Raw genomic sequence first — 72,089 nt, forward strand, 5'->3', positions numbered from 1 at the left:
AGACTTATCTATTCACCCACGATCTAACACGATCTCCACTTTCAGTACGTGGGTGACACATGTCAAGCGAATGAGAAGGGCCAGGGGCACGTTCGTCCTAAATCTTCGGGCGAACAGTTTTTCACTGCGACTATAAATACCCCCTCACCCTTCCTCACTTCCTTTACTCCGCTCGACCGCTCTCTCTCTCGCTCGAGCTTCTCAAACCCTAGCGCCGCCGCTACTCCATCGTCGCCGGTGAGGAAGAGCTTCACTGCCTCGACCTCGTCGCCGTCGTACTCGCGCCGGCCGCGGAAATCTTCACTCCGCCGCCGCCGTAGCTGTCTTCCTCCGCCAAGTTAGGGCGTGGAAGATCTGAACTGACGAGCTTCAAATCTACTCTTCTCAGTTCGTCGTGTTCTTCAACCAGGGTAATTAAAAGTTACTTTTACTGCCCTCTTTGATTCAAATTTTCTCTACAAAATCTTCAAAGGTGTTTTATTCTTCAAATCCTCACACACAAAACACCTCACAAGTCATCTGTTCTTGATTCGTTTCCCTAAGCATCATTTTCTTCAAGATTCCTCAATTGTGTGGATCGTCGATCTATACAACTCTGGAACCTAAGACAAAGTACGCTTAGTGAAATTCTTCAAGACTCATCTGGTCAAATTCCTCAAACTTGTTCATTTTGAAAACCTTCTGAGAACGCATATGACCTCTTCAAATTCCTCGCAACCATACTCTGTTCACAGGTACTCATGTCCGCTGCTGAATCACTAGGTTCTCATCAACTTAACTCATTTGCAGCGTTCCTGAAGAAAAATTGCATACTTCTTCAGAGTGTTCAATTGTTCAAATTCCTCATCTGAAGAATATGGCTGAAGGTAAGAAACCACAGAAAGGAGGAAAGAAGCCTGAGGTCATGACTGCTTTTGAGATCCCTTATGACATTTATAAGGACTATTGCACACCTGATGAGGCCAAGTTCGGCAAACAAAACAAAAATCAGCGCAAGGTGCGCATACAGAGGATTGAAAGGAGATGGGCAAGAGAATGGAGGGAGTACAGATATGTAACTCCAAAGTATATGAAGAAATTTGCTTTAAATCCTCCATGCCCAAGAGCTCCATTGGCACCTGGCCAAGAAGCTGATCCCACCAGCCTCAAGCGTGGTGAGGATTTTCCTGAAGAATGGGCAAGGCGCCAAGCCAAGTTGGCTAGACAAGCCAAAGAAGCAGTGAGGAAATTTAATGAAGACTCTGCTGCTACTGCTGCCACAAAGGCCTCTGACAAGCCTAGGAAATCGATGGCAAAGAAGCCTGCTCACAAGCCAAGTGCTTCCACAACTGTGCCCTCACGACCAAGCTTCTCAGCAATGCCCTCACGGCCAGAATCTTCAAAGCCCTCACGGCCAATCTCTTCAAAGCCCTCACGGCCAATTCCTCAAGCTGCACCAGCTCCTCCAAAGTCCTCAGTTGCTCCGGCAAAGTCCTCAGCACCGGTACATTTGGCCAGATGCCAAAGGACTACAGGCATCTCCATTGCCTCTAGTGTCTCAACAAGTCCTCAGTTGCACCAAATTCTTCATCTGGCCCCACTCTGTTGAAGACAAAGGCCACTGCTGGACGAGGTCCTCGGCCTAGTCCGAAGAAGAAACAAGCTGCCTTCCATGTGCCCTCTGACGATGAAGCTGATGATGAAGAACTTGCAGATATCATCAGAGACAGGCAGGAAAGGGCCGCTAGAGCCAAAGACACAAATGTGCCACTGCTTTTGGATCCTAATGTGATCCTCGACTACATTGATCTCTGGAACAAGGACCCAAACACTCCTATGCCTGATTTTCATCTGACACCTGGCCAAAGTCACATGCTGACCCACTTCATAAATGAAGAAAAGTGGAAATTTGAGAAGGCCAGACAAATCAAGAAGGCTCAGTTCAGGAAAGAGAAGTTCCTGAAGAACAATGTCGTCAAAATGACACCTGATGAACTCCTCAAGATCCAGTCTGAGATCAAAACCCTCAGCGACAATTTCAATTCCTATTATGCTGATTGGCAAGGAGCCAAAGTCAGGTTTGTTAAACTGACTGAAAAGTTCACCAATGTTGTAGCCCCATCGCAACAAGAAATTCCTCAAGCTGAAGCCTCTGCTCAGCAAACTGAAGAACATGCCAGCACTGCTGATGATTTTCAGCCTGCTGAAGAAAATGCTAGTTCCAGAGCTGATGACTCCATTCCAGCTGCTGAAGAAACTGCCAGGGCATCCTCTAGTGGTGCGCCTGAAGAAAATGAAGAAGTCAGGCCAACTGCATCAGTTACGCCTGAGGAAATACCAACAGATTCCTCAGCTCCTCCTGCACCTACACCAACTCCTACCCTTCCATCTGCATCAGATGTGAGGAAGACCAAGGCTGCAGAGAAAGCTGCAGTGAAGAAAAGGAAAACATCGTCTGCTTCAGATTCTTCAGCTCCGAAGAAAATGAAGACTATGACCAGCTCTTATGAAAACCCTATTGATGTTGTTCTGATTTTCACCATGTCATCAAAGGAGCTTGTTCCTTATGGTGAAGAATATGTGATCCCTAGCGGATCTGATGAAGAACATCATTATGCTGCTTCGTCAGAGCAGATTGATGAAGAAATTGAAGTGGATGCGATCCCTTCAACTCCTGCTGCTTCCTCGCCCATGCCTCAGTTCACAGCTGAAGAGGCTGGCGTTGAAGAACTTGAAGATGAAGACGTGGACATTAGATGCACCACGCCTATGATGACTGATGACTTTTGGGAAAGTCAGCATCCCAATTCTCCACACTTCACTCCACTACAGCAAATACCTCAGTCCCCTGCACCAACTGTTCAAATGGGCTCTGAAGAAACTCATCCCACCTCATCTGTGCATGAAGAAATTCCAGCCACTAGTGCTGAAGAAACTGCTGCTGCTGATAACTTGAACATGCAGACTGCCACTGAAGAGGAACCAGAAATTCCTCAGCCTGAAGAACCTGAGATTGTGATTCCTGAGGTTGTGATGCAACTCACTGACACTCCAGTGCCCAAGCCAAAGGATCCATTCTCAAAGAAGCAAAAGTTCAAGGCTGCTAATTTCTTCAACGAGCATGTGTTCTTCACTGACTATAATCCAGATGATTCTGCTTGCATAAGGAAGAGGCGTTTCTGGACTGCTAGTCAAGCAAATTTCTATTCCTCTATGCTATTAAACAAAGACAAAGTCTTTGAGCATGCGCACATTCCTCACGTGGACATGGAATCTCTGCCGTGCTTTGAGCCAGTCCTCAGTGTTCTTCACGATGCTGGATTACTGAATTTCACCATTGACATATGTGATTGGAATGAAGAACTCATTCTTCAATTCTATGCAACGCTGCACATCACAGGAAATTCTGAAGATGTGAACACTTGGGTGCTGGACTGGATGTCTGAAAATACTCACTACAAGGCACCAGCAACTGAACTGCTTCGTGTCCTCCCACTTAGTCCTCCCCTTGATGGTGCTCGTTGCATCTACAATGAACCTGAACTTATAAATCATTGTATGCAAGTGCTGATGAAGCCTTTGAAGCTAGGGTAGGCCCCACGGACCAAATTCCACGTCAAGGAATTACTGTATGTGCCTCGGACTGTCTATCGCATTCTGACGAAGACAATGAGTCCTATCAAAGGCCACGACTCAAATGATGAAGAAGTCATTGGCATCATGAAAAATATGCTTTTCAACATCATTCATGGTGTTCCCATCAACTTCCATGATTTCTTCATGAGGACTCTGGCAAATATTGCTATGTCACCATTTGAGCTGAAGCCTTATGCACCATGGATTATGAAATTCATCAGGACAAGGTCTTCACTCAATTATAAGGCTGATACTCTAAACCATGGCAGCTTCTTGCCTCCAATTGAAGTCCTCAAACGGACATATTCCTCAGCTGATGACAAAGGCAAGGCAACTGCTGTGATAGATGAAGGCACTCGTCCATTGGATGGTCAATTTCGCAAGGCTGCATCTTACTCCACCAATGATGACTCTGCCACACATGATTCTGTCGCCAACACCTCTGCCAAGCAAATTCCTCAAGCCACAGCTCCCAGGGTGATGACTGATCGTGAGTTACTCCTCAGTCTTCATCAGAAGGTTGACCACAATCATAAATGGGTCAAGCGTCAGTTTGGTTCAATTCTTCACAACATGACCTCAACCCACTATGTAGTGAGGAAAAACCAATACTACCTCCATGAAACCTTCAACCGTACCTGGGTTGTTCTATCTCATATCTACAGCGCTGATGATCTGAAGAGCATGGGTCTCAAGAAAGAATTTGACTGGTCTGCACCTCCACCGAAGAAATTCAAGAAGGTCAAGGTTCCTTCCTTGGAAGCCAGCTCCTATTCTTCCTCACGCGCCACTGATGAAAATGAAGACTTGGACGACACTGCGGCAGGCCCTACTTCGACAACCAACCCCGACAACGCTGGCGCTCCTCCATCAACTTGATAATCTTCAGGGGCGTTAGTCCTCATTTTCGATCCTTTTGGTCATTCGATGACAAAGGGGGAGAAATCTGAGTTAGTCTTCAAGCTGGTCTATTATATGGGCGTTTTTTTGTTAAGTTACAACTCTCGCTCTTCTGAAACTTTTAAATTGGATCGAGTTGTAATCTTAAACCCGATGGTGCTTTGATACTTTTTGATGCACTGTGCTCTGATTTTGCATGCTTATTCCTGGTTAATATTATTGCTCGCATGTTGAATCGCTTCAGGCACCATATTTCATCATGCATTTCAAATTCTTCATATTATATGTCAAATGCATGTATGAATTACAAGATATAGGGGGAGATCTCCATGATTCAACTCTTCAAGTGTGCATTGCTTCAAAAGCAAATTCCTCACTATGCACATCTTTAGGGGGAGTTCTTCTATATCTTGCAATCAAATTCCTCAATATCAGTACTTACATTTCATATGTTTATCCCCATTGAAAACTTAACCTATATTGTCATCAATCACCAAAAAGGGGGAGATTGTAAGTGCATCTAGTGCCCCTTAGTGATTTTGGTGTATTGAAGACTTATAGGTTAAGGGACTAATGTGTTTATGAGTGTACACAGGTCTATAAGTCTATGAGGAGTTTGATATTTACAGAGAAAGTCGACCCCTAAAAATGAATATCTTTGACTGAAGATTTTGGTATTCCTGAAGACTTTCATGAAGACTTTGAAAGTGAAGAAATTGGTGTGTCCGTGAAGACTTGATATTCATGCGAGGAATATGAAGCTTGAAGACTTTCGTTTTCATAGTTTTGTTTTTCTCTTTCTTGAGTCATAGGAAACACCGTACTGTTAAAGGGGGTCAAGGAAATACTAAGGAAAAATTTCCATGTGATGCTCAACTCAAAATCCTACACCTACCAATCCCTTCGAGTGAAGCCATTGGAAATCTCATATAGTTCAGTCAATTTCTTCAGTGACAGAGACGAAGTTCTTCTGGTCGCTGAGGAATTTGTTCTGACTGAGGAGTTAGGAATTCGCCAGTGCGGATTGCCTACACAGTGAGGAACATGATAGCCCTGAGGAATTTGAGAGTCAAATTTCTGACCATTGTTGTGCTTCGCGCCAGCTGTCCCAAAATATCTTATCCACATAATGGTCATATCATTGAAGGGCATTTATGTCTTATCATGTCGGGCTGCTCCCTAGGCTATAAATAGCCGCCCCCTACAACCACTAGCTGGTTGGCTGCTCCGAGAGAAACTGACACTTGTCATTTGAGAGCAACCCATCCTCCGAGGACTTTGAGTGAAAATCATCGAGTGAGGAAAATCCAAACCCAAACACCCACAAACCCAAAGTGATTGAGCATCACTGAAGAGATTGATCCTGCGTGGATCCGACGCTTGTTACCTTTGAAGACTGTGCTTCTTCCAGACGGTTAGGCGTCATGGTCTAGAGCATCCAAGAGGAATTGTGGATCGCCGAGTGACCAAAGTCTGTGAAGGTTTGGAAGTCGCCTGAAGACTTACCACGAGTGATTGGACGGGGTCTGTGTGACCTTAGTTCAAGGAGAATATGGTGAGGACTTGGTGTCCTGAGCTGCGTGCTCAGTGACTGGGTGTCCGGGACTGTGTGTCCTCGAGTTTAAATACTCAGCCGCTCCAACCAGACGTACAACTGAGACAGCAGTTGGAACTGGTCTACTAAATCATTGTCTTCACCAACCTTACTGGTTCTATTTCCTCAACTCTTTCATTTCCTCATTACTGTGTTGAGTAGTTGTTCATATCTGTGTTTGAAGACTTTGACTGAAGACTTTCTCAATTTCCTCAGTTCAATTTCTCTGTTTGTCTTCGTCTTGTGTTATCCTGTGTTTACGCTTCCTGTACTCTATGATTGTCTTCATTTCATCATGATGACTGTGCATGTCTTCTGTTATGCTTACTTCTGAGTACTTATTCCGCTGCAAGTAGTTCTTCGCTAAGTAATTTCCTCACCATCAAATTCCTCAATGAAGAATTCATAAAAATCACCTATTCACCCCCCCTCTAGTCGATATAACGCACTTTCAACTGTTGGGCAGCGCGGTACTACCACTTGTGCGGCAGGTACCAGATGAGGCCCTGTTGCGTAAAGCAACGAGCGGTAGAACCACCGGAGCGGTACTACCGCACGCCCTTGCGGTACTACTGCAAGGCAGGGCTCATTCTGGCCTGGGAAGACACGGACTAATAAAATTACATCTGTGGCTACTTCCGCTGAGTTTCGGTCTGTGCGAAAACCCGACACGGTACTATAGCTCACAGGGAGCGGTACTACCGCGTAGAGAGCGGAAGTAAAAAAATTACTTCCGCGCATGCCACCGTTCTGGGCCAGAGGCCACAGTACTACCGCGTGCTAGGAGAGCTACTACCGCACTCGCGGTACTGCCGCTGCCATGGTCGGTACTACCGTGGGCAGCTGCGGTACTACTGCTCCCTTGAGCAGTACTACCGCACGCCACAGAACAGCACTTGGAAGCCTTCATCTTCGCAATGACAAGGTAAACGACTGGTGCTCCAATGAAGCGAAGGAAAGGTGGTGCAAAGGAACAGATGTGTACGTGTTGATTCCACCCTAACTTTTCCGAAGCGGACCCCCTCTTAATAGTACGGCTTTCCTACGACTCAAATTCACCGAAAAGAAACATAGAGAAACGCCGTCTTCGATAGGCTCCGAGGGGCACCGAATCGTCTTGTGCCTAGGCATGAGATATCTGAAATGCTCAATGGACACGATTAGTCCGCAAATGCATTGTCATCAATCACCAAAACCACTTAGGGAGAAATATGCCCTTACAGGTTGAAACACAAGAAGTTCGACTACATCAATCGTGTGGTGAAACGCTTCCGCTTATGGTCTATGAGGGTACATAGACACACTCCCCCCCCCCCTCGTTGCTATGCATCTCCATGGATAGATCATTGCGTGTATGTAGAATTTTTTTTTGTTTTCCATGCAACGATTCCCAACATAGACCCATTAGAGGAAGGAAAATGTCCCATAATCAAAACCCCATACATCAAATAGTTCAATAACAAGTGAATAATTCATAGGTATTTCCTGACGTTTAACAATATTACCAATTGTTTGACATTCATCACAAGATAAAACAAACTTAGGTGCATCCTTAAAGAGAGTAGGTCAATAAAGACTAGATTATAATACCTTATGTGCAGTTCTGTCTCTAGCATGGTACCTCCATATGCCTCGGAGTGAGACTTCCGTAGGATTTGTTTCTGTTCGTGCTCAGGTACACAACGTCTAATAGAACCATCTACTCCATCTTTATATAAATGTGGATTATCCTAAAAATAATGTCTTAAATCAAAGAAGAATTTTTTTGTTGGTATGTAAAACTAGGTAGTATATATTTAGCAACAGTGTAATTAGTATAGTCTGCATACCAAGGGTTGATTACGATGATGAGTCCATTAGACTATGAAATCGAATGTAGGGGAGTGTGTTCGGTTTGAGAGAGCTAGATGGTAGTGTTGTCATTTCTGTGACCATAATGTTAATTTGTATAAATGTTATACACCATTTTTTGTTACACGCACAATTTGAGGTATTTTTGGGCTTGTTTTCGTATTGTTAGGGAATTTAATTGGAATGTCATGTTAGTTGTGTGCAGGTTCTCGCAGCCGCTGAGAGCATCTAAAGCCGAACCCCTTATACCCGTCTCAAACGCCCGGGCAGGCCGTCTGGTCACCAACCGGTCAAAAAAACCAACCCAACTGGACCTCTCAAACCGCGAGTAAACGCCCGGGCTGACCGGCACCCCTCATATCCAGCCCAAATATAGGGTGAATATGGGGCGGCCCGGGCACGTCCACCTAACAGGCCCGACCCACCACCGACCCACTGTTGTCCCACAAAGACCCCAATCCAGGCACCTCGCTCCGGACCCTAGCTCACTTTCTCTCTCTCGCTCTGTCCCCTCCTCTCCCTCTCTGATTCTAATCCCATCCACTATGATGACCAGCTCCGGCAGCGACTCCGGCTACGAGCTCGACTACGAGGAGGAGATGGCTCTCTGCATTGGACTGGAGCCGTCCAAGGTGGAGACCGGCAGCAACTCCGGATCTGGAGCGTCGCAGCAGCTCCCGCAACTGCGTAGCGCGGACGACGGAGCTAGACCCTCCCGGTCCGCACACAACAACTCCAGGACAGCGCAGTCCGCACCGCTCCGGCGCCATCTCCTTCCCCCACCGGCCGCTCCTCCACGCGGGCAATGGTGGGTGCTAGTTCCCGCGCCGCCGACCCGCACACGCACTCCGGAATCGGAGGCATGCGCCGCGAGAGGCAGTGTGCACGGGAGAGGGACGCGATGAAGCAATCCGCGTGCCGCTACCGTGCGATGGAGGCGGACCCCGATGATGACGTGAGGCTCCTCTTATGGGTCTATAGCCGGTCCCTCGCGATGGCGAAGATGGATGGTCGCCGCCTTCGATGGAAGAATGCCAAGGCGATCCGGCTTGCTATTGAGCAGTCGGAGCGCGAGACAAAGGAGGCAGCGGCGGAGGCGGCTTGGGTCGCCAAGTTGAAGCGGGAGCAGGACAGGGCGGTCCGTCGGATGAAGGGGCTCATCGTCCTCTCCGACTCTGACGACGACGACGGCGACAGCTGCACCTCCTCCTCGGACGACCAAGACCCTCCATAAGCCACGAATCTACAGCTGCACCGGCGACCAAAAGGGCAAAGGCCCGCTGAGGAAGTGGTGATTCCGCCCCCTCAATGTTTATATCGTTTTTAGTTGTAGAAGCTTAAGAACTTGTCCGGTGATGACTAAGATAATCTTTTGGATGTTGCGAAGTTTGTTAATGTCCGAAAACTTATATGTATAAGTTGATCTTATTACTCTTTTATTATATTTTAATTAGTGCTATCTGCAGATCTATAACGTATGATTTATACCGTAATGGCTACCTTTTTTTAACATCAGTACAAGCACAAGCGCTCATATACACGCACATACACTCATCCATATGAACGCACACACGCACACCCTACCCCTACCTAGCAGCATTCATTCTTTCATACGCCGCTACCGTGTACATATCTGCAGCGCCCGTGATTTTTTCGAAATGGTTAGGGCATGTACAATGGTTCTATCTTAGCAATGTCACGTAGGATAAATGATGAGGTGGATGAGAGAGAAATTATAAGAAAAGGTCTGTCTTCTCTTATTTAAGAGAAAACAAGATATGATCTCTTAACACAATATGTCTCACCACGTTTTTAGGAATAACTAGTTATTTAAAAAAAGGCTAAGATATGACCCATTGTAGACATGCTTTTTTGTCATCTCTAAATTACATGTAACACTTAAGATAAGACTATCTTATCAACCATTGTACATGCCCTTAGTCAGGTTAGCGGCAGGGTTTGGTTGTGCAGGAAAAACATCGATCGAGGTGGTATTCTTTAGGGCATGTACAACGGGGTTGAGTCAGCTGTCTGTAAGAAGACCCACGTTGGAATTTTGGTTACGTGGATGAAAGAGAAAGATGAGAGAGAAACCGTCCGTCTGTATAATTACCAATCGGCTAAACGCACGAAAATCGCTCTCCAACGACAGCCTTTCTCCTGTTCTACGATGGGTGTCTGCAACCAATCATTTTTCCTTTGAGGATTCGTTGAAGTTTTTCCGTAATTTCAGGGCTTATACAGACTACTAACTAGACAATGCATTGTAGAAGATGTTTGTACTACAGACTAAATCTAACATGGGCAGAGGCTATAAACAGCAGCCGTCTAAACTGTGTGCCCTTAGTGGTGAAAACCATGATACAGCGTTTTGGCTAGATCAGACATCGTCAACGCCTCCACACCTGTTTCCTTTTCTTTCTTTCTTTTTTTGAAGGAGTTGTCTTGAGTCCTGCGCATTTTGTTAGTTCGCCCGTGGCGCATTTTGTCCACGGTCAGAGTTTTTTTTTTTTGAGCGGGATACGGTGAAAGGTTTATGGTTAGGAGCCGATAGCAGAAGTGGGAAAAGCTCAGAAACGAACGGTTGGCGTTTTCTTGGCGATCACTGAACTGAAAGCAACTCTCAGGTGGAGGTTGAGAAATCAGCCAGAGTTTGTGTTGGTAACCGTAAAGGTGCATGCACGATAGACCATTGTAGCATCCGGCAACCGTAAATAATTTTGTGGGGGCCACTATACGAAAAAGGGTTTCCCCCACTTTGTATTACAAAGCAAACATCCAATACAACCAACGATAGGTGCTGGGGCGGAAGCAGCACAACCACGCCCAAAATAAAAGAAAGAGAAAAAAGAAAAGAAACAAATGCCGATAATGGCGGATCGACAAAGACGACGGAGCCTCGCGACCGCTGCTTCCACCGGAGATCGTCCCCCAAGCTCCGAGACTCCGAAGTGCCGGTATCAATCAACACCTCCAAGAAGGAACGCGATGATGACGACGCTACTGCCAAGGGTTTCCCCCGGTACACGGCGAGGAAAGAGGAAGGGTAGCCCCGACACCCTCCAGGAAGGTCCGATGGCACCCTCAGGCGCCATCGCGTTGGTGTAGGCAAGCCAACAGGGATTTCTCCCGATCCCATCCTTCACCTCAGGCACTCCGGTGCTCGCCACCAAACTGACCACCACCCTGTGCACACGGACACGAAGCATCCCACGCTGTCTCACCACGGTACCGCGAAGATGGCCTGCGCAACGAAGAAGGGGAGCCGGGACTAGGGCAGCAGCACCGTCAGCATACTGGAGGGCCCCACCTCCACCGTCCACGACGGTAGCCGACCGGACGCCAAAGCAGGAGCTTGCTGGGCCCGTGGCCCCACAGACCCGGCCGGGCCCTCAGAGGCCCGGACAACTCTCGCCTCCGCGCTGAAGCATGCATGCCGTCGGCGTCGCTGCCCCCGTCCGAGCTGCTCCACCACCTCACCACACAGACGACGACGAAGCCACGCCGGGGGCCGGCCCGCTAGGACCCAGATGGGGCCCGCGGGCCCCGATCTGGGCCGGGGGCGCGCCACCGGCCAACCAGCGCCACCACGCCGTGTCACCGCCAAGGGGCCGCGCCACCATCGAGCGAGCCACCGGCCACCGCGCCGGGAGGCCGGGCCGTCATCAGGCCGAGGGGCACCGCCACCGCCTCCATGCCCCGGGCAGGGAGCCGCACGCGCGGGGACAGGCAGGCCCCGTCGCCGCCAACACCACCCGACCCACGCCGGGGGCGCCCGTCGGCGGCGGCAGGGAGGGAAGGCGCGCGAGGGTGGCCGAAGGGGAAGGAGGGCTCGCGCCGCCCTGGCCACCTCCCGGGGAGGTGGTGCGGAGCGGATCCGGGGGAAGGGGGAGGAAGGAGGGGAAGGGGGCGCGGCGGCCGGCGACCGGCGGGGGCGGCGTGGGCTAGGACGGTCGGCGGTGGCGGGGGGAGGGGGGAGGAACCCTAGGTCCAGATGGGAATGTTAACTGAAGCCTTGGGCAGGTTGTGTTTCATTCATTGCAATTTCCCCAGCCCCGTGGGGGCCACTATGTGAAGTTAGACTAAAAAATCTGCTGCAGCAGTCGTATCTGGTCCTCGACCACACTTTTCTTAAACATGACTTAATTTTTCGTAAGCAATAACTCCAGTATACACACACACACACACACACACACACATATATATATATATATATATATATATATATATATATGACAAATTTTGTCTACAAGCAATGGTAGTTATCACCTATTTATCTGTCAGCCACGTGTCCTCCCACCAAATGGGTCAGTGGATCGAAGTGACCCATTAACATTTCACCGTGTAAAAAAACTTGGGGTCCACCACACGCTGAAACGCTAAGGGGCGACTGGTGAGGCGATCGCGAGGCGACCGTCTACCAGCGCTAGGGTTAGGGTTTCTGCGACAGGGGCGGCGAGACTACAGTCGTGTTACGGGGCGGCGACGACATCTTCCTTGGCACGGACTGGTGCAGCGATCTCCACCGCGGAGCGGAGCTATGGTGGAGAAAGCGAAGGAGCAGAAGGGTGGGACGACGGCGGCAATGGCTACCCCGGCAGCGGCAACGACTCCGGGCAGACCGATAAGCAGGGGATCCTCCAAATCCCCGGCGGCAAGCAAGACGCCTGATCCCACTTCTAGCCTCTCAGCTAAGCTGGGAGGGATGGTACTACTGGACAAAGAGGCTGAAGGCTTCGTCTTTGATGACCCAGAACAGATCTTGCCCAAGGATGCAAAGTGGTCAGCGATGGGGAAAGCTTTCTCGCCGAGGCCGCTTAATTAAACGGTGCTGGAGAAAGCGATGCAGAGAGCATGGGGGCTACATCATGAGGCAAGGTTCAGGGACATGGGCGACAATGTCTTTGTGGTTCACTTTGGCAGTGAGGGTGACTGGAGGCATGCGATGAACAACAGGCCATGGCAGTATGATTTCAATGTGCTCGTGCTCAAGGAGTATGAGAGTAATATACGGCCCTCGGAGATGGTGTTTGATAAAGTGGATGTTTGGGTCAGAGTAGATGATTTGCCTCCGGGGAAAAGGACCGAGGCCTTTGGGCGTGCACTAGGTAACTGGCTCGGCGAGGTTGTCAAGGTAGATGTGGACAAGGAAGGCTTAGCTAGAGGGAACCAGTTGAGGGTGAGAGCAAGGATCCCAATCTATGAGTCGCTGGTTCGGTGTTTTCAACTCTAGAATTCGCAGGATGACAAGGTGGGCACATGGTTTGATTTCCACTATGAAAAAATACCTCCTTTTTGTTTTGAATGTGGAAGACTTGTCCATGTGAATGGACGGTGTGATCCTCCCTTAGACAAATCTGCACAATGGGGTGGCTGGTTAAGAGGGTAGGAGCACTGGCTCCAAATTTGAGGCGAAGGGGGAGACGAGCAACTGTAACAGCGCTATGAATTCGCAGTCGGAGGGTAGCAAGAGAGAGCGGGAATGCAAGGCAACCGGACGCGTCCGGGACATCCCGACTAAACGTAACCTCAACAGCGAGTTTGATAAGCCGGCATGCTCACGCACTGGCTGGAGCGAAGGCCGGGCCAAGGAGAGGTAAATAGTCCAAGAAAGGACAGTGGCAGGAGAGAATGGACAGAGGAGAGGGACCTGCGGCATGATCTGGAACGGAAGAAGGAAAGAGATCTTAGGGAAAATCTGAAGATGCAGCAAAGGCAGCGGGAGCTTGAGAAGAAGCAACACGAAGAGCGCCGACGGTGGGAGGATGCTTATACTTCCAGGGAAAAAGAGGGGGAATATGGGTACGCCCCACATTACCCTAATGCGAGAAGAAGGGGCTACTATGTTTGTAAACCCAGGCAGAACAATGCTGAATATGGGGGGGAGACAGCTCTCATGCCCCCCCCCCCTGACTCAAGAAAGAGGAGACCTAGGCAAGTGTGGAAACCAAAGGAGGGAGGGGATAGCCTGGATAGGCATGACACTTTCATCCGGGGACACAAGACAGAAGACAACTTCAGTCTTTGAACGCATATCCGAATGTGAAGGTACATCGGCGGACCCTGCTAGGGCGCAGGGCCGCCGGGATCAATGAACATTTTGGCCTGGAACTGTCGGGGACTGGGGTTGGACCCGACGGTTGGCGAACTGAGGGACCTGGTTAGGTCATACAACCCAGCGGTGGTGTTCTTATCAGAAACTAAAAAAACAGTAGGAGCGATGGAAAGATTGAAGTGGAGTCTAGGTTTTAGGCACGGGGTTGCCGTTAGCTGTAAGGGAAAGAGTGGAGGTCTGGCGTTATGGTGGAAAGATCATGTGGAGGTAACGGTGAGGCCGTGGTGCCAATACTACATCGACGCCCAAATTGTAATGGATGGTATCACCTTTAGAGTCACTGGACTCTATGGGGAGCCATGTGTGGAGAAAACAAAGAAAACTTGGGAGGTGCTTCGCTACCTTCGAGCCCAGGATAATCTCCCATGGCTTTGTGTTGGGGACTACAACGAGGTTTTGGTTCAGAAAGAACAGTTGGGTGGTAAACCGAGGAGTTTGAACCAAATGGGGGATTTCGCCGATTGCCTGTCCGACTGCGGGTTCGCCGATTTAGGCTACTCGGGATATCCATTCACTTGGGATAATAAAAGAGACGGCATTGATAATGTGCAAGTGAGACTTGACCGGACTACATGCAACGCCGACTTTGCACAGATCTTCCCAGCGGTCGAAGTCTTACATGTCATGACTGAAGAGTCGGATCACCAGGCGATTGTGGTCAAGGTGCAAGCAGCACTGGCTGCGAGGCAACTGCGGGGGGGTCAGTGCTCCTTTGCATATGAGGCGGCGTGGGCAAGGCATGAGGGATATGAAACGATGGTGGCTGCTGCATGGGCCGATTCCCATGCAACCAACCACGGGGCTGGTGCTCTTGCAGATGCATGCAGGCGCATTAAATCTACGTCCAAGGACATGCAAAGGTGGAGTCATCAGGTCTTTGGATCCATCAAAAAACAGATTGCCCATCTAAAAGTGCAGCTAGTGGAGGCGAAGGAGAGGGTTGCGCAGTCTGGCTACAGAACGGAGGTGAAGGATATCGAGGACCAGTTGCATGAGATTTATGAGCGAGAAGAGATCTACTACAAGCAACAAACGAGGGTTGACTGGCTCACTGAGGGGGACCAAAACACAAAGTACTTTTAGAACCGAGCTTCGCACAGGAAGAGGAAGAATACGGTTAAAGCTCTTCTCAGAGATGATGGGACCAAGTGCAAGGATGATGACGGAATGAGGGCAATGGCGGCGTGGTTCTATTCACAGTTGTTCTCATCGAAGGCACGCGGGATACGGAGAAAGTGTTGCGTCACATAGAAGTTGCTGTGACAGATGCAATGAACGCCAAGCTGTGTGCGCCCTTCACTGATGAGGAAATAGAGGCTGCTCTCTTCCGAATGGGTCCCACGAAGGCCCCGGGGCCTGACGGGCTTCCGGCCATGTTCTACCAAAAACATTGGGCTTTATTAAAGGAGGACGTGTGTGCGGCGATCAGGGAGTTCCTGGCTGGGCAGGCAGCCCCGACGGGGTTTAACGACACGGTCATTGTGATGATTCCGAAAGTAAACTCACCGGAGTTGCTTTCGCAATTCCGACCGATTAGCTTATGCAATGTTCTATATAAGATCGCCGCAAAAGCACTGGCTAACCGGCTAAAGGTGGTTCTACCCTTCATGATCTCAGAAGAACAAAGCGCATTTGTACCTGGCAGGTTAATCACGGACAATGTTTTGGTGGCCTATGAGAGTGTGCATGCGATTAGAAGGAGGAAGCGGAAGAAACCCTTATGTGCTGTAAAGCTTGACATGATGAAAGCCTATGATAGAGTTGAGTGGAGTTTTTTGGAGCAAATGATGATGAAAATTGGCTTCTCTAGTCACTGGACGGAGATGGTCATGAGATGTGTCAAAACAACATCCTTCTCGGTGAAGTTAAATGGGAGCCTGTCCTACGGTTTCCTCCCTTCTCGTGGGCTTCGGCAAGGGGATCCACTCTCCCCATATCTCTTCCTATTTTGTGTGGAAGGATTTTCTGCAATGCTCAAGAATGCACAAAGAAAAAAGGATATAAAAGGGGTGTCCTTTGGGAGTGGAGGACCGACTGTCATACACCTCTTATTTGCTGATGACAGTGTGGTATTCCTTGAGGGATCAGCTGAGAACTTTGATGCACTCCGAATCATTTTGCAGGACTATGAAGCGGCATCTGGTCAAAAAGTAAACCTACAAAAATCTGCTATCTTTTTTGGTAAGGGAATCTCTGATGGGAGGAAAATAGAGCTGCATCAGGTGAGTGGCATCGCCGAGGAAGCTCTTAGCGAGAGGTACTTGGGATTGCCAACTATAGTGGGAAAATCAAAGGAAGGTACTTTCAGGTATGTAAAGGAATGCGCAAGAGGCAAGGTATCTGGATGGAAGGGACAAGGGCTGTCCAAAAAAGCCAGAGAGGTGCTTGTGAAGTCGGGCCTCCAATCAACGCCGACTTTTACCATGAGTTGCTTCCAACTCTCAAAGAAAATGTGCGGGAATCTGTCAACCATTTCATCAAACTTCTGGTGGGGGGAAGCAAATGGGAAGAAGAAGGTGCACTGGATTGCCTGGGACAAAATGTGTACTAGGAAACAGGAGGGAGGCCTTGGATTTCAGGACCCGGAAGCGTTCAACCAAGCTATGCTTGTGCGGCAGGTGTGGCGAATGCTACAGCAACCGGAGACTCTATGTGCGCGTGTCCTAAAAGCACGATACTTCGTGGATGGTTCGATTCTTAATGCAACCTGCCCGAGTGGGGGTTCTTTCACCTTCAGAAGCATACTTCATGGGAGGGACCTGCTCTTGGAGGGACTCATCTGGAGAGTTGGGGATGGAACGTCGATCAAAGTGCACCATGACAATTGGATACCAAGGAGCGGAAGCTTAAGGCCACTGGGCCAAACTTATATCCAAGGGATAAATCGGGTGTGCGACCTGCTAGCAGCGAATGGATCTGTTTGGGACGTAGCAAAGGTACGTGCAATGTTCTCCCCGGACGATGCTGACGAGATACTCCGGATTCCTATAGGGGGACCAAATGTGGATGATTATATGGCCTGGAACTACACCAAAAATGGTGTCTTTCCTGTACGGTTGGCCTACCATCTGCGTATGCAACAAAAGCGACTCAAAACTGGCCGGCCGGAAACATCTTCGGCGGTGCAGGAGCACAAGTCATGGATGAACCTATGGGACACTGTCGCGGCAGGGAAGGTTAAGATTCATATGTGGCGGCTGATATGTAATGGCTTGGCGGTGGGGATGGAACTCCGTCGCAGGAAGATCAAGGATGGAGTGTTCTGCGTGGCATGCGGCAGAGAAGAATCCATCTTTCACAGGTTCTAGGAGTGTTCTCACTCACTGAAATTCTGGAAGATTATGCATTCGGAATTGGGGGTACCGGTGGCGATCCCACCGGAGTCAGTTAGCCCTCAAAGTGCATTATCAAGGTGGCTCCTGTCTTGGCTTGCGGTGGCGACGGACGATGAGAGGGCAGTCATGGCTCAGGGGGTGTATGCGCTCTAGTTGGCACGGAACAACGCAAGAGACGGGCAGAGAATAGAAGAAGCAGAGGCGATTGCCAGGAGAGTGTTCCACCTGATGGGCGAGTGGCAAGCTGTTTATGGCCGCAAGAGCAAACAATCTAACCCAGCACCATGCGAGAAATGGAATCCGCCTGAGGAGGGATGGGTGAAAGCTAATGTCGATGCTGCTATTTCCAGAACAGGAGAGGGGGGTGCTGCGGGCATTGTGCTACGAAACCAGGAAGGAGCCTTCCTGGGCGGTGCTTGTCAAATCTTTCCACGATGCCAGGAGCCAGCAATAGCGGAACTTAGTGCATGTAGGAGGGCTGTGCAATTGGCCATTGAGCTGAATATACACAACCTGCATGTAGAGATGGATTGTCGTGAGGTCGTCTGCAAGCTTCAGAGTAAGGAAAAGGACCTGTCATTGATGGGGCTAGTCATTGAAGAAGTGAAGCAGATGCTGGGCACGCGGGGACAATGGAGGGTTACTTGGGCTCGACGATCTGCAAATAAAGCGGCACATCTGTTAGCTAGGGAGAGTGTCGCCAATAATTTATGTATGGTTTGGTTACAATCTCCTCCTGACTGTATCTTGAGTGTTATCTTGGACGAAATCCCTGCGTGGGACGGTTAAATAAAGTTTCAAGTAAGTTTCAAAAAAAAAAACATTTCACTGTGTAACTAACTTTTAATTAAATAATGCCTTGCTCATACACAGTTTGTTAAACAAAACGCTAGTAGCCCGGCCGCATGCACCACATCTCATTACGTGGATAAGTGCTAGCTTATTTTTTAAGCAGCGGATAATGGTTAACTAGCGTGACTTGCGTACTGCACCAACAAATATTCCACGCATACCCTACTGTATACCTACTTCATACACCAAAGAAATTCATGGTGTTTATTCTATCGCCCTATGAATGGTCTCAATATACTACATACTCCATACTCTGTATATACTCTCGCAGCTATATTATACATACAATATACTCCAGAAAAAGTAGAATATATACTCACAGTCATATAGATTATGAAAAGTATTTAGTACTTCTCACATTCATATGGATATATACGCTCTTATTGATTTTTAGAAATCACTCTTTATCCCAATGGTAACAAGAGAAAGAACGTTTCTGTGAGGCCGACTAAAGTATAGAGTATGATGTTTAACCTAGGTATCAAAAGAAGGATTGAGTGTGTCAATGGAATTAAAAAGAGAGCATATCAAGCACTCTCACGTGCCTGCATATAGTATGTAGATTAGATGAAAGGAGTATGTAGATTACAAGTACTAAAGTGTATGTAAGAAACGTAGTATGGAGTATAATAAGCAAGGCCGTATGTGGTATTATCTCTTGCTAGAACAAAGGTAGTATGTAGTATTATCTCTTGCTAGAACAAAGGTAGTATGTACTATTATCTGTTGGTACAACAAAGATACCATATCTATCACATCGATGTACTCCCTCCGTTCCTAAATAATTGTTTTTCTAGAAATTTCAACAAGTGACTACATACGGAGTAAAATGAATGAATCTACACTCTAAAACATGTTTACATACATCCGTATGTTGTAGTCCATTTGAGATGGCTAGAAAGACAATTATTTGGGAACGGAGGGAGTACTATACAGACAGTGCAAATAGTTCATCCATAATTTCATGAACTTATACATGAGATCAAATGATCATATACAGTATATTCTGTTGTTGCCATCAGGTCATGTGCCTATCTTCTCATCCCTAGAGTTTTTTTAGCAACAATAAATTTGTGGTCGCCCGTATGTACGTCGGCGCAACCGCCGCCGCCGTGTTGGAGCAGTCACGTCCCCTAGTACTGCCCAGTAGGCGGTGAAGTGCAAAGCCAACAGAGTTGATGGATGTAGTCGGCGTTGGCCACGGCCATAGATCGGATGGCGGCGTGGTCCAAAGTGCTGAAAAAATTCCACCAGTAAAAATATATATTAGCACGCTAGTAGCCCTGCAGCGACGGCCGGCGGGTGATGCATGGCCGCCGGTCAATGCACGCATGCATGTCTTCTGAATTAACAATCTAAGGCCTACATGCATCGATTCTACGGAGTAGTATGCATGTGCATATGCTAAATCTAGAAAACTAGAGAAGGATGGATCCAATGATTAACTTGCATATTCAAAACAAGATGGATTAATGAATTGGATCACAGTAATAGTAATACCTCCGATGGCCACCTCCCGTGAAATATTGCAGTGGATATAATTTGAAATATAGGTTGCTCCTCTGACTGCAGGCAGTTATATAAGGTAATCATCTAGCCACGTAAATAGGGAGCGAAGGTGGAGGATACGGGCTGGACCTTTTAGTCGGGTAGAGAAATCTAGCCACTTTCAAAACCGAACCCATTAATCAACGCTCGTACATGGACGGGATCAGACGCAGCAAGAGTGGAGGTAACTACCACTAGATGGTAGTATGCATTTTCCCTATATATATATATATATATATATATATATATATATATATATATATATATATATATATATATATATATATAGACACACGTTGCAGGGCAATAATTATACACAACGCACGTGGTCGGAGCGAATTATAGAAAACCATCACATTGATGTCTAGATTTACATAAAACACTCATTTACGAATTTCTGTCACCAACCACTGGTTCTCGGTCTACTCTTTTGTAGGAAAAACTGATCGGTCTTTTTGGACATTTTAACCTCGATTATGGCATGTGGGCCCTGCAAAAGCTGACCCGGGCAGCGGCAGCGGTGCAGTTGAGCGGCGAGCACCTTGGCCTAGGACAGGGGCGGATACAGCCCAGCCCAGCGCCCCGGGCCTCCTTTGTGCACTGTAGCAATTGCTACAGTGTTTTGCTGAATTCTACAAAGGAAACGGGCCTCACGCCCCGGGCCTGCCCCCCCCCCCTCCCCCGCGGCCTGGGGCCTAGATCCGCCACTGGCCTAGGCCACAGTGGTGGTGCTATTGGGCGGCGAGCAGCTCGACGCTCGGTAGGAAAGAGTTGAGCGGCACTTCAGTGCGCGCGACGCGCTTCACCATGTCCAGCATATAGCAGAGCACGCGCACGACAACGACAGTTGGGCAGGAGGAGGGAATGGTCGATCCCGATCTGGATCGAGGCAAGGGAGGCGGGAGGGAGTTCTTTTTAGAAAGGGTTTTCTGGGGAAAAGACCAGTCCAACGTCGTCTATTGTTTATCATTATGCCACGTCTCAAATGCGGCCCCACATGTCATAATTGAAGTTAGAATGCCCAAAGAGACCGGCCGGTGTTTTCTGCTGAAGATTAGATCAAAAATTAGTGGTAAGTGGCAAAAATTGGTAAACGGATGTTTTCTGCAAAACTAGAAGTCAATGTGGTGCCTTTGTGCAATCCAATCCACGCGGTGAAGCGCACAACCGGTGCAAGCAGGCTAATGAGTAGAGCTAGCCAGCAAGGTCAGCGAACCACCACTGGCTTCTAAAAAAGCACAAGGTGGGGAGGGAGGGAGGGAGGGAATCGCGTCTATCAGCAGATGACGCAAGGGTCGTCCTCGGCATGTGGTAACGTGCTCGGTCCTCTTGTGGTCGCGCCATCCAACATGTCTACATCCAAGATTGGATTACTACTCTAGTAGTAGTCAGTGGCGGAGCTTGAATGCAATGTCGGGGGGGGGGGGGGCAGAAGCAAAGTATACATGTTAACAGGGACTAATGAGAATACTTTGTTCTAATTATACTCCCCTAAAAAAAATTCCTTCAGGAATTTGTGTTGGGCTGGGGGAGGGGGGGGGCAATAGCCCCCTCAGCTATACACATAGCTCCGCCATTGACGGTGGGGCAAGGACCTTTGTTGTTGGTGGCCATCCCACACGTCCCCATCCATCTGCCTGCCTCGCGCGCGGCTTTCTTGTGGTGGCTTCCTCACATCACATGGTGGCTTCATGCAGCAGGGTTCATCCCATCCCATCCGAGGAGTAGTCCATGCATGATATATGTCGCCTCTGACTTGTGGGGCACCCGCACAGCAAGTTAGTTACCTATCTGACCCGTTGCTGCTGGTCCCCTCCCCTCCCCTAGCTTACCTTGATGGCTTTTGCATGATGGCCTGACTTGGTTTGATTTTATATAGGAAAAAGTCAATTTTAAACCTTGAACTTGTAGAGGTCAGGCGAAATGAACCCTCAAGTCGAAATCCTGGTCGATTGCATCCTAAACTATGCAATTTTGGTCTAAATCAGACCCTGGCATCATTTGAACTCGGATACGTCCGGTGGGCCGGCCCGCTAGAGTATTTTTTTCGTCCAAGAACAAAAATTCCAAAGGGCGCGCACCGTGCTCTCCGCTGAACCAGCCCAATTTAGTTTTTTTTTCGTTAAAAAAAAGCACGCGGTGGTGGCTCGAACCAAAGATCACTTGTGGTTGATTGAATCAACAAACCACGAGGACAACACTTGCGCTGTGTTCTCTTTCTCCCTTTTTCTTCCTTTTCATCTTTCTTTTTTCTTCTTCTTTTTCATTTTCTGCTTCTTTCTTAAATTCGTGAACCAGCCCATTTGGAGCTATTGAATAGCAGGCGCGCAAAAAAAAATCTGGAAAAGTTCTATAGGAGTGACTCAAACTCGCGACCTCAGTCTTGTTATTTGCTGGAATTTGCCAACCAAACTAGTGAGTTGAACTGATAGATTCACGGCACGAAACATTATGCTTCAAACTTCTTTTGAACATTCGAGAATATTATGCACTGAAGATTTTGTAATATTATGCACTGAACATTCTGGAAAAACTATAAATATGTGTGTTGAACAATTTTTGAATATGCATTGAACATTTGTATTATGTGATAAACATTTTTGAAAACAAATATGAATATATGCATCATTTTTTTGAAAATACGCAGTGAACATTTTTTTAATATATGTTGAACTATTTTCGAATAAACATTGAACATTCATGGACGTTTGTGATAAACATCTTTTTTCATAGATGTTTTCGAATCCGTGAACATTTTGTTCAAATTCATAAAAAAATCTTTTGAAATTCTGGTTCACAAGGTTCTTTTTTTCGTTTCCTATTTCCTAGTAAAACGGCCACCGGTTTTTATACAGTTTAAAAAACTCGAGCTTTAAAAAAATTAGAAATTTACGGGATTCAAAAATAATATACAAATTTGGAAAAAGGTTCGTTAATTTCAAAAGAAATCATGATTATTTTAAGAAGGAAACTAAAAAATAAAATAGAAAGAAAAGAAAGAAGAAAATAAGAAAAAGGGAGGAAGATAACACAATGTACGTAGTGTCCCTGATGGTGAGTAGCGTCGTTCCAACAACACCAGCACGGGTCTCGATTTCGAGCCACAGCGTTCGTTTCTTTTTGTTTTGAAGAAAAACAAAAGCGGGCTGACCCAGCAGGGTGTAGTGCCTTTTGCATATTTTTATTTCTAAAAAAAGAAAACTAAAGCGGGCCGGCCCAGCGGGGAGCAGGGGTGCGCGCAGCAGCGCCCTCAGCGAAAACCCACCAATCCCGGTAATCCAAACTACCCGAAGGTTCGATTTAGACCGGGATTGCATAGTTTAGGGTGCAATCGACCGGGATTTCAACTTGGGGGGTTTATTTCGCCGAACGTCTACAAGTTCAAGGTTTAAAATGGACCTTATCCTTATATATATAACCGCTGTAGCTTCTTGTGCAGAGGGAGGGAGAGGCGACGTGTACCGGGAGGACCAACCAAAACAAGTGCCTCCTTCCCTTCCTTTCCCAGGCCTGGGCGCAGCAGAGGACCTCAACGCGGGGAGGACAGGACCAGACATCCAGAAATAAGAGAGGAGTGTTCCACCGAGCTCCCACAGCGATCAGGCACTCTCGGTCGTCCGATCGGTTTGCTTGATGCGATTCTGGGCGTTGGATCGAGAGGTGGAAGGAGCTGGGCCGTCGGATCGAAGATGAGCTCCTGTACGAATGAATAGTTACCGCCTGCTGTAAAGATCCCGTGCCATCGTGCGTAAATTCTGCGCCCCGCCGTGGGTATTCTCATCATTTCATACACGGACATATAAAGGCCGTGGCCCCTGTGGAGAGAAAACCTAGCCGCCTCGCGCACTTGCGCCGTCCACCTCGTCCTCTTCCTCCCGCTCGCCTCTCTCTCTCTCCCTCCAAACCCTAGCCTCGCTCCCGCCTTCCTGCCCTGCTGCCGTCCAAATCCAACCCACGCCGCCGCAATCTCCTTCGCCTAGCAGGCCGCCGCCGCCCCGCCGTCTCCTCGACCCAGCCGACCCCCCCCCCCCCGGCGCGGCCATCGTCAACGGTGAGGAGGAGGAGCACGGTGGGAAGGAGGAGGACAGCCAGGGGAGGAAGGACAGCATCAACGTCTCGTCTCCGTCTAGGTTCGCATCTCTCTCTCTCTCTCTCTCTCTCTCTCTCTCTCTCTCTCTCTCTCTCTCTCTCTCTCTCTCTCTCTCTCTCGTAGTTCCCCTTCTTAGATCGACTCTCCCTGTCAGATCCTCCTGTACCCAACACGAGATGGAGAGAGGGATGTTTGGAAGGAGATGGGAGGAACAGGAGAAGGGAAGGAGAAGTTGTGCCACATCCATCCCGTCCACTGCATCATGCGCGGCGACCGGTTGGGTTCTGGGTCGGTGAGCGCCCTGTCCACTTCCCCATCCCCCTCTCTCTTTTGTGGGTTTACCTATTCATCCGCTCAGATCTATTCGATTAAATATGTTGATCTGTTCATCCTCTCGGCTCAGGAAGCAACTCATTTTGGATGAGAACAATATATAATTTTGTGACTTGGTCAGATCTCACGTTGTCCTTTCTGCTTCTATCTGATTGTGTATAGGTAGTTGGCTGTGTTTTGGGTACTGATATGGTTTAGTTAAGGCCATATTTTTGGTTAATACCAGATTTAATTAGAGGTTTAGTTCGGTTAAAAAGATGATGCCATGTGACATTCAGTATTTATGTCCATATTACAGATCATATGCAAATAAACTATTTAAATGGACACTGCAGTTCACACTCTCTCTCTCTGATGTTAACTCTATTCTGTTGGATAAAAGTAACAGAGGCAGCATGTATGCTGCATTGAGTTACTTTTTTATTTATACAATGAATTATTTATGTATTCTCCGGTAAGTTTTATGTTGGAAATATTGTGGAAAGAGTACATAAAAATGTGCCATGAATCAATAGGTATGCACACTCTGTGATACAATAAAGACAAATCTTTTACGTCAAGACAAAATGGCTTAATTTACTTAGGTCAATTATTGGAATTGTTTTTGTAGGAACTAGGATTGGTGATTTGAGTGGCTAATTTCGAGAGTGGTGTCAACAGCGAGAGGCGTCTATGATAATGGAGGCAGCGACAAGCACAAATATGCTGTAGCTTTGAGGTACAAATATGTTCTGAACTTACATTAGAGCTTCATGTATCATTATGTCGCGAGTCACCAAAAAAACTGCATTGCAAAACTGTACGCTTTTCTTTCGACTGTATGACATCTTAATCCTTTTAGGTTGGCATCAAACTCTACGAGTGGATTTTTATTATTGTGTTGAGACATGCTTTGATTTCTATTAATTGGCCAATATTTGATGTCATATTTTCTTTAGATGCATCACTTACAGTTATCCTCTGATTTCTATTAATTGGCCAATATTTTTTCTGGAGTCATAATTCTGTTATAGCATCTCCTTGCCTTTTTTGCTTTGAAAAACATCGTTGATCATAAGCTGATTGCAGCAGCAGGGTTGGGAACTTTAAGCATACCTAGGATATTTATATTTTTGTTGGCAAATAGTTGTGCCAATTTTGTGATTTATCTAATATCCATTTCTTTCACCTTTGAACACTTCGAATATACTAGCCCATATTGTTCAGTACTTTCTAAGGTTAACTTTTGTAGGAACACTAATTTGCAAGGTTAACTTTCTAGCAGTTTGGTGTGTTCCATTTTATGGAGATCTCTCTTGGAAACTTATCCTTCCTATCTTTGTTTTTAAGGGGTGTAGAAGCTAGAGAGAACTGATTATGTGAGGATACAACCCTCGAAAGCTATGGATATTCCTACAGGTAAACAAGCGAAATATTTGTTGTTGGTTACTCAGTTAGTGAAAATGTTCGAAAATACTCATAGAAGATGAGTAAGATCTGCAGTTGACACACCAAATATGTTATTTAGCATAAGCTCTTCCAATCTGCTAGATTCTGTTGGTTACTTAACTTTGTTATTAGGTTTGTAGATATTACGATTTTCAATTTGTGAACTGCATGCCCGTACTGTTATGACGTGTGTGTTGGGAACTGCATGCCCGTATTGTTAACATCTCTAATCCATTTTTCAGATACACTGCTGGTATTGTTCTGCAATCTGTTTACACGTCAGGGAAGTCGGTTTTCTGTCGTCCTGCTGCTCATCTACACTAATTTTCCTCTATGGATGTGGTTAGTGTTTGTTGCTGGATCCAAAAGTCATCGCCGCCTACTGGTGATCTTGAGTCTTGACTGTCGGATTGCTGGGTGCTGTTATAGCTTGTTGTTTTAGCAGTTACTAAGTGTTTTCTTTGCTCGCCGCAGATATGCTGACCTGTTTGTGTCCCTCAACATACAGAAGAAGTTCATCCCAAGCTTCAAGACTCTAGGGTTAATTCCATTGAAGGTAACTTCCTTTGATATTGGTATTGTTCAATTTTGTTTTTCCGGCTTCTGGTTGCTATATAGCTTGTTGTTTTTAACGGTTACTAAAGATATGTTCAAATTCATACCAGCACTCCAATAGCTATTGCTTGAAATCTGTTTTCTACCTGTGGTTATTAAGTATATATACTTATAAGGTGTCCTTTATTGCTTTCTTAAATTCTGGGTAGTCTGCTATGCAATGATGGCATTGGCAGATTTCGTTGCAGTATTGAAATGTAAATATATTGAACAGATCAAATGGTAAGATTAGTTAGCTTTCTTCCTGATTACGTTTTCTCTTCCATTTTCAATGCTATGTCTACCACGCATTCTCATGTCCATGGTGCCTTTTTTGTTTTGATGTGAAGTAAATTTCCACACGGGGTGGGGCAACGAGGTTGTGGCAACTTGGTGGCATGGCTGCCGATCAGCCAAGCAAGACCTACTCTCTCTACACCTCCGCATGGTTGCTTGTTGCTGCTATCAACTTCTCTATCATTGTTGGAATGGGGTCGGCGATAAAAACTGCAAGTCTCCTTGCGCATAATCTCTTTTCGTTTGAAGCACATTTCCGATTTGAGCTAAGTGACAGTTTGATTGATATTGGCGTGATGGCTAAGGTCGAGGCTGCCACGTACTAGACCACCGCCATGCTCAACGTCGAGGAGTGCGGCAGCACCGTGGCCAGGGCCATAGCGTTCGGTGCCAGAGAACGTGGCCAAGGGATCCTATGGTGCGGGGTGATAACCGTGAACAAGCTCCACCGGGCGAACGAGGTCAGCCCGGAGATGCTCAGGGCATATCAAAATGTAGTGCTTCTTTCTCAGTTTTCACATCAAATGTGATCCTATTTGCAGTCAAGCAAACCTTATTCAGTAGGATTTGTGATGCATAAATCAGTAAATGATTTTGGGTTATCCTGGTTGTGGTGGTGCAGGCTTCATGTGCGTTATATGTGACTATTTGCTTATGGTGAACTTGAAGATAGTCGTTAGGTATTCATGGTGGAGGGAAAGGTTGATGCTGGTCCTGGTCCTATTTGTAAGTTTCTTACACTACTCTTTTTATTAATGCATGATTCCTTAACGAAATGGTAACGCTATCTCTATTATAAAACTGAACACTAATGAGAATTGTACTTACTTCTGTGAGGACCACTTTCTCAGGCAGTTTTCCTTATAATGTTTGCTTTCATTTTCCAATGGACTGGTCAGATGCAACCGCGTGGAATTCAAGGAAGAGGGCATTTCGAACAAAGAAATCAGCTGGTTAGACACTGTTTATGTCCCTTTTCCCTTGCATAGTAGCGAGTACTCTGTAGTTTACCCATTTGAAAAATACTTATTCAAATCCATGAAAATGTTCTATTCATGCACTGCTGATTGTAAGCTGTAAGATGCTAAGATAGGAACGATGATGTAGGTTTATCCTTCCCATCAGATTTGTTCCTACAACCGAATCTCCATGATCCTATACTGCTTCTCTCTAATTGTTCCTACAAATGAATCATCCATCTAATTATTGCATCTAAGTACAACTGTCTTTGTCAGTTGCATAATGTCCATCATAATGTTGCGAAGACTACTGCCCTGATCCTAAGAGCCTACTGACATTTCACCAAATCCTGTTATAGTTTTTTTATCAGCAGCAGATACTTGATTATTTTGCCTTTATAATTCCAAGTACATGACCATACTGATCCTTCTATTTTAGATGTAGCAGAACACACGTTCGTAATTGATGCACCTAGGCTCAGCTTCTCTACATTGATATGAAGGCCTGGAGCGTGTTTGTTTTGTTTTCAACTCAGCGGCGATCAAGTAGGCCCATTATGACACAGTAAAAGATTGATCCGAATGCCTGCAAGCGTGTTTGTTTTGTTTTCAAACTCGAGGCGATCAGGTTTAGTGCCAGGCTCCTTGCTACTGTAGCTGATGGGGAACACTGCTATGGCTGCTGCACGGTGGCGGGGTTTGGGCATGCCGCTGGTGCTCCATCAGATTGTGTGGATGCCTATGCTCGGAATCTGTTGTATCTACGGGTTCCCAGGTTCTTCCCTTCCTCTCTGTGGCCGGGGAAGGCATACTTCTCTTAAATTGATCTAGGTGTTGTCAAATACTTCAGGTTTTTATGTCCATTGTATAGGGTGCATTTTGATGATATCTGGAGCAGATATAACATGTAGGTGTTGTTTAACATAAATCAAAGATTGAGATGACAAATATTAAAAATATGAGAAGCTATAAAATTGGCGTTGTTGAACTGTGGTTTGTTTTGCAGGTCCCCTTGCTAATTTTATAGTGAGCTAGCATTCTAGATCTTTGGGTAAGATAACTTGTCCAGTGGCTTTTTGGCATAGCTATGTACAACCTTTCTTTTTGTTCTCACGTTGCTTAATTTCTCATTAATGACAGGGAGGATCCTCAACGGAGCCTCATGGAGGGGATAGGCACCCAAAGGTGTTGACTTTGATGTGGCCGTCGGCTGACCAGAAGTTTCCTCTGGATCCACACCGCCTATTTTTTGGACTGGAGATATGTTGTCAACATTTCAAGCAGGTAATGCTCATCTATTATGTTTCAGACCATGGTCTTCTCATTGGCATGATAGATATCGGAAATAAAATTATTAGAGCCTGTTCGGTTCCTCTCCACTCCCTCGACTGTGCTCCCGGAGCGAAGCAGACTGCAACTCATTTTCACGGAGCGGCTCAAAGGGAGCTCCACAGCTCCGCAGATTGGAGCGGAGTGGCTAGATTCTGAACAGGGCCTTAGCTAGGTTCATACACCATGCATACATAGGCCAACACATTTGATATTCATGGACTACCTTGCTCATGTCTTCATGTAGTTTGCTCGCTCCCAGGGAGAAGGGGTGCCACTTGGCCGGCGAAGTGCTGGCAGCAGGAAGTATGCCATCGACATCATCGAGATCCGCTTGAAGGACGGTCGTTGTCCTCTCCAAGAGGAGGGGCCAGCTCAAGGAGGTACAGCTAGCTCACCACAGCTCGTTCCTCCCTTCTTCTCTATTTCTTGTTCAATTGTTCAGCTACATAAATTATATTTATGTGGTGGAAATATTTTCACAGAAGCTGCTCAGAGAATTGGCTGAATTAGTGTCAGATTTATTCTTAATTAGAAATTTCTCTCAAGCGGTGGTTGTATTGGAAACATGTCCTTCCAAAGAGTAAATGTTTTCACATCAGATATTTAATGTTTCTTCAGATAAGTGATGCAATGAGTAGCACTGTAGTCTTTCATGGAATTTATACTGAAAGACACTTGTGAACTCTAAATATTTTTATTTACCTCCAAGATTGAAGCCCTCACTAAATCGTAAATTCTTATTCCTCTTTTGGAGGATACTACTATGAGATGGTCTGATACATAGAAGACAGACTCAAGCCCCTCTAGGGAAGCATCCACTATCCCTGTTCTACTGATTTCGCCGGAACGTCGACCGCCTATGCTCCACCTGTGGTACGCCGTTCTAAAATCCACACAGCTAAGCCATGAGTAACCTTCAAGTAGCAAGCTGTTATGTTTCAAAATTTATTTGAAAGATAATGTGTTTTGGGCTTTATACTTCACCATGATCTTTTACTATGTATCTGCATCGATAGCATCTATCGTCATTGCCTTGCCATTTACAGACATACTGTGGAGTTTTGCAAGCAAAAGTCAAAACTATAATAATGAGTGACGATTATGATATGATTACTGGATGAATAATTCAGGGCAAGAAAGCTAATTTACTGGAAAACGTAAATATTGTATTAAACATAGTACAGATGTACTTCGCTTGCCAATTTTAATTTCCATTTAGATCTGACACGATGTCGTGCTTATAATTTCCACAAAATATTGCCGGTCACTTGCATATGTTGGATGTGAAAAACAGCAATATACACTTTGATACTTTGAGGCTATTAGAAATAGTAGGGATGATATGCTACTTCCAGTCTGCAACAATTTATTACTGGTCCCCTTGCCTCGCTTATAGTTCATGTAGTACCATGTTTATGCTTCAAACCAGCTATGACATCCCTCTTCCACCCATTCTATATTGATATTGCTTCTAAATACACATATGCATGTAGTTACTCTTTTACAGTACTAATGCCAGATATCATAAGGGAAAAATGTAGTGCTATTTTAGTTATGGAGTCGGCAATGCATGTTACTGGAATGATCAGCTAGCAATGCAAATGAGCTCCATTTCTTCCCTTTCAGATACGATCTTATGTTCTGCCTGAACATAGATGCTTCTGCTGTGCACTCCATTGTTCTGTCTTACTACAATTGGTATTGAAACCGCCTATTTTGAATGCAACAATTTAAATATTTACTGCTCTCTCTCTCTCTCTCTCTCTCTCTCTCTCTTCTCTCTCTCTCTCTCTATCTCTCACCATGTTTAGTGATGACGAAGTGATGCATACGGAAACATGTTTGATAAGAATCAGCGTGCCAATATGGAATATAAGGTGAGTGAGTATTGTGTATGCTGAGCCTCCAAACTTTTTGCAAGCATGTAAAACAGTGGAATGCAGCACTAGCAGAAAGGAAGAACTGTAGACGCAATCGTGGACTACTTGAGTTAACTATTTGCTCAATACATCAAGAACCAGCCTCTCCTACTCCTGCTCTCAAATGGAAAAGGAGATCAGGCAACTAGGGATCTGAGTACTGTAATTTGATAAATTTTGTTTTTTGGGTGCTAAATAATATGACTATTAATGTACATTTTTCTTATGATCAGGCATGAAAGGGCCACTTTTTCTTAGAAGTGGCTTATTCTTAGCCAGTCCTTCCAATTAACACATTATTGATTGGAACATAATGAGTAAATGTATGTGTGTTCTTTCTATTTAAGAGATTCAGATGAAATTATGAAAGCTACAAACCTCTGTATCTTATAAGACCTTTTTTATACCAAAAAGCTTCCTTATACATTAAGTTATTACAGAGGAAGTATATTGGAGCGACAGTATCACATTAATAATTTGGCTTCCATCTTGGCATTACCTGCTTGATCAAAACACCCGACCGACACCCTCGCGCCAAGGCGCGATCCTGATCTAGTGACAGGTGCTAGCTCGCTCCCTCCTTGTCACTTCCTTCCTTTCTAGTAAATCCACCTCACAATTATAATTATATGACGAGTACTTCATAACTAATCAAGGGCGTGAGAGCATCTCCAGCCGTATCCCCAACAAGGCCCGCCGACGATTTTTCGGCCGCCGGCGCCAAAAAATCGGCCCAGTCGCGTCCCCAAGGGCCTAGTTTTCGCCGACTCGGGCCGAAATTGGCGCCGGCGGACCCCAACCCGAACCCGGCGTGCTAGGGGGGCGCTCGGGGGCGCCGGGCGAATCGTTTTTGGCGCGAAAAGCCGCGGGCCCCCTTGCCAGCCGACTCGACTCTCTTCTCGCCGTTTCGTCGTCCTCATCGCCTCATTTCCCGCGGCGAATCAATGCCAAAGCTGCGCGCGCTGCCGCGCCGGTCAGCCTCCATTGATGCCTCACGGGCGGCGCAGTGAAGGCCGGGCGACGCGCGTCCCCTCGCCCACCACGCCTCCCGCCACGCGTAACGCGCCGGCCATGCGTACTACACGGCGCCTCCACCTATATAAGCCGACCACCAGCGCGCCGGAGACACGCACAGATCCTCCACTGCCGACGCGCCCATTTCTCCCCCTTCTTCCCTCCCCTCCTCTCGCCATCTCCAGCTCAGAAGAATGGCCGAACGCTTCCTAGGCGATGGCGCGGCGGCGAATGGCTTCGGGCGCCGCCATCTTCACAAGGACGAGGCTCGCCTCCTTTTCGAGGCCGAGTACCCGGCCCGCCGGACATGCGGGTTGCCCAGGGCGTGGAGGATCAGCGCCGCCGGCGTGCCGGTGCCGCCACCACCACCCGGGGCGGCGCGGCATGCGGAGATCGCACGTATCCGCGCGTCCCTGCCACGGGCCACGAGGGAAGGCCCGCGGTACACCCCCCACAGCCCGCTCTGGGAGCCCTACTTCCGTCGCTGCCACGCCGAAAAGCTCGAGGCGACGAACGGCGTCGTGCCCCCCGGCAGGCTCAACTCTGAGGGCCGGTGCCGGTGGTGGGGCGTGCCCGGCCGCACATTGGAGGTCGTCCTCGAGTACATCGAGGGCGGCAACAACGCCGCACCTCGAGTACCCCGCTCCCTCGTCCTTCTCACGCCGCCGTGGGAGCTCCTGGACGCTGAGGCGCATGGAGCGGCCCCGAGGCGTCCTCCTCCTCGTCCAGCCGCTCGTCCGGCTCTCCCTGCCTCCGCCCCGTCAAGCCGGAGCCCCAGGACACGCCTGTCAGCGCGCGCACCCCGCAACTACGGCGTCCCATCGGCGAATCCACCCCCTCCCCCCTCCGGCCGCTTCGTCTTGTCGAGCCCAAGCCGGAGCCCGGCCTCCCTGCGGAGTACGAGGAGATAGCCCGGCGCGGCTTCTCCGATGAGGACGCCCTACAGTGGGCGCGGGACGACTACCTCGCGACGAGATGGTCCGGCAGCGCCGGACCCTAGAGGAGATAGAAGCCCGCAAGCATGGGCACGAGGACGAGCACGACATCGTGATCCTCGACCAGCGACGACGACGAGGACGCCCCCGACCGTCCAACCCGCCGCGCCAACCAGGGGAAGGATGCAGCAGGGAACGGCGGCGGCGGAGGCGGCGCGACGACGACGACGACGGAGACTACACGCGGTTCTACAGCCTCCTCGGCATGTAGAACTGCAAGGGCGGGCGGCGGGGAGCGGCGATGGAGACGGCGAGGAGCAGCCCCTAGTAGTTTTTTCTTTTTTGTAAAATATGTTTAAAATTTGAACGAACCTCGCCAATGTTTGCGTTAAATTTGATCCATGTTTACGCCGTATTTAAGTTTTTCAAAAAAAAACGTGGGCGTTGCGACTAGGGGGCATCACGCCCCAGCGCGCGGTTTAGCGCCGGTGCGCTCCAGGGGGCGACTCCAGGGGGGCAACGGCTGGAGATGCTCTGACATCTTCGTCCACGTGATCGTCTCATGCATCGATCCGTCTCGGTGTGCGTGACACTGTCTCGTCTCTCCATCCAGGATCATTTCCACACGGCCAAGTTTGATTCATGCCTGTCACCTCCGCACTCTCTCACTTCTACTGTACAAATAATTTCCTACTAACTATTTGACGTGTATATCCCTTTAATTTCGTTCTGTTATTATTTTCGCCATTTATATAAAAATTATATATTAATTCGTCTAGACGTTGTGTTTCAATATCTAAGTTATCTCTATAGAGAAATGAATCTACTCACGAGACATGACAAGCAAGTTAGAATTATAGGATTTAATTCAATACATAAAGGAGTTGTACATAATTGATTATAGTTAGATTTCTTCCACTAGTGAACAGGCCGCATTTTAGAGTTTGGCACATGGCCCCATTCTTTTGTCGCGCCCGGCCCTGCTCCTTCCTTCCTTCGGGCAAGTCGTTGGTCCCTGCCTCCTCTGGCGTATGCTTCGACGACTATAGGAGGTGGGACCCTGGGTTTTGCTCGCGACCGTAGATAGGGTAGGCTTCGGGTGTGCGGCAGCGATGCTTCTGACGGCGACAACAACGCCGCATCCAAGATAATGCGTCGGCTCCAATCTCGTCTCGACGGCGTCCATGGCAGCGTCGAGGAGCCGATGGGTCAGTCCTCCTGCAGACCCGTTCGGTCTGTGGGTTTAGGTCTTCACCCGATGGTCGTCGTCCCAGGCGGTGTCACTGGTGGGCGAGAGAGAATGGCGGTTTCAGATGTGGGATTGAGGATTGATGGCGGCAGATCTGACGTTTGGCCTCGACGACGTCAACGGGTAACGCTGGCTCCGGGACTCGAGAGGGTGCGGACAATCCCCGGTCGACGCACCACCACGACAAAGGCCATGCCGACGGTGGGCCTCTTCATCGACTCACAATGCCTTTATGGCTATGGCTTTCCTATGAGTCCGGTGATGGTTAAGCGGCAATGGCAGTTGCAGGAGTACCTGAGTTTCTTCTGCAAAGTTTTGTGACCACATGTTGTCTTTCGACCCATTCTGGTCGGTTCCATGTGTGTCCTTGTATTCACCTTATTGTGATTAATCATACATGCGGTTGACATTAAAAAAATCGCTGCAAAAGGCTAGTGTATTGCTGCTATAGGTAGCTACAGGACAAGACCGATACTCTAAAAAATGACACCACCATTACTCACATGAATTCAACTAGGGAAGGCAAAAAATGAGCAATGGTATTAGTTGCCAAATCATCTTGAAAATGTTGTGTACCATGTGTGTGTGTTGTTGCGACCACTTTGGAGTGTCTGCCACAACATTGCTCCATGCTGCAAGTGCTTGCAACAATTGATTTTTTTTGGTTTGAATATTGCATGCGTATAATATCATTGCTCTTGATGTTTTTTCTGCAAAAGCAGGATTGTCATACTGCATGGTTGTGTGATGGTGCATGCTGCAAGGCAGGTGCTTCGCAATGCAGGGCCAGACACACGATGATGTGATGCTCCTAAGCCAACCACGCGACACTACATGATGCAAGTAGGAATGTAGGACACACAACGCTGTAGGGTCGAACATCATTTTTTTTGCTGCAACAAAGCCTACCGCCCAATGCTGCAATGCTGTCCAGCGCCGCAACAAACGGGACATACGACACTGCAATGCCGACAACCGTTGCTTTTGTAGCTCATAGCGACAAGGTTCAGGTCCAGGATATACCAAATACACACTCTAGGTCCGCCAAGGACAGGATTTAAACGAAAAGACAAAGAGGCCTAAGATAAGGGCAGCGCTAGCGCCGGTGCGCCGGCCCAATACTTTGGTCCGGTCCAGCCCAGCCGTCCGATGCAGCGAGCGAGAGCCATCCGATCTGCCCTTTCGTTTCATCCCCTTCCCCTCGTGTCGTCTTTCTCCCAGAACAAGCGAAGGCGAGCGCCGTCGTTGACCGCCCCGCTCCCAGCCATGGACGCGCCCTCTGTCGTTGTTGTTCTGCTTGCAACCTCGCCATCGCCATTCGCCATTCGCGTCCCTAGCCCATGGCCATCCCGTCTTGCATCTCCTGGCCATGACCATGGACGCTGCTCCGGCAGCGACGTTCCTAGCACCGGCTGGGCAGGTGCACATCACGTGGCCCCATGGTTGCACCATCGGGTTTGCGGTGCCCCCCCCCCCGTCGTCCTCGCCGAGATCGCTCGACGTGTGGGTGGCTTCCATCCGCTGCCTCCCTTGCCGTCATCTGCTGGACTCCACTGCTCCACCCACTATAAACCATCGCAGCAAAACGAAAAGACGGATGTAGCTTTTGCTGATGCCGGTTGCAGCTCGCCGAGGCAGCGGCCGTCGTCGTCTCAGCACCGCTTCCACCTTTCCTAGGCAACGGTTCCAGCATCTGCATCACATGGTTGCAGCTCCGCTAGTAGCCGGTTCCAGCAAAAGAAAAACATCCGCTGAGTCGTGGCACCATGAGCTCGCCATGAAGGATGTACCAAATTACCTCACCAGTAGTAGCAAAAAAAGGACGACGGATGCAGCAAAATGTCATCGCCGCCGTCGCGGGTTAAGCCGAGACATGAATGGTTGAAGCTTTTTTCATTGTCGGATGTAGCTTTTTTCATCAACAGTTGCAGCTTCCGTCGTCATCCATAACTTTCGTCGTCTGTTGTTGAAACTTTTTCGTCGCCGGTTGAAGCTTCCGTGTTTGCGCAGTGCCAACACCCAAAAAATTTGTTTGCCTTCGATTGAAGCTTTGGGTGACGCTGGTTGTATCATTTTTTGTTGCCGGTTCCAGCACACCAGATAGCTAGTTCCAGCAGACCACATGGCCGGTAAAAGCATCACCATGTGCTAGTTCTAGCGCGGGTGCACGCTGAGGTTGCAGCTTTTTCCGGCGTCGGTTCCAGCATCCCCGCATGCCGGTTCCAGCACGAGTGCATGACGGTTGTAGTACCACGTCATCTCAGTCATAGTAGCACGCGACGACGGTCGCATCACTGTCTCGCATGGTTGTAGCACATCCCACGCCGGCGACGAGATTGTGGTTGTAGCAACATTGAGGTCTAGTCGCCCAGACGAAGAGGAGATTGACGGAGAGGAGCTTGGAGTAGGTGCTCGTGGCACGGAGGCTGCCAAGTGCGGTGGTCGGGCCGGCATCCCAGCAGGCGGTGGTTGGGGGCTGCACAGCTGCGAGAGAGCCAGAGAGGAGATGGGCGAGAGAGACGAGAGGAACGGAAGAAGAGGTTGACGGCTTCCTCAAAAAAGATAAGGATGAAAAGAGATAAGATTGAGTGGCTGTGGTTAAACGAGGGCCGATAGATGGGGCGCAATCGAACAATTCGCGGGCGACCGGCCCGAGCTTCGGCCGGTGCCCGGAAGCCAACGTTTCCCCTGAGATAAAGATGGGCAAGGAATACACACTATAGGCTCGCAGCACCGGCTGCAGGAAGGTACTGAGCAGAGTAGCCACCAAGTCAGTCAGCACACCAGTAGCTAAAAAGCGGATGGAATCGCGTCGCAGAGTAGCACACGTACGCAGGATCGGCACGGTGGCAGGTAGCTTGGTCGCGGCGTTCTTGCGCGCGGTCGCCATCCCACACGTCCACATCGATCCATCTGGTAAGTGTGTGTGTGTGTCACGGTGAGTGAGATACGGACGGGTCCTCGCATGGAGGCTAGCGTCCGGCTCCAGAAAGATTGGACTAGTGTGTGGCACTTGTTCTCGCGGCACATGGATTGGATTGGGCGTCACATGCATGCATGCTCCTCCGCACCATTTGTGAGGCAGGCAGGCAGGGTTCATCCGAGGAGGAGTCGAGTCGAGTCGAGTCTCGAACGATTGATTATGGCGTGTGCGTACGTACGCAGTATTTCTGTTCCATCTGTAACGTGGCGCTGGTCAGTACGTAGTACGGGACCGCACAGCAAGTCACTCTAGTTACCTGTCTGACCCGTTGGTGGCTTGATGGCTTTTGCATGATGACGGCGTGTCTTGCTTTGATTTTATGCATAACCGCTGCAGCTTCTCGTGCAGAGAGAGAGAGAGAGAGAGCACAAGTCCAATTGGCAGGCGCAGGGAGTGAGTGCTGTGCGGACGCAGCAGAGGACTCATGGCCCTCGACGCCACTTCCTTTTTAGTACTAGTACGACGAGTACTAATACCTACTCCCTCGGTCCTAATTTTTTTTCAAAACGAAGGCAAAAGATTTGCCTCATTCATTAATTAAGAAGAGAGAATAGAGTTTGTTACAATCAACCCACGACAAATCCACATGGCGATTACTCGCGTTCAAGTAGTGCCCCTAGTTTTTTTGCTTCCGCTATGCTCCAAAGCTTTGCTTCTTCTATAATGATGTTGAGAAGGATTGTCGGCGGAGCGCTCTTGTGGCGGAAGACCCGGGAGTTTCGCTCATTCCACATTTCCCAAGAGACGAGCATGGTAAGGGAGGCCTGGTTTGGAATGGATAGCCCGGTCCGATGATCCCACCATGACTCGACGGAGTCCTCTAAGTGCCATGAAGAGGTGTCAAGGAAGTGTAGACCAAGTTTCTCTATGACCAACTTCCATAGTCTAATGGTAAAGCGACACTTGTAGAATAGATGCCCACCCGTTTCTTGCTCTCTTTTGCATAGCGTGCAAAGGCCACAATTTGGCCTTGGCCAATCGATCAGCGGTCCAGATGCGGTTTTGGATGGCTAACCAAGCAAAGAGTTTGACTTTAGGAGGGGCCCAAACTTTTCAGACCATCTGGCCCATGGGGGAGTTAGTCATTCCCAAGAATTGCGCTTTGTAGGCTGAAGCTGCGGTGTAGTGCCCATCCGCAGAGTGTTTCCAAACAATGTCATCCTCAACGTTGTCAATGAGGTTGAATCCGTGGACGAGCATCCAGAGTGTGAAGAACTCCGTGATATGAGCGATGGATATCACGGTTGCTATGTTAATTTTTAAAATTCATGCATTCTCTTTGAGTGCCTCCCGTACCTTCCAATTCTTTCTTGAAGAAGCCTCGAAAATGAGGGGTGCAATCTCTTTTGGCTTCCGGCCAAGCAACCACGGAGAGTCCCAGAAAGGTGTTTTTGCGCCATTTCCAACGATGATGGTGGTGGAGGCATAGAAGAACTTAAGGTCGTCCTCGTCACATGGGTTCCCCATGCCAACCCACAACTTACTCGGCTCCTTCCACTTGAACCATGGCCATCGTAACCTCAGTGCCCTAGCAAATTTGTCAGTGTTTAGTACCCCTAGGCCTCCATAATTGAGAGGCTGACAAACCGTATCTCAATTGACTTTACATTTGGCACCGGTAGTTTTGCCCGAGCCGGCCCAAAGAAAGGCCCGTTCGAGCTTGTTGACACTGTGGAGGGTGCTTTGTGGGATGACAAGCGGTGTGATAAAGTAAACCGCCTGGGAGGTGATGACAGACTTGACAAGTGCCGTGCGTCCAATGGTGGTGATGTTTTGACCCCCACGTGACCAATTTCCCGGCCACCTTGTCCTTAAAAAATAAGTATCTTAATCTTAGTACAATTTTATATTAAAAATAGTTAAGACACTTATTTTGGGACAGAGGGAGTACTAATTAAGGGCGTGATCGTCTCATCGATCGATCCATCTCGGTGTGATACCGTCTCGCCTCTCCATCACTCACTCACGCCTCATCCAGGACCATTTCCACAAGCCCAAGTTTTCCTTTCCTTTTTTTCTTTTTGCCGGGCAACAAGGCCACGTTTGACGTCTTGTGAGTTCCGCACTCTCGCTTCCACAAATAATTTCCTACTGACTATTTGATGATGCGTGCGTCCCTTTAATTAATTTAGTTGTTTCCATCATTCAAATATAATTATATAGTACTATTTGTGTTTCAACATCTAAGTTATGCCCTCTCGAGAATAAATAATATGAATCTAGTTATGTATGAGGCATGCCAAGGAAATTAGAATTAGAGGGTTTAATTCAATATATCATAAAGGAGATGTAGATAAGTTGATTATAGTTCGGAGATTTTTCTACTAGTGAAACAGGCCGCACTTTACAGTTTGGCACAGGGCCTCGAATTTTTTTGTCGACCCGGCCAGGCCCTGCTCCTTCCTTCCTTCGGGCATGCCTGGGAGCGCTCCTTGTTGAGTATGATGCGCTCCACGGCCGTCTCCGTGGTCGCGGTGAGCACGCACAGACTCGCCAAGAGGAGCGTGGACTCCTCGGTCCAGCCTTCTACCAGGTTGACCTGCTCCTTGCGTTCGCTCGGTGCAGTCCCGCGAGAAGTACCCTGGCTTATTGTAATTGTAGCACTTGACCTTGCTCATGTCGCGGTCGCCGTTTCCACACGTCCACATCCATATAACCGCTGCAGCTTCTTGTGCAGAGAGGGAGGCGACCGGGAAGAGGAAGAGGAACACAAGTGCGAGGGTTGGCATTGATTGAGGAGCGAAGATTTCCGGTTGTGACATCTTTTTTTTAGACAATCACACGAAGCTTTTATTAGTCCATCACAATGTTTACAGGGACGAAAGAAAGATCACCGGGGTGGCCTAACCAGACATGGCGACCGATCCCTAGTCTCAAAGCATGCTTCGCTAGATTGTGAGCTTTGACATTCGAGCTCCTAAACTCATGAACAAAAGTACATAAATTAAAACTACTAGAGTACTCTATGATTTCATGTATAATGGCCCCATAGCTCGGGCTACTCTTCTGCTTGATATCATTCACCACGTCCATGCAATCCGTCGCCACGTGAATCGCTTGCAACTGGAGATCCTCAGCTAGTGTCATCGATTCCCTAACTCCCATCGCTTCAAGTGTTGTAGGGTCGGAGATACCCTTGAACACAACAGTGGACGCACCAAGAAAGAGACCATCCCTGCTCCTGCACACCGCTGCTACAGCGCCAACGCTTGAACTTCCCATGCAGGCCGCATCAACATTTATTTTGGATGTGCCCAACGGCGGCTGCAGCCAATGAGTTGGTCGCGCCGTTCTGACCTGCACCACAGTATTGCTCATGTTCTTGACCACTTGAAGATCGCTCAGGAAGGAGTTAATAAAAGAGTGTGTTGAGGACGGACTCTGGAAAATATCCCCATATATAGCTGTTCGATAAGATTTTGTATACTACAAATGGTATGAAAGTAAGAGAAAAAAAAGAGTTGATCAATCATAATTTGCACCAATATCTAATAAGTTGAGAAGAAACCCATCAATTTATTATGGAGCAAGGAGTACCCATGTTCGTCGACATCACTTTATGTGATTAAAAAGAAAACGAGTACTAATGAGCTAATGGCCAGTTAATTGATTAAACATATAATTAGCTAGCCCAACTTTTCTATGTGTGTACGTACTGCATTTGCATGGCCTATGCGTGATGGGCGATGATTGATCGATCCAGGGACGCAGTGGACACATGCTGGAAGATATATATGGAGACATGAATAATGTGCCGAGCGTGCCAAGATTGCATGCTCATTTTTTTAGTGCGTGCAAGCATCAAATTTGGCCAAAGTGGGGCTTCACCAAACGTACGCTAGGCAAGCCTAACAGATAAACATCAATGTTGTTGCCTTTGCACGCAGACATCTCTATCTCTTCCAACAAAATCGGAGCGGCCGAACAACCGAGGCTTCGCATCCTTCGGATCTCTCGATGCCTATAAATACACGGGACGAGGCCTCGCACCGGGGGGGCGACATGAGAAAACAGCAACACAGCGACCGGGAGGGCAGGAGGAGGAGACGCGCCCATGCGGCCGCGTCGACGAGGAGCCCAGCTAGGAGGCGACCGGGGGGGGGGGGCGACATGAGAAAGGGCGATGCTAGGCGCTGGTGCGCCGGCCGAACGTTTCGGCCGGTCCAGCCCTAGCGTCAGATCAGCCCGTCCCGCGCCGTTGGATCCTTATCCAACCAGGTCCTCGTCTTCCTCTCGCGAGCGCGTAACGAGCGTCGTCTTCCTCTCGCGAACCCCATCTCGCCAGCTGCCCCCGCGTTCCCCCTCGTCGCCGCCCCTCCCTCGCCTGCCCTCCTCGTCCCTGATCACCGTCCTCGCCGGCCGTCTTTCCTGGCCGCCCTAGTCGCCGGTAGTCCTCGGCGGCCGTCCTCTTCACCGGCTTCGCCCCCATGGAAATAGCCCATCCCTGCGGTTGCAGCTTCCATGGCCACCGTTGCAGCTCCGGTGGCGACGACCGGAGCTCACCGGCGTGCTCACCGGTGTGCTCGCCGGCGCTCATCCCCCGCTTGCGAACAAAAAAGATCGAGCGCCCAGGGAGATGCTCAGTGCTGCAACCTACGACGAAAAAAGCTACAACTAGCGATAGGAAAAGCTTCATCCGGCTACGAAAAAAGCTTCAACCAGTATACGACTGGAGCTATGGATGACCAAGAAAAGTTACAACCGGTGACAGAGAAAGCTTCATCTAGCGATGAAAAAAAGCTTCATCAGACTATAAAAAAAGTTTCAACCGTGGAAACAAAAGCCATGGACGAAAAGTTACAACCGGTGACAGAAAAAGCTTCATCTAGCGATGAAAAAAGCTTCATCCGACTATAAAAAAAGTTACAACCGTGGAACGAAGCCATGGACAAAAAACAAAAAGTTGCAACCGACAGTTATAGAAGTTACAACCGCATTGAAAAAAGCTTCAAACTCCTTATCTCAGCTGCGACCCCGCGATGACGATGACGCTGTTTTGCTGCAACCGTAGTAGATTTTTGCTACCACCGGCGATTGAATTTGCTACAACCGGTTTCATCAAAAAATCGCCGTGGGGTGTAGTCTGCCATGGCTCCGGCGAAGTAGGCAGAGCTCCGATGCATGCGAGGTAGGCGTCGCCGTGGTAGCGCCCCATCACCCCGGTTGCAGCATCTCCCGTGGTCACCGCCCCTCGGTCACCGGCGAGATGGAATGGTCACCGTGCAGATCCATGGCAGCTTCGCGCGCGGAGGGGCGTGGTGCTGCGACCAGGGGCGGGGGGGGGGGAGGGGGAAGGGATGGGGAAGGGGTGGGGAGGAGGGGGCCGAAGAAGAGGGCGGCGCGCGCGCCGGCGAGCTGCGCGAGATGTGCGCGGAGCTGCGATGAAGGAGACGCGGGGAAGAGGGAGACCAGCCCAAAGTTCCGCCGGTGCCCCGGCTCCAAACGTTTACCCATGAGAAAACAGCAACACAGCGACCGGGGGGGCAGGAGGAGGAGACGCGCCCATGCGGCCGTGTCGACGAGGAGCCCAGCCAGGAGGCGACCGGGGGGGGGGGGACATGAGAAAACAGCAACACAGCGACCGGGAGGGCAGGAGGAGGAGACGCGCCCATGCGGCCGCGTCGACGAGGAGCCCAGCCAGGAGGCGACGGGGGGGGCGACATGAGAAAACAGCAACACAGCGACCGGGAGGGCAGGAGGAGGAGACGCGCCCATGCGGCCGCGTCGACGAGGAGCCCAGCCAGGAGGCGACCGGGGGGGGGGGGACATGAGAAAACAGCAACACAACGAAGATACCATATCTATCACATCGATGTACTCCCTCCGTTCCTAAATAATTGTTTTTCTAGAAATTTCAACAAGTGACTACATACGGAGTAAAATGAATGAATCTACACTCTAAAACATGTTTACATACATCCGTATGTTGTAGTCCATTTGAGATGGCTAGAAAGACAATTATTTGGAAACGGAGGGAGTACTATACAGACAGTGCAAATAGTTCATCCATAATTTCATGAACTTATACATGAGATCAAATGATCATATACAGTATATTCTGTTGTTGCCATCAGGTCATGTGCCTATCTTCTCATCCCTAGAGTTTTTTTAGCAACAATAAATTTGTGGTCGCCCGTATGTACGTCGGCGCAACCGCCGCCGCCGTGTTGGAGCAGTCACGTCCCTAGTACTGCCCAGTAGGCGGTGAAGTGCAAAGCCAACAGAGTTGATGGATGTAGTCGGCGTTGGCCACGGCCATAGATCGGATGGCGGCGTGGTCCAAAGTGCTGAAAAAATTCCACCAGTAAAAAATATATATTAGCACGCTAGTAGCCCTGCAGCGACGGCCGGCGGGTGATGCATGGCCGCCGGTCAATGCACGCATGCATGTCTTCTGAATTAACAATCTAAGGCCTACATGCATCGATTCTACGGAGTAGTATGCATGTGCATATGCTAAATCTAGAAAACTAGAGAAGGATGGATCCAATGATTAACTTGCATATTCAAAACAAGATGGATTAATGAATTGGATCACAGTAATAGTAATACCTCCGATGGCCACCTCCCGTGAAATATTGCAGTGGATATAATTTGAAATATAGGTTGCTCCTCTGACTGCAGGCAGTTATATAAGGTAATCATCTAGCCACGTAAATAGGGAGCGAAGGTGGAGGATACGGGCTGGACCTTTTAGTCGGGTAGAGAAATCTAGCCACTTTCAAAACCGAACCCATTAATCAACGCTCGTACATGGACGGGATCAGACGCAGCAAGAGTGGAGGTAACTACCACTAGATGGTAGTATGCATTTTCCCTATATATATATATATATATATATATATATATATATATATATATATATATATATATATATATATATATATATATATATATATATATATAGACACACGTTGCAGGGCAATAATTATACACAACGCACGTGGTCGGAGCGAATTATAGAAAACCATCACATTGATGTCTAGATTTACATAAAACACTCATTTACGAATTTCTGTCACCAACCACTGGTTCTCGGTCTACTCTTTTGTAGGAAAAACTGATCGGTCTTTTTGGACATTTTAACCTCGATTATGGCATGTGGGCCCTGCAAAAGCTGACCCGGGCAGCGGCAGCGGTGCAGTTGAGCGGCGAGCACCTTGGCCTAGGACAGGGGCGGATACAGCCCAGCCCAGCGCCCCGGGCCTCCTTTGTGCACTGTAGCAATTGCTACAGTGTTTTGCTGAATTCTACAAAGGAAACGGGCCTCACGCCCCGGGCCTGCCCCCCCCCCCTCCCCCGCGGCCTGGGGCCTAGATCCGCCACTGGCCTAGGCCACAGTGGTGGTGCTATTGGGCGGCGAGCAGCTCGACGCTCGGTAGGAAAGAGTTGAGCGGCACTTCAGTGCGCGCGACGCGCTTCACCATGTCCAGCATATAGCAGAGCACGCGCACGACAACGACAGTTGGGCAGGAGGAGGGAATGGTCGATCCCGATCTGGATCGAGGCAAGGGAGGCGGGAGGGAGTTCTTTTTAGAAAGGGTTTTCTGGGGAAAAGACCAGTCCAACGTCGTCTATTGTTTATCATTATGCCACGTCTCAAATGCGGCCCCACATGTCATAATTGAAGTTAGAATGCCCAAAGAGACCGGCCGGTGTTTTCTGCTGAAGATTAGATCAAAAATTAGTGGTAAGTGGCAAAAATTGGTAAACGGATGTTTTCTGCAAAACTAGAAGTCAATGTGGTGCCTTTGTGCAATCCAATCCACGCGGTGAAGCGCACAACCGGTGCAAGCAGGCTAATGAGTAGAGCTAGCCAGCAAGGTAAGCGAACCACCACTGGCTTCTAAAAAAGCACAAGGTGGGGAGGGAGGGAGGGAGGGAATCGCGTCTATCAGCAGATGACGCAAGGGTCGTCCTCGGCATGTGGTAACGTGCTCGGTCTCTTGTGGTCGCGCCATCCAACATGTCTACATCCAAGATTGGATTACTACTCTAGTAGTAGTCAGTGGCGGAGCTTGAATGCAATGTCGGGGGGGGGGGGCAGAAGCAAAGTATACATGTTAACAGGGACTAATGAGAATACTTTGTTCTAATTATACTCCCCTAAAAAAAATTCCTTCAGGAATTTGTGTTGGGCTGGGGGAGGGGGGGGGGCAATAGCCCCCTCAGCTATACACATAGCTCCGCCATTGACGGTGGGGCAAGGACCTTTGTTGTTGGTGGCCATCCCACACGTCCCCATCCATCTGCCTGCCTCGCGCGCGGCTTTCTTGTGGTGGCTTCCTCACATCACATGGTGGCTTCATGCAGCAGGGTTCATCCCATCCCATCCGAGGAGTAGTCCATGCATGATATATGTCGCCTCTGACTTGTGGGGCACCCGCACAGCAAGTTAGTTACCTATCTGACCCGTTGCTGCTGGTCCCCTCCCCTCCCCTAGCTTACCTTGATGGCTTTTGCATGATGGCCTGACTTGGTTTGATTTTATATAGGAAAAAGTCAATTTTAAACCTTGAACTTGTAGAGGTCGGGCGAAATGAACTCTCAAGTCGAAATCCTGGTCGATTGCATCCTAAACTATGCAATTTTGGTCTAAATCAGACCCTGGCATCATTTGAACTCGGATACGTCCGGTGGGCCGGCCCGCTAGAGTATTTTTTTCGTCCAAGAACAAAAATTCCAAAGGGCGCGCACCGTGCTCTCCGCTGAACCAGCCCAATTTAGTTTTTTTTTCGTTAAAAAAAAGCACGCGGTGGTGGCTCGAACCAAAGATCACTTGTGGTTGATTGAATCAACAAACCACGAGGACAACACTTGCGCTGTGTTCTCTTTCTCCCTTTTTCTTCCTTTTCATCTTTCTTTTTTCTTCTTCTTTTTCATTTTCTGCTTCTTTCTTAAATTCGTGAACCAGCCCATTTGGAGCTATTGAATAGCAGGCGCGCAAAAAAAAATCTGGAAAAGTTCTATAGGAGTGACTCAAACTCGCGACCTCAGTCTTGTTATTTGCTGGAATTTGCCAACCAAACTAGTGAGTTGAACTGATAGATTCACGGCACGAAACATTATGCTTCAAACTTCTTTTGAACATTCGAGAATATTATGCACTGAAGATTTTGTAATATTATGCACTGAACATTCTGGAAAAACTATAAATATGTGTGTTGAACAATTTTTGAATATGCATTGAACATTTGTATTATGTGATAAACATTTTTGAAAACAAATATGAATATATGCATCATTTTTTTGAAAATACGCAGTGAACATTTTTTTAATATATGTTGAACTATTTTCGAATAAACATTGAACATTCATGGACGTTTGTGATAAACATCTTTTTTCATAGATGTTTTCGAATCCGTGAACATTTTGTTCAAATTCATAAAAAAATCTTTTGAAATTCTGGTTCACAAGGTTCTTTTTTTCGTTTCCTATTTCCTAGTAAAACGGCCACCGGTTTTTATACAGTTTAAAAAACTCGAGCTTTAAAAAAATTAGAAATTTACGGGATTCAAAAATAATATACAAATTTGGAAAAAGGTTCGTTAATTTCAAAAGAAATCATGATTATTTTAAGAAGGAAACTAAAAAATAAAATAGAAAGAAAAGAAAGAAGAAAATAAGAAAAAGGGAGGAAGATAACACAATGTACGTAGTGTCCCTGATGGTGAGTAGCGTCGTTCCAACAACACCAGCACGGGTCTCGATTTCGAGCCACAGCGTTCGTTTCTTTTTGTTTTGAAGAAAAACAAAAGCGGGCTAACCCAGCAGGGTGTAGTGCCTTTTGCATATTTTTATTTCTAAAAAAAGAAAACTAAAGCGGGCCGGCCCAGCGGGGAGCAGGGGTGCGCGCAGCAGCGCCCTCAGCGAAAACCCACCAATCCCGGTAATCCAAACTACCCGAAGGTTCGATTTAGACCGGGATTGCATAGTTTAGGGTGCAATCGACCGGGATTTCAACTTGGGGGGTTTATTTCGCCGAACGTCTACAAGTTCAAGGTTTAAAATGGACCTTATCCTTATATATATAACCGCTGTAGCTTCTTGTGCAGAGGGAGGGAGAGGCGACGTGTACCGGGAGGACCAACCAAAACAAGTGCCTCCTTCCCTTCCTTTCCCAGGCCTGGGCGCAGCAGAGGACCTCAACGCGGGGAGGACAGGACCAGACATCCAGAAATAAGAGAGGAGTGTTCCACCGAGCTCCCACAGCGATCAGGCACTCTCGGTCGTCCGATCGGTTTGCTTGATGCGATTCTGGGCGTTGGATCGAGAGGTGGAAGGAGCTGGGCCGTCGGATCGAAGATGAGCTCCTGTACGAATGAATAGTTACCGCCTGCTGTAAAGATCCCGTGCCATCGTGCGTAAATTCTGCGCCCCGCCGTGGGTATTCTCATCATTTCATACACGGACATATAAAGGCCGTGGCCCCTGTGGAGAGAAAACCTAGCCGCCTCGCGCACTTGCGCCGTCCACCTCGTCCTCTTCCTCCCGCTCGCCTCTCTCTCTCTCCCTCCAAACCCTAGCCTCGCTCCCGCCTTCCTGCCCTGCTGCCGTCCAAATCCAACCCACGCCGCCGCAATCTCCTTCGCCTAGCAGGCCGCCGCCGCCCCGCCGTCTCCTCAACCCAGCCGACCCCCCCCGGCGCGGCCATCGTCGACGGTGAGGAGGAGGAGCACGGTGGGAAGGAGGAGGACAGCCAGGGGAGGAAGGACAGCATCAACGTCTCGTCTCCGTCTAGGTTCGCATCTCTCTCTCTCTCTCTCTCTCTCTCTCTCTCTCTCTCTCTCTCTCTCTCTCTCTCTCTCTCTCTCTCTCTCTCTCTCTCTCGTAGTTCCCCTTCTTAGATCGACTCTCCCTGTCAGATCCTCCTGTACCCAACACGAGATGGAGAGAGGGATGTTTGGAAGGAGATGGGAGGAACAGGAGAAGGGAAGGAGAAGTTGTGCCACATCCATCCCGTCCACTGCATCATGCGCGGCGACCGGTTGGGTTCTGGGTCGGTGAGCGCCCTGTCCACTTCCCCATCCCCCTCTCTCTTTTGTGGGTTTACCTATTCATCCGCTCAGATCTATTCGATTAAATATGTTGATCTGTTCATCCTCTCGGCTCAGGAAGCAACTCATTTTGGATGAGAACAATATATAATTTTGTGACTTGGTCAGATCTCACGTTGTCCTTTCTGCTTCTATCTGATTGTGTATAGGTAGTTGGCTGTGTTTTGGGTACTGATATGGTTTAGTTAAGGCCATATTTTTGGTTAATACCAGATTTAATTAGAGGTTTAGTTCGGTTAAAAAGATGATGCCATGTGACATTCAGTATTTATGTCCATATTACAGATCATATGCAAATAAACTATTTAAATGGACACTGCAGTTCACACTCTCTCTCTCTGATGTTAACTCTATTCTGTTGGATAAAAGTAACAGAGGCAGCATGTATGCTGCATTGAGTTACTTTTTTATTTATACAATGAATTATTTATGTATTCTCCGGTAAGTTTTATGTTGGAAATATTGTGGAAAGAGTACATAAAAATGTGCCATGAATCAATAGGTATGCACACTCTGTGATACAATAAAGACAAATCTTTTACGTCAAGACAAAATGGCTTAATTTACTTAGGTCAATTATTGGAATTGTTTTTGTAGGGAACTAGGATTGGTGATTTGAGTGGCTAATTTCGAGAGTGGTGTCGACAGCGAGAGGCGTCTATGATAATGGAGGCAGCGACAAGCACAAATATGCTGTAGCTTTGAGGTACAAATATGTTCTGAACTTACATTAGAGCTTCATGTATCATTATGTCGCGAGTCACCAAAAAAACTGCATTGCAAAACTGTACGCTTTTCTTTCGACTGTATGACATCTTAATCCTTTTAGGTTGGCATCAAACTCTACGAGTGGATTTTTATTATTGTGTTGAGACATGCTTTGATTTCTATTAATTGGCCAATATTTGATGTCATATTTTCTTTAGATGCATCACTTACAGTTATCCTCTGATTTCTATTAATTGGCCAATATTTTTTCTGGAGTCATAATTCTGTTATAGCATCTCCTTGCCTTTTTGCCTTTGAAAAACATCGTTGATCATAAGCTGATTGCAGCAGCAGGGTTGGGAACTTTAAGCATACCTAGGATATTTATATTTTTGTTGGCAAATAGTTGTGCCAATTTTGTGATTTATCTAATATCCATTTCTTTCACCTTTGAACACTTCGAATATACTAGCCCATATTGTTCAGTACTTTCTAAGGTTAACTTTTGTAGGAACACTAATTTGCAAGGTTAACTTTCTAGCAGTTTGGTGTGTTCCATTTTATGGAGATCTCTCTTGGAAACTTATCCTTCCTATCTTTGTTTTTAAGGGGTGTAGAAGCTAGAGAGAACTGATTATGTGAGGATACAACCCTCGAAAGCTATGGATATTCCTACAGGTAAACAAGCGAAATATTTGTTGTTGGTTACTCAGTTAGTGAAAATGTTCGAAAATACTCATAGAAGATGAGTAAGATCTGCAGTTGACACACCAAATATGTTATTTAGCATAAGCTCTTCCAATCTGCTAGATTCTGTTGGTTACTTAACTTTGTTATTAGGTTTGTAGATATTACGATTTTCAATTTGTGAACTGCATGCCCGTACTGTTATGACGTGTGTGTTGGGAACTGCATGCCCGTATTGTTAACATCTCTAATCCATTTTTCAGATACACTGCTGGTATTGTTCTGCAATCTGTTTACACGTCAGGGAAGTCGGTTTTCTGTCGTCCTGCTGCTCATCTACACTAATTTTCCTCTATGGATGTGGTTAGTGTTTGTTGCTGGATCCAAAAGTCATCGCCGCCTACTGGTGATCTTGAGTCTTGACTGTCGGATTGCTGGGTGCTGTTATAGCTTGTTGTTTTAGCAGTTACTAAGTGTTTTCTTTGCTCGCCGCAGATATGCTGACCTGTTTGTGTCCCTCAACATACAGAAGAAGTTCATCCCAAGCTTCAAGACTCTAGGGTTAATTCCATTGAAGGTAACTTCCTTTGATATTGGTATTGTTCAATTTTGTTTTTCCGGCTTCTGGTTGCTATTATAGCTTGTTGTTTTTAACGGTTACTAAAGATATGTTCAAATTCATACCAGCACTCCAATAGCTATTGCTTGAAATCTGTTTTCTACCTGTGGTTATTAAGTATATATACTTATAAGGTGTCCTTTATTGCTTTCTTAAATTCTGGGTAGTCTGCTATGCAATGATGGCATTGGCAGATTTCGTTGCAGTATTGAAATGTAAATATATTGAACAGATCAAATGGTAAGATTAGTTAGCTTTCTTCCTGATTACGTTTTCTCTTCCATTTTCAATGCTATGTCTACCACGCATTCTCATGTCCATGGTGCCTTTTTTGTTTGATGTGAAGTAAATTTCCACACGGGGTGGGGCAACGAGGTTGTGGCAACTTGGTGGCATGGCTGCCGATCAGCCAAGCAAGACCTACTCTCTCTACACCTCCGCATGGTTGCTTGTTGCTGCTATCAACTTCTCTATCATTGTTGGAATGGGTCGGCGATAAAAACTGCAAGTCTCCTTGCGCATAATCTCTTTTCGTTTGAAGCACATTTCCGATTTGAGCTAAGTGACAGTTTGATTGATATTGGCGTGATGGCTAAGGTCGAGGCTGCCACGTACTAGACCACCGCCATGCTCAACGTCGAGGAGTGCGGCAGCACCGTGGCCAGGGCCATAGCGTTCGGTGCCGAGAACGTGGCCAAGGGGATCCTATGGTGCGGGGTGATAACCGTGAACAAGCTCCACCGGGCGAACGAGGTCAGCCCGGAGATGCTCGGGCATATCAAAATGTAGTGCTTTCTTTCTCAGTTTTCACATCAAATGTGATCCTAATTTGCAGTCAAGCAAACTTATTCAGTAGGATTTGTGATGCATAAATCAGTAAATGATTTTGGGTTATCCTGGTTGTGGTGGTGCAGGCTTCATGTGCGTATATGTGACTATTTGCTTATGGTGAACTTGAAGATAGTCGTTAAGGTATTCATGGTGGAGGGAAAGGTTGATGCTGGTCCTGGTCCTATTTGTAAGTTTCTTACACTACTCTTTTTATTAATGCATGATTCCTTACGAAATGGTAACGCTATCTCTATTATAAACTGAACACTAATGAGAATTGTACTTACTTCTGTGAGGACCACTTTTCTCAGCAGTTTTCCTTATAATGTTTGCTTTCATTTCCAATGGACTGGTCAGATGCAACCGGCGTGGAATTCAAGGAAGAAGGGCATTTCGAACAAAGAAATCAGCTGGTTAGACACTGTTTATGTCCCTTTTCCCTTTGCATAGTAGCGAGTACTCTGTAGTTTACCCATTTGAAAAATACTTATTCAAATCCATGGAAAATGTTCTATTCATGCACTGCTGATTGTAGCTGTAAGATGCTAAGATAGGAACGATGATGTAGGTTTATCCTTCCCATCAGATTTGTTCCTACAACCGAATCTCCATGATCCTATACTGCTTCTCTCTAATTGTTCCTACAAATGAATCATCCATCTAATTATTGCATCTAAGTACAACTGTCTTTGTCAGTTGCATAATGTCCATCATAATGTTGCGAAGACTACTGCCCTGATCCTAAGAGCCTACTGACATTTCACCAAATCCTGTTATAGTTTTTTTATCAGCAGCAGATACTTGATTAATTTGCCTTTATAATTCCAAGTACATGACCATACTGATCCTTCTATTTTAGATGTAGCAGAACACACGTTCGTAATTGATGCACCTAGGCTCAGCTTCTCTACATTGATATGAAGGCCTGGAGCGTGTTTGTTTTGTTTTCAACTCGAGGCGATCAAGTAGGCCCATATAGACACAGTAAAAGATTGATCCGAATGCCTGCAGCGTGTTTGTTTTGTTTTCAACTCGAGGCGATCAGGTTTAGTGCCAGGCTCCTTGCTACTGTAGCTGATGGGGAACACTGCTATGGCTGCTGCACGGTGGCGGGGTTTGGGCATGCCGCTGGTGCTCCATCAGATTGGTGTGGATGCCTATGCTCGGAATCTGTTGTATCTACGGGTTCCCAGGTTCTTCCCTTACTCTCTGGTGGCCGGGGAAGGCATACTTCTCTTAATTGATCTAGGTGTTGTCAAATACTTCAGGTTTTTATGTCCCATTGTATAGGGTGCATTTTGGATGATTAATCTGGAGCAGATATAACATGTAGGTGTTGTTTAACATAAATCAAAGATTGAGATGACAAATATTAAAAATATGAGAAGCTATAAAATTGGCGTGTTGACTGTGGTTTGTTTTGCAGGTCCCCTTGCTAATTTTATAGTGAGCTAGCATTCTAGATCTTTGGGTAAGATAACTTGTCCAGTGCTTTTTGGCATACCTATGTACAAACCTTTCTTTTTGTTCTCACGTTGCTTAATTTCTCATTAATGGACAGGGGAGGATCCTCAACGGAGCCTCCATGGAGGGGATAGGCACCCAAAGGTGTTGACTTTGATGTGGCCGTCGTGCTGACCAGAAGTTTCCTCTGGATCCACACCGCCTATTTTTTGGACTGGAGATATGTTGTCAACATTTCAAGCAGGTAATGCTCATCTATTTATGTTTCAGACCATGGTCTTCTCATTGGCATGATAGATATCGGAAATAAAATTATTAGAGCCTGTTCGGTTCCTCTCCACTCCCTCGACTGTGCTCCCGGAGCGAAGCAGACTGCAACTCATTTTCACGGAGCGGCTCAAAGGGAGCTCCACAGCTCCGCAGATTGGAGCGGAGTGGCTAGATTCTGAACAGGGCCTTAGCTAGGTTCATACACCATGCATACATAGGCCAACACATTTGATATTCATGGACTACCTTGCTCATGTCTTCATGTAGTTTGCTCGCTCCCAGGGAGAAGGGGTGCCACTTGGCCGGCGAAGTGCTGGCAGCAGGAAGTATGCCATCGACATCATCGAGATCCGCTTGAAGGACGGTCGTTGTCCTCTCCAAGAGGAGGGGCCAGCTCAAGGAGGTACAGCTAGCTCACCACAGCTCGTTCCTCCCTTCTTCTCTATTTCTTGTTCAATTGTTCAGCTACATAAATTATATTTATGTGGTGGAAATATTTTCACAGAAGCTGCTCAGAGAATTGGCTGAATTAGTGTCAGATTTATTCTTAATTAGAAATTTCTCTCAAGCGGTGGTTGTATTGGAAACATGTCCTTCCAAAGAGTAAATGTTTTCACATCAGATATTTAATGTTTCTTCAGATAAGTGATGCAATGAGTAGCACTGTAGTCTTTCATGGAATTTATACTGAAAGACACTTGTGAACTCTAAATATTTTTATTTACCTCCAAGATTGAAGCCCTCACTAAATCGTAAATTCTTATTCCTCTTTTGGAGGATACTACTATGAGATGGTCTGATACATAGAAGACAGACTCAAGCCCCTCTAGGGAAGCATCCACTATCCCTGTTCTACTGATTTCGCCGGAACGTCGACCGCCTATGCTCCACCTGTGGTACGCCGTTCTAAAATCCACACAGCTAAGCCATGAGTAACCTTCAAGTAGCAAGCTGTTATGTTTCAAAATTTATTTGAAAGATAATGTGTTTTGGGCTTTATACTTCACCATGATCTTTTACTATGTATCTGCATCGATAGCATCTATCGTCATTGCCTTGCCATTTACAGACATACTGTGGAGTTTTGCAAGCAAAAGTCAAAACTATAATAATGAGTGACGATTATGATATGATTACTGGATGAATAATTCAGGGCAAGAAAGCTAATTTACTGGAAAACGTAAATATTGTATTAAACATAGTACAGATGTACTTCGCTTGCCAATTTTAATTTCCATTTAGATCTGACACGATGTCGTGCTTATAATTTCCACAAAATATTGCCGGTCACTTGCATATGTTGGATGTGAAAAACAGCAATATACACTTTGATACTTTGAGGCTATTAGAAATAGTAGGGATGATATGCTACTTCCAGTCTGCAACAATTTATTACTGGTCCCCTTGCCTCGCTTATAGTTCATGTAGTACCATGTTTATGCTTCAAACCAGCTATGACATCCCTCTTCCACCCATTCTATATTGATATTGCTTCTAAATACACATATGCATGTAGTTACTCTTTTACAGTACTAATGCCAGATATCATAAGGGAGAAAAATGTAGTGCTATTTTAGTTATGGAGTCGGCAATGCATGTTACTGGAATGATCAGCTAGCATGCAAATGAGCTCCATTTCTTCCCTTTCAGATACGATCTTATGTTCTGCCTGAACATAGATGCTTCTGCTGTGCACTCCATTGTTCTGTCTTACTACAATTGGGTATTGAAACCGCCTATTTTGAATGCAACAATTTAAATATTTACTGCTCTCTCTCTCTCTCTCTCTCTCTCTCTCTCTCTCTATCTCTCTCACCATGTTTAGTGATGACGAAGTGATGCATACGGAAACATGTTTGATAAGAATCAGCGTGCCAATATGGAATATAAGGTGAGTGAGTATTGTGTATGCTGAGCCTTCCAAACTTTTTGCAAGGCATGTAAAACAGTGGAATGCAGCACTAGCAGAAAGGAAGAACTGTAGACGCAATCGTGGACTACTTGAGTTAACTATTTGCTCAATACATCAAGAACCAGGCCTCTCCTACTCCTGCTCTCAAAATGGAAAAGGAGATCAGGCAACTAGGGATCTGAGTACTGTAATTTGATAAATTTTGTTTTTTGGGTGCTAAAATAATATGACTATTAATGTACATTTTTCTTATGATCAGGCATGAAAGGGCCACTTTTTCTTAGAAGTGGCTTATTCTTAGCCAGTCCTTCCAATTAACACATTATTGATTGGAACATAATGAGTAAATGTATGTGTGGTTCTTTCTATTTAAGAGATTCAGATGAAATTATGAAAGCTACAAACCTCTGTATCTTATAAGACCTTTTTTATACCAAAAAGCTCCTTATACATTAAGTTATTACAGAGGAAGTATATTGGAGCGACAGTATCACATTAATAATTTGGCTTCCATCTTGGCATTACCTGCTTGATCAAAACACTCGGACCGACACCCTCGCGCCAAGGCGCGATCCTGATCTAGTGACAGGTGCTAGCTCGCTCCCTCCTTGTCACTTCCTTCCTTTCTAGTATAATCCACCTCACAATTATAATTATATGACGAGTACTTCATAACTAATCAAGGGCGTGAGAGCATCTCCAGCCGTATCCCCAACAAGGCCCGCCGACGATTTTTCGGCCGCCGGCGCCAAAAAATCGGCCCAGTCGCGTCCCCAAGGGCCTAGTTTTCGCCGACTCGGGCCGAAATTGGCGCCGGCGGACCCAACCCGAACCCGGCGTGCTAGGGGGGCGCTCGGGGGCGCCGGGCGAATCGTTTTTGGCGCGAAAAGCCGCGGGCCCCCCTTGCCAGCGACTCGACTCTCTTCTCGCCGTTTCGTCGTCCTCATCGCCTCATTTCCCGCGGCGAATCAATGCCAAAGCTGCGCGCGCTGCCGCGCCGGTCAGCCTCCATTGATGCCTCACGGGCGGCGCAGTGAAGGCCGGGCGACGCGCGTCCCCTCGCCCGCCACGCCTCCCGCCACGCGTAACGCGCCGGCCATGCGTACTACACGGCGCCTCCACCTATATAAGCCGACCACCAGCGCGCCGGAGACACGCACAGATCCTCCACTGCCGACGCGCCCATTTCTCCCCCTTCTTCCCTCCCCTCCTCTCGCCATCTCCAGCTCAGAAGAATGGCCGAACGCTTCCCAGGCGATGGCGCGGCGGCGAATGGCTTCGGGCGCCGCCATCTTCACAAGGACGAGGCTCGCCTCCTTTTCGAGGCCGAGTACCCGGCCCCGCCGGACATGCGGGTGCCCAGGGCGTGGAGGATCAGCGCCGCCGGCGTGCCGGTGCCGCCACCACCCACCGGGGCGGCGCGGCATGCGGAGATCGCACGTATCCGCGCGTCCCTGCCACGGGCCACGAGGGAAGGCCCGCGGTACACCCCCTACAGCCCGCTCTGGGAGCCCTACTTCCGTCGCTGCCACGCCGAAAAGCTCGAGGCGACGAACGGCGTCGTGCCCTCCGGCAGGCTCAACTCCGAGGGCCGGTGCCGGTGGTGGGGCGTGCCCGGCCGCACATTGGAGGTCGTCCTCGAGTACATCGAGGGCGGCAACACGCCGCACCTCGAGTACCCCGCTCCCTCGTCCTTCTCACGCCGCCGTGGGAGCTCCTGGACGCTGAGGCGCATGGAGCGGCCCGAGGCGTCCTCCTCCTCGTCCAGCCGCTCGTCCGGCTCTCCCTGTCTCCGCCCCGTCAAGCCGGAGCCCCAGGACACGCCTGTCAGCGCGCGCACCCGCAACTACGGCGTCCACATCGGCGAATCCACCCCCCTCCCCCCCTCCGGCCGCTTCGTCTTTGTCGAGCCCAAGCCGGAGCCCGGCCTCCCTGCGGAGTACGAGGAGATAGCCCGGCGCGGCTTCTCCGATGAGGACGCCCTACAGTGGGCGCGGGACGACTACCTCCGCGACGAGATGGTCCGGCAGCGCCGGACCCTAGAGGAGATAGAAGCCCGCAAGCATGGGCGCGAGGACGAGCACGACATCGTGATCCTCGACAGCGACGACGACGAGGACGCCCCCGGACCGTCCAACCCGCCGCGCCAACCAGGGGAAGGATGCAGCAGGGACGGCGGCGGCGGAGGCGGCGGCGACGACGACGACGACGGAGACTACACGCGGTTCTACAGCCTCCTCGGCATGTAGAACTGCAAGGGCGGGCGGCGGGGAGCGGCGATGGAGACGGCGAGGAGCAGCCCCTAGTAGTTTTTTTCTTTTTTTGTAAAATATGTTTAAATTTGAACGAACTCGCCAATGTTTGCGTTAAATTTGATCCATGTTTACGCCGTATTTAAGTTTTTCAAAAAAAACGTGGGCGTTGCGACTAGGGGGCATCACGCCCCAGCGCGCGGTTTAGCGCCGGTGCGCTCCAGGGGGCGACTCCAGGGGGACAACGGCTGGAGATGCTCTGACATCTTCGTCCACGTGATCGTCTCATGCATCGATCCGTCTCGGTGTGCGTGACACTGTCTCGTCTCTCCATCCAGGATCATTTCCACACGGCCAAGTTTGATTCATGCCTGTCACCTCCGCACTCTCTCACTTCTACTGTACAAATAATTTCCTACTAACTATTTGACGTGTATATCCCTTTAATTTCGTTCTGTTATTATTTTCGCCATTTATATAAAAATTATATATTAATTCGTCTAGACGTTGTGTTTCAATATCTAAGTTATCTCTATAGAGAAATGAATCTACTCACGAGACATGACAAGCAAGTTAGAATTATAGGATTTAATTCAATACCATAAAGGAGTTGTACATAAGTTGATTATAGTTAGATTTCTTCCACTAGTGAAACAGGCCGCATTTTAGAGTTTGGCACATGGCCCCCATTCTTTTGTCGGCCCGGCCCTGCTCCTTCCTTCCTTCGGGCAAAGTCGTTGGTCCCTGCCTCCTCTGGCGTATGCTTCGACGACTATAGGAGGTGGGAACCCTGGGTTTTGCTCCGACCGTAGATAGGGTAGGCTTCGGGTGTGCGGCAGCGATGCTTCTGACGGCGACAACAACGCCGCATCCAAGAATAATGCGTCGGCTCCAATCTCGTCTCGACGGCGTCCATGGCAGCGTCGAGGAGCCGATGGGTCAGTCTCCTGCAGACCCGTTCGGTCTGTGGGTTTAGGTCTTCACCCGATGGTCGTCGTCCCAGGCGGTGTCACTGGTGGGCGAGAGAGAATGGCGGTTTCAGATGTGGGATTGAGGATTGATGGCGGCAGATCTGACGTTTGGCCTCGACGACGTCAACGGGTAACGCTGGCTCCGGGACTCGAGGAGGGTGCGGACAATCCCCGGTCGACGCACCACCACGACAAAGGCCATGCCGACGGTGGGCCTCTTCATCGACTCACAATGCCTTTATGGGCTATGGCTTTCCTATGAGTCCGGCGATGGTTAAGCGGCAATGGCAGTTGCAGGAGTACCTGAGTTTCTTCTGCAAAGTTTTGTGACCACATGTTGTCTTTCGACCCATTCTGGTCGGTTCCATGTGTGTCCTTGTATTCACCTTATTGTGATTAATCATACATGCGGTTGACATTAAAAAAATCGCTGCAAAAGGCTAGTGTATTGCTGCTATAGGTAGCTACAGGACAAGACCGATACTCTAAAAAAATGACACCACCATTACTCACATGAATTCAACTAGGGAAGGCAAAAAAATGAGCAATGGTATTAGTTGCCAAATCATCTTGAAAATGTTGTGTACCATGTGTGTGTGTTGTTGCGACCACTTTGGAGTGTCTGCCACAACATTGCTCCATGCTGCAAGTGCTTGCAACAATTGATTTTTTTGGTTTGAATATTGCATGCGTATAATATCATTGCTCTTGATGTTTTTTCTGCAAAGCAGGATTGTCATACTGCATGGTTGTGTGATGGTGCATGCTGCAAGGCAGGTGCTTCGCAATGCAGGGCCAGACACACGATGATGTGATGCTCCTAAGCCAACCACGCGACACTACATGATGCAAGTAGGAATGTAGGACACACAACGCTGTAGGGTCGAACATCATTTTTTTGCTGCAACAAAGCCTACCGCCCAATGCTGCAATGCTGTCCAGCGCCGCAACAAACGGGACATACGACACTGCAATGCCGACAACCGTTGCTTTTGTAGCTCATAGCGACAAGGTTCAGGTCCAGGATATACCAAATACACACTCTAGGTCCGCCAAGGACAGGATTTAAACGAAAAGACAAAGAGGCCTAAGATAAGGGGCAGCGCTAGGCGCCGGTGCGCCGGCCCAATACTTTGGTCCGGTCCAGCCCCAGCCGTCCGATGCAGCGAGCGAGAGCCATCCGATCTGCCCTTTCGTTTCATCCCCTTCCCCTCGTGTCGTCTTTCTCCCAGAACAAGCGAAGGCGAGCGCCGTCGTTGACCGCCCCGCTCCCAGCCATGGACGCGCCCTCTGTCGTTGTTGTTCTGCTTGCAACCTCGCCATCGCCATTCACCATTCGCGTCCCTAGCCATGGCCATCCCGTCTTGCATCTCCTGGCCATGACCATGGACGCTGCTCCGGCAGTGACGTTCCTAGCACCGGCTGGGCAGGTGCACATCACGTGGCCCCATGGTTGCACCATCGGGTTGCGGTGCCCCCCCCCCCCCCCGTCGTCCTCGCCGAGATCGCTCGACGTGTGGGTGGCTTCCATCCGCTGCCTCCCTTGCCGTCATCTGCTGGACTCCACTGCTCCACCCACTATAAACCATCGCAGCAAAACGAAAAGACGGATGTAGCTTTTGCTGATGCCGGTTGCAGCTCGCCGAGGCAGCGGCCGTCGTCGTCTCAGCACCGCTTCCACCTTTCCTAGGCAACGGTTCCAGCATCTGCATCACATGGTTGCAGCTCCGCTAGTAGCCGGTTCCAGCAAAAGAAAAACATCCGCTGAGTCGTGGCACCATGAGCTCGCCATGAAGGATGTACCAAATTACCTCACCAGTAGTAGCAAAAAAAGGACGACGGATGCAGCAAAAATGTCATCGCCGCCGTCGCGGGTTAAGCCGAGACATGAATGGTTGAAGCTTTTTTCATTGTCGGATGTAGCTTTTTTCATCAACAGTTGCAGCTTTCGTCGTCATCCATAACTTTCGTCGTCTGTTGTTGAAACTTTTTCGTCGCCGGTTGAAGCTTCCGTGTTTGCGCAGTGCCAACACCCAAAAAATTTGTTTGCCTTCGATTGAAGCTTTGGGTGACGCTGGTTGTATCATTTTTTGTTGCCGGTTCCAGCACACCAGATAGCTAGTTCCAGCAGACCACATGGCCGGTAAAAGCATCACCATGTGCTAGTTCTAGCGCGGGTGCACGCTGAGGTTGCAGCTTTTTCCGGCGTCGGTTCCAGCATCCCCGCATGCCGGTTCCAGCACGAGTGCATGACGGTTGTAGTACCACGTCATCTCAGTCATAGTAGCACGCGACGACGGTCGCATCACTGTCTCGCATGGTTGTAGCACATCCCACGCCGGCGACGAGATTGTGGTTGTAGCAACATTGAGGTCTAGTCGCCCAGACGAAGAGGAGATTGACGGAGAGGAGCTTGGAGTAGGTGCTCGTGGCACGGAGGCTGCCAAGTGCGGTGGTCGGGCCGGCATCCCAGCAGGCGGTGGTTGGGGGCTGCACAGCTGCGAGAGAGCCAGAGAGGAGATGGGCGAGAGAGACGAGAGGAACGGAAGAAGAGGTTGACGGCTTCCTCAAAAAAGATAAGGATGAAAAGAGATAAGATTGAGTGGCTGTGGTTAAACGAGGGCCGATAGATGGGGCGCAATCGAACAATTCGCGGGCGACCGGCCCGAGCTTCGGCCGGTGCCCCGGAAGCCAACGTTTCCCCTGAGATAAAGATGGGCAAGGAATACACACTATAGGCTCGCAGCACCGGCTGCAGGAAGGTACTGAGCAGAGTAGCCACCAAGTCAGTCAGCACACCAGTAGCTAAAAAAGCGGATGGAATCGCGTCGCAGAGTAGCACACGTACGCAGGATCGGCACGGTGGCAGGTAGCTTGGTCGCGGCGTTCTTGCGCGCGGTCGCCATCCCACACGTCCACATCGATCCATCTGGTAAGTGTGTGTGTGTGTCACGGTGAGTGAGATACGGACGGGTCCTCGCATGGAGGCTAGCGTCCGGCTCCAGAAAGATTGGACTAGTGTGTGGCACTTGTTCTCGCGGCACATGGATTGGATTGGGCGTCACATGCATGCATGCTCCTCCGCACCATTTGTGAGGCAGGCAGGCAGGGTTCATCCGAGGAGGAGTCGAGTCGAGTCGAGTCTCGAACGATTGATTATGGCGTGTGCGTACGTACGCAGTATTTCTGTTCCATCTGTAACGTGGCGCTGGTCAGTACGTAGTACGGGACCGCACAGCAAGTCACTCTAGTTACCTGTCTGACCCGTTGGTGGCTTGATGGCTTTTGCATGATGACGGCGTGTCTTGCTTTGATTTTATGCATAACCGCTGCAGCTTCTCGTGCAGAGAGAGAGAGAGAGAGAGCACAAGTCCAATTGGCAGGCGCAGGGAGTGAGTGCTGTGCGGACGCAGCAGAGGACTCATGGCCCTCGACGCCACTTCCTTTTTAGTACTAGTACGACGAGTACTAATACCTACTCCCTCGGTCCTAATTTTTTTTCAAAACGAAGGCAAAAGATTTGCCTCATTCATTAATTAAGAAGAGAGAATAGAGTTTGTTACAATCAACCCACGACAAATCCACATGGCGATTACTCGCGTTCAAGTAGTGCCCCTAGTTTTTTTGCTTCCGCTATGCTCCAAAGCTTTGCTTCTTCTATAATGATGTTGAGAAGGATTGTCGGCGGAGCGCTCTTGTGGCGGAAGACCCGGGAGTTTCGCTCATTCCACATTTCCCAAGAGACGAGCATGGTAAGGGAGGCCTGGTTTGGAATGGATAGCCCGGTCCGATGATCCCACCATGACTCGACGGAGTCCTCTAAGTGCCATGAAGAGGTGTCAAGGAAGTGTAGACCAAGTTTCTCTATGACCAACTTCCATAGTCTAATGGTAAAGCGACACTTGTAGAATAGATGCCCACCCGTTTCTTGCTCTCTTTTGCATAGCGTGCAAAGGCCACAATTTGGCCTTGGCCAATCGATCAGCGGTCCAGATGCGGTTTTGGATGGCTAACCAAGCAAAGAGTTTGACTTTAGGAGGGGCCCAAACTTTTCAGACCATCTGGCCCATGGGGGAGTTAGTCATTCCCAAGAATTGCGCTTTGTAGGCTGAAGCTGCGGTGTAGTGCCCATCCGCAGAGTGTTTCCAAACAATGTCATCCTCAACGTTGTCAATGAGGTTGAATCCGTGGACGAGCATCCAGAGTGTGAAGAACTCCGTGATATGAGCGATGGATATCACGGTTGCTATGTTAATTTTTAAAATTCATGCATTCTCTTTGAGTGCCTCCCGTACCTTCCAATTCTTTCTTGAAGAAGCCTCGAAAATGAGGGGTGCAATCTCTTTTGGCTTCCGGCCAAGCAACCACGGAGAGTCCCAGAAAGGTGTTTTTGCGCCATTTCCAACGATGATGGTGGTGGAGGCATAGAAGAACTTAAGGTCGTCCTCGTCACATGGGTTCCCCATGCCAACCCACAACTTACTCGGCTCCTTCCACTTGAACCATGGCCATCGTAACCTCAGTGCCCTAGCAAATTTGTCAGTGTTTAGTACCCCTAGGCCTCCATAATTGAGAGGCTGACAAACCGTATCTCAATTGACTTTACATTTGGCACCGGTAGTTTTGCCCGAGCCGGCCCAAAGAAAGGCCCGTTCGAGCTTGTTGACACTGTGGAGGGTGCTTTGTGGGATGACAAGCGGTGTGATAAAGTAAACCGCCTGGGAGGTGATGACAGACTTGACAAGTGCCGTGCGTCCAATGGTGGTGATGTTTTGACCCCCACGTGACCAATTTTCCGGCCACCTTGTCCTTAAAAAATAAGTATCTTAATCTTAGTACAATTTTATATTAAAAATAGTTAAGACACTTATTTTGGGACAGAGGGAGTACTAATTAAGGGCGTGATCGTCTCATCGATCGATCCATCTCGGTGTGATACCGTCTCGCCTCTCCATCACTCACTCACGCCTCATCCAGGACCATTTCCACAAGCCCAAGTTTTCCTTTCCTTTTTTTCTTTTTGCCGGGCAACAAGGCCACGTTTGACGTCTTGTGAGTTCCGCACTCTCGCTTCCACAAATAATTTCCTACTGACTATTTGATGATGCGTGCGTCCCTTTAATTAATTTAGTTGTTTCCATCATTCAAATATAATTATATAGTACTATTTGTGTTTCAACATCTAAGTTATGCCCTCTCGAGAATAAATAATATGAATCTAGTTATGTATGAGGCATGCCAAGGAAATTAGAATTAGAGGGTTTAATTCAATATATCATAAAGGAGATGTAGATAAGTTGATTATAGTTCGGAGATTTTTCTACTAGTGAAACAGGCCGCACTTTACAGTTTGGCACAGGGCCTCGAATTTTTTTGTCGACCCGGCCAGGCCCTGCTCCTTCCTTCCTTCGGGCATGCCTGGGAGCGCTCCTTGTTGAGTATGATGCGCTCCACGGCCGTCTCCGTGGTCGCGGTGAGCACGCACAGACTCGCCAAGAGGAGCGTGGACTCCTCGGTCCAGCCTTCTACCAGGTTGACCTGCTCCTTGCGTTCGCTCGGTGCAGTCCCGCGAGAAGTACCCTGGCTTATTGTAATTGTAGCACTTGACCTTGCTCATGTCGCGGTCGCCGTTTCCACACGTCCACATCCATATAACCGCTGCAGCTTCTTGTGCAGAGAGGGAGGCGACCGGGAAGAGGAAGAGGAACACAAGTGCGAGGGTTGGCATTGATTGAGGAGCGAAGATTTCCGGTTGTGACATCTTTTTTTTAGACAATCACACGAAGCTTTTATTAGTCCATCACAATGTTTACAGGGACGAAAGAAAGATCACCGGGGTGGCCTAACCAGACATGGCGACCGATCCCTAGTCTCAAAGCATGCTTCGCTAGATTGTGAGCTTTGACATTCGAGCTCCTAAACTCATGAACAAAAGTACATAAATTAAAACTACTAGAGTACTCTATGATTTCATGTATAATGGCCCCATAGCTCGGGCTACTCTTCTGCTTGATATCATTCACCACGTCCATGCAATCCGTCGCCACGTGAATCGCTTGCAACTGGAGATCCTCAGCTAGTGTCATCGATTCCCTAACTCCCATCGCTTCAAGTGTTGTAGGGTCGGAGATACCCTTGAACACAACAGTGGACGCACCAAGAAAGAGACCATCCCTGCTCCTGCACACCGCTGCTACAGCGCCAACGCTTGAACTTCCCATGCAGGCCGCATCAACATTTATTTTGGATGTGCCCAACGGCGGCTGCAGCCAATGAGTTGGTCGCGCCGTTCTGACCTGCACCACAGTATTGCTCATGTTCTTGACCACTTGAAGATCGCTCAGGAAGGAGTTAATAAAAGAGTGTGTTGAGGACGGACTCTGGAAAATATCCCCATATATAGCTGTTCGATAAGATTTTGTATACTACAAATGGTATGAAAGTAAGAGAAAAAAAAGAGTTGATCAATCATAATTTGCACCAATATCTAATAAGTTGAGAAGAAACCCATCAATTTATTATGGAGCAAGGAGTACCCATGTTCGTCGACATCACTTTATGTGATTAAAAAGAAAACGAGTACTAATGAGCTAATGGCCAGTTAATTGATTAAACATATAATTAGCTAGCCCAACTTTTCTATGTGTGTACGTACTGCATTTGCATGGCCTATGCGTGATGGGCGATGATTGATCGATCCAGGGACGCAGTGGACACATGCTGGAAGATATATATGGAGACATGAATAATGTGCCGAGCGTGCCAAGATTGCATGCTCATTTTTTTAGTGCGTGCAAGCATCAAATTTGGCCAAAGTGGGGCTTCACCAAACGTACGCTAGGCAAGCCTAACAGATAAACATCAATGTTGTTGCCTTTGCACGCAGACATCTCTATCTCTTCCAACAAAATCGGAGCGGCCGAACAACCGAGGCTTCGCATCCTTCGGATCTCTCGATGCCTATAAATACACGGGACGAGGCCTCGCACCGGGGGGGCGACATGAGAAAACAGCAACACAGCGACCGGGAGGGCAGGAGGAGGAGACGCGCCCATGCGGCCGCGTCGACGAGGAGCCCAGCTAGGAGGCGACCGGGGGGGGGGGGGCGACATGAGAAAGGGCGATGCTAGGCGCCGGTGCGCCGGCCGAACGTTTCGGCCGGTCCAGCCCTAGCGTCAGATCAGCCCGTCCCGCGCCGTTGGATCCTTATCCAACCAGGTCCTCGTCTTCCTCTCGCGAGCGCGTAACGAGCGTCGTCTTCCTCTCGCGAACCCCATCTCGCCAGCTGCCCCCGCGTTCCCCCTCGTCGCCGCCCCTCCCTCGCCTGCCCTCCTCGTCCCTGATCACCGTCCTCGCCGGCCGTCTTTCCTGGCCGCCCTAGTCGCCGGTAGTCCTCGGCGGCCGTCCTCTTCACCGGCTTCGCCCCCATGGAAATAGCCCATCCCTGCGGTTGCAGCTTCCATGGCCACCGTTGCAGCTCCGGTGGCGACGACCGGAGCTCACCGGCGTGCTCACCGGTGTGCTCGCCGGCGCTCATCCCCGCTTGCGAACAAAAAAGATCGAGCGCCCAGGGAGATGCTCAGTGCTGCAACCTACGACGAAAAAAGCTACAACTAGCGATAGGAAAAGCTTCATCCGGCTACGAAAAAAGCTTCAACCAGTATACGACTGGAGCTATGGATGACCAAGAAAAGTTACAACCGGTGACAGAGAAAGCTTCATCTAGCGATGAAAAAAAGCTTCATCAGACTATAAAAAAAGTTTCAACCGTGGAAACAAAAGCCATGGACGAAAAGTTACAACCGGTGACAGAAAAAGCTTCATCTAGCGATGAAAAAAGCTTCATCCGACTATAAAAAAAGTTTCAACCGTGGAACGAAGCCATGGACAAAAAACAAAAAGTTGCAACCGACAGTTATAGAAGTTACAACCGCATTGAAAAAAGCTTCAAACTCCTTATCTCAGCTGCGACCCCCGCGATGACGATGACGCTGTTTTGCCGCAACCGTAGTAGATTTTTGCTACCACCGGCGATTGAATTTGCTACAACCGGTTTCATCAAAAAATCGCCGTGGGGTGTAGTCTGCCATGGCTCCGGCGAAGTAGGCAGAGCTCCGATGCATGCGAGGTAGGCGTCGCCGTGGTAGCGCCCCATCACCCCGGTTGCAGCATCTCCCGTGGTCACCGCCCCTCGGTCACCGGCGAGATGGAATGGTCACCGTGCAGATCCATGGCAGCTTCGCGCGCGGAGGGGCGTGGTGCTGCGACCAGGGGCGGGGGGGGGGGGGAGGGGGAAGGGATGGGGAAGGGGTGGGGAGGAGGGGGCCGAAGAAGAGGGCGGCGCGCGCGCCGGCGAGCTGCGCGAGATGTGCGCGGAGCTGCGATGAAGGAGACGCGGGGAAGAGGGAGACCAGCCCAAAGTTCCGCCGGTGCCCCGGCTCCAAACGTTTACCCATGAGAAAACAGCAACACAGCGACCGGGAGGGCAGGAGGAGGAGACGCGCCCATGCAGCCGTGTCGACGAGGAGCCCAGCCAGGAGGCGACCGGGGGGGGGGGGACATGAGAAAACAGCAACACAGCGACCGGGAGGGCAGGAGGAGGAGACGCGCCCATGCGGCCGCGTCGACGAGGAGCCCAGCCAGGAGGCGACGGGGGGGGCGACATGAGAAAACAGCAACACAGCGACCGGGAGGGCAGGAGGAGGAGACGCGCCCATGCGGCCGCGTCGACGAGGAGCCCAGCCAGGAGGCGACCGGGGGGGGGGGGACATGAGAAAACAGCAACACAACGAAGATACCATATCTATCACATCGATGTACTCCCTCCGTTCCTAAATAATTGTTTTTCTAGAAATTTCAACAAGTGACTACATACGGAGTAAAATGAATGAATCTACACTCTAAAACATGTTTACATACATCCGTATGTTGTAGTCCATTTGAGATGGCTAGAAAGACAATTATTTGGAAACGGAGGGAGTACTATACAGACAGTGCAAATAGTTCATCCATAATTTCATGAACTTATACATGAGATCAAATGATCATATACAGTATATTCTGTTGTTGCCATCAGGTCATGTGCCTATCTTCTCATCCCTAGAGTTTTTTAGCAACAATAAATTTGTGGTCGCCCGTATGTACGTCGGCGCAACCGCCGCCGCCGTGTTGGAGCAGTCACGTCCCTAGTACTGCCCAGTAGGCGGTGAAGTGCAAAGCCAACAGAGTTGATGGATGTAGTCGGCGTTGGCCACGGCCATAGATCGGATGGCGGCGTGGTCCAAAGTGCTGAAAAAATTCCACCAGTAAAAAATATATATTAGCACGCTAGTAGCCCTGCAGCGACGGCCGGCGGGTGATGCATGGCCGCCGGTCAATGCACGCATGCATGTCTTCTGAATTAACAATCTAAGGCCTACATGCATCGATTCTACGGAGTAGTATGCATGTGCATATGCTAAATCTAGAAAACTAGAGAAGGATGGATCCAATGATTAACTTGCATATTCAAAACAAGATGGATTAATGAATTGGATCACAGTAATAGTAATACCTCCGATGGCCACCTCCCGTGAAATATTGCAGTGGATATAATTTGAAATATAGGTTGCTCCTCTGACTGCAGGCAGTTATATAAGGTAATCATCTAGCCACGTAAATAGGGAGCGAAGGTGGAGGATACGGGCTGGACCTTTTAGTCGGGTAGAGAAATCTAGCCACTTTCAAAACCGAACCCATTAATCAACGCTCGTACATGGACGGGATCAGACGCAGCAAGAGTGGAGGTAACTACCACTAGATGGTAGTATGCATTTTCCCTATATATATATATATATATATATATATATATATATATATATATATATATATATATATATATATATATATATATATATATATATATATATATATATAGACACACGTTGCAGGGCAATAATTATACACAACGCACGTGGTCGGAGCGAATTATAGAAAACCATCACATTGATGTCTAGATTTACATAAAACACTCATTTACGAATTTCTGTCACCAACCACTGGTTCTCGGTCTACTCTTTTGTAGGAAAAACTGATCGGTCTTTTTGGACATTTTAACCTCGATTATGGCATGTGGGCCCTGCAAAAGCTGACCCGGGCAGCGGCAGCGGTGCAGTTGAGCGGCGAGCACCTTGGCCTAGGACAGGGGCGGATACAGCCCAGCCCAGCGCCCCGGGCCTCCTTTGTGCACTGTAGCAATTGCTACAGTGTTTTGCTGAATTCTACAAAGGAAACGGGCCTCACGCCCCGGGCCTGCCCCCCCCCCCTCCCCCGCGGCCTGGGGCCTAGATCCGCCACTGGCCTAGGCCACAGTGGTGGTGCTATTGGGCGGCGAGCAGCTCGACGCTCGGTAGGAAAGAGTTGAGCGGCACTTCAGTGCGCGCGACGCGCTTCACCATGTCCAGCATATAGCAGAGCACGCGCACGACAACGACAGTTGGGCAGGAGGAGGGAATGGTCGATCCCGATCTGGATCGAGGCAAGGGAGGCGGGAGGGAGTTCTTTTTAGAAAGGGTTTTCTGGGGAAAAGACCAGTCCAACGTCGTCTATTGTTTATCATTATGCCACGTCTCAAATGCGGCCCCACATGTCATAATTGAAGTTAGAATGCCCAAAGAGACCGGCCGGTGTTTTTCTGCTGAAGATTAGATCAAAAATTAGTGGTAAGTGGCAAAAATTGGTAAACGGATGTTTTCTGCAAAACTAGAAGTCAATGTGGTGCCTTTGTGCAATCCAATCCACGCGGTGAAGCGCACAACCGGTGCAAGCAGGCTAATGAGTAGAGCTAGCCAGCAAGGTCAGCGAACCACCACTGGCTTCTAAAAAAGCACAAGGTGGGGAGGGAGGGAGGGAGGGAATCGCGTCTATCAGCAGATGACGCAAGGGTCGTCCTCGGCATGTGGTAACGTGCTCGGTCTCTTGTGGTCGCGCCATCCAACATGTCTACATCCAAGATTGGATTACTACTCTAGTAGTAGTCAGTGGCGGAGCTTGAATGCAATGTCGGGGGGGGGGGCAGAAGCAAAGTATACATGTTAACAGGGACTAATGAGAATACTTTGTTCTAATTATACTCCCCTAAAAAAAATTCCTTCAGGAATTTGTGTTGGGCTGGGGGAGGGGGGGGGGCAATAGCCCCCTCAGCTATACACATAGCTCCGCCATTGACGGTGGGGCAAGGACCTTTGTTGTTGGTGGCCATCCCACACGTCCCCATCCATCTGCCTGCCTCGCGCGCGGCTTTCTTGTGGTGGCTTCCTCACATCACATGGTGGCTTCATGCAGCAGGGTTCATCCCATCCCATCCGAGGAGTAGTCCATGCATGATATATGTCGCCTCTGACTTGTGGGGCACCCGCACAGCAAGTTAGTTACCTATCTGACCCGTTGCTGCTGGTCCCCTCCCCTCCCCTAGCTTACCTTGATGGCTTTTGCATGATGGCCTGACTTGGTTTGATTTTATATAGGAAAAAGTCAATTTTAAACCTTGAACTTGTAGAGGTCGGGCGAAATGAACCCTCAAGTCGAAATCCTGGTCGATTGCATCCTAAACTATGCAATTTTGGTCTAAATCAGACCCTGGCATCATTTGAACTCGGATACGTCCGGTGGGCCGGCCCGCTAGAGTATTTTTTTTCGTCCAAGAACAAAAATTCCAAAGGGCGCGCACCGTGCTCTCCGCTGAACCAGCCCAATTTAGTTTTTTTTTCGTTAAAAAAAAGCACGCGGTGGTGGCTCGAACCAAAGATCACTTGTGGTTGATTGAATCAACAAACCACGAGGACAACACTTGCGCTGTGTTCTCTTTCTCCCTTTTTCTTCCTTTTCATCTTTCTTTTTTCTTCTTCTTTTTCATTTTCTGCTTCTTTCTTAAATTCGTGAACCAGCCCATTTGGAGCTATTGAATAGCAGGCGCGCAAAAAAAATCTGGAAAAGTTCTATAGGAGTGACTCAAACTCGCGACCTCAGTCTTGTTATTTGCTGGAATTTGCCAACCAAACTAGTGAGTTGAACTGATAGATTCACGGCACGAAACATTATGCTTCAAACTTCTTTTGAACATTCGAGAATATTATGCACTGAAGATTTTGTAATATTATGCACTGAACATTCTGGAAAAACTATAAATATGTGTGTTGAACAATTTTTGAATATGCATTGAACATTTGTATTATGTGATAAACATTTTTGAAAACAAATATGAATGTATGCATCGTTTTTTTAAAAATACGCAGTGAACATTTTTGTAATATATGTTGAACTATTTTCGAATAAACATTGAACATTCATGGACGTTTGTGATAAACATCTTTTTTCATAGATGTTTTCGAATCCGTGAACATTTTGTTCAAATTCATAAAAAAATCTTTTGAAATTCTGGTTCACAAGGTTCTTTTTTTCGTTTCCTATTTCCTAGTAAAACGGCCACCGGTTTTTATACAGTTTAAAAAACTCGAGCTTTAAAAAAATTAGAAATTTACGGGATTCAAAAATAATATACAAATTTGGAAAAAGGTTCGTTAATTTCAAAAGAAATCATGATTATTTTAAGAAGGAAACTAAAAAATAAAATAGAAAGAAAAGAAAGAAGAAAATAAGAAAAAGGGAGGAAGATAACACAATGTACGTAGTGTCCCTGATGGTGAGTAGCGTCGTTCCAACAACACCAGCACGGGTCTCGATTTCGAGCCACAGCGTTCGTTTCTTTTTGTTTTGAAGAAAAACAAAAGCGGGCTGACCCAGCAGGGTGTAGTGCCTTTTGCATATTTTTATTTCTAAAAAAAGAAAACTAAAGCGGGCCGGCCCAGCGGGGAGCAGGGGTGCGCGCAGCAGCGCCCTCAGCGAAAACCCACCAATCCCGGTAATCCAAACTACCCGAAGGTTCGATTTAGACCGGGATTGCATAGTTTAGGGTGCAATCGACCGGGATTTCAACTTGGGGGGTTTATTTCGCCGAACGTCTACAAGTTCAAGGTTTAAAATGGACCTTATCCTTATATATATAACCGCTGTAGCTTCTTGTGCAGAGGGAGGGAGAGGCGACGTGTACCGGGAGGACCAACCAAAACAAGTGCCTCCTTCCCTTCCTTTCCCAGGCCTGGGCGCAGCAGAGGACCTCAACGCGGGGAGGACAGGACCAGACATCCAGAAATAAGAGAGGAGTGTTCCACCGAGCTCCCACAGCGATCAGGCACTCTCGGTCGTCCGATCGGTTTGCTTGATGCGATTCTGGGCGTTGGATCGAGAGGTGGAAGGAGCTGGGCCGTCGGATCGAAGATGAGCTCCTGTACGAATGAATAGTTACCGCCTGCTGTAAAGATCCCGTGCCATCGTGCGTAAATTCTGCGCCCCGCCGTGGGTATTCTCATCATTTCATACACGGACATATAAAGGCCGTGGCCCCTGTGGAGAGAAAACCTAGCCGCCTCGCGCACTTGCGCCGTCCACCTCGTCCTCTTCCTCCCGCTCGCCTCTCTCTCTCTCCCTCCAAACCCTAGCCTCGCTCCCGCCTTCCTGCCCTGCTGCCGTCCAAATCCAACCCACGCCGCCGCAATCTCCTTCGCCTAGCAGGCCGCCGCCGCCCCGCCGTCTCCTCAACCCAGCCGACCCCCCCCCCCCCCGGCGCGGCCATCGTCGACGGTGAGGAGGAGGAGCACGGTGGGAAGGAGGAGGACAGCCAGGGGAGGAAGGACAGCATCAACGTCTCGTCTCCGTCTAGGTTCGCATCTCTCTCTCTCTCTCTCTCTCTCTCTCTCTCTCTCTCTCTCTCTCGTAGTTCCCCTTCTTAGATCGACTCTCCCTGTCAGATCCTCCTGTACCCAACACGAGATGGAGAGAGGGATGTTTGGAAGGAGATGGGAGGAACAGGAGAAGGGAAGGAGAAGTTGTGCCACATCCATCCCGTCCACTGCATCATGCGCGGCGACCGGTTGGGTTCTGGGTCGGTGAGCGCCCTGTCCACTTCCCCATCCCCCTCTCTCTTTTGTGGGTTTACCTATTCATCCGCTCAGATCTATTCGATTAAATATGTTGATCTGTTCATCCTCTCGGCTCAGGAAGCAACTCATTTTGGATGAGAACAATATATAATTTTGTGACTTGGTCAGATCTCACGTTGTCCTTTCTGCTTCTATCTGATTGTGTATAGGTAGTTGGCTGTGTTTTGGGTACTGATATGGTTTAGTTAAGGCCATATTTTTGGTTAATACCAGATTTAATTAGAGGTTTAGTTCGGTTAAAAAGATGATGCCATGTGACATTCAGTATTTATGTCCATATTACAGATCATATGCAAATAAACTATTTAAATGGACACTGCAGTTCACACTCTCTCTCTC

General features: G+C 48.4%; 4 long non-coding RNA genes across 4 annotated transcripts in view; all 4 read left to right on the plus strand.

Annotated features, from left to right (window-relative positions):
- Nucleotides 1–28,731: 28,731 nt before the first annotated feature.
- Nucleotides 28,732–30,739, plus strand: LOC123042713 (uncharacterized). The gene is made up of 4 exons (XR_006418879.1): nucleotides 28,732–28,795; nucleotides 29,088–29,223; nucleotides 29,598–29,716; nucleotides 30,655–30,739. It is a non-coding gene; the product is annotated as an uncharacterized lncRNA (long non-coding RNA).
- Nucleotides 30,740–47,584: 16,845 nt separating this feature from the next.
- LOC123042714 (uncharacterized) lies at nucleotides 47,585–49,357 on the plus strand. The gene is made up of 4 exons (XR_006418880.1): nucleotides 47,585–47,684; nucleotides 47,809–47,946; nucleotides 48,598–48,706; nucleotides 49,318–49,357. It is a non-coding gene; the product is annotated as an uncharacterized lncRNA (long non-coding RNA).
- Nucleotides 49,358–49,936: 579 nt separating this feature from the next.
- Nucleotides 49,937–54,505, plus strand: LOC123042715 (uncharacterized). Its single transcript, XR_006418882.1, has 9 exons — nucleotides 49,937–50,799; nucleotides 50,929–51,032; nucleotides 51,203–51,258; nucleotides 51,891–52,038; nucleotides 52,272–52,316; nucleotides 52,407–52,553; nucleotides 52,847–52,982; nucleotides 53,357–53,475; nucleotides 54,405–54,505. It is a non-coding gene; the product is annotated as an uncharacterized lncRNA (long non-coding RNA).
- Nucleotides 54,506–71,185: 16,680 nt separating this feature from the next.
- Nucleotides 71,186–72,089, plus strand: part of LOC123042716 (uncharacterized) — a 1,922-nt gene continuing 1,018 nt past the window's right edge. Inside the window, exons 1-2 of the long non-coding RNA XR_006418883.1 lie at nucleotides 71,186–71,470; nucleotides 71,559–71,696. This is a non-coding gene — a long non-coding RNA (uncharacterized lncRNA). The remainder of the gene's footprint in view (nucleotides 71,471–71,558; nucleotides 71,697–72,089) is intronic.

This window comes from Triticum aestivum, chromosome 2B (genome assembly GCF_018294505.1).
Source record: "Triticum aestivum cultivar Chinese Spring chromosome 2B, IWGSC CS RefSeq v2.1, whole genome shotgun sequence".
NCBI lineage: Eukaryota > Viridiplantae > Streptophyta > Magnoliopsida > Poales > Poaceae > Triticum > Triticum aestivum.